Genomic DNA, 72,089 nt, shown 5'->3' with positions numbered 1-72,089 from the left:
CTTTTCACTTTCACACATTGGAGAAGAAAATGGCAACCCACTCCAGTGTTCTTGCCTGGAGAATCCTAGGGACGGGGGAGCCTGGTGGGCTGCCAGCTATGGGGTCACACAGAGTTAGACACGACTGAAGTGACTTAGCAGCAGCAGCAGCAGAACAAAGTGATTTAAGCAATGTTCAAAGAACACAGTTAATTAGGACTGTAGGCTATGTTCCTTAAATTTCAGGGCAAGGCACACAATTGTCTCCATTTCCTGACTCAAAACAGTGGCTAAGCCAGTCACTCTTATAACCCACCAGGCACATCAACCAGCCACAGACTAGACTGATTTAACAGATAAGAATTTGCAGCTTGTTTCTTGCTATGCAGGATGAGAATGAGCCCTAAATGGTTTTCATGCAGGAAGACAGTGGGGTGTAGTGGTGGAGAGAGAAGCTTCATTGGTGAGAGCCAAGTGCTAAAAGCAGCTGCCTGTGACATTTCCGTCAGCAGGCCTCCCTCCTTCATTGTGTTATGAGACACACATCAGATGTTCTGGTTTATGATTTCAGCTTCAGAGAACACAACACTTTGAGATCTAAGCTCATGTATCTCTCCCTGGCATGCCGCCTGTTCATTAACTGAACACTAAGGTCCATTTGAGACGGACAACTCGATGCTGAGAATATTGGAGCCCCTCTCTCCTACCTTCAAGGAGGTCTGGGATCCTATGCAGTGGTTAATGTTAGGCCCAGGTGCCTAGTTGCTGTACTTGCTAGAAAGTGACAAAGCACAGACTACCAAAAAGATTCTGTCCAGATGTCAGAACCACATCAGATACAAAGTCACATACAGCTGCTGTCTTCTTCAGCTTGGATAAGCCAGAGGACAATGTATTCTCTCTCCTTTGGAAGGTAGAGTAGAGACTAAACTCATGGAGGTATCAGGTAAGCACCACATTATCCATTAGCAGACCAGACAGACTTACAGAGGGCCAAGACTTTGTCTTTTCATATTGTGTATACCTCCCCAGGTAAATTAAAGTAGAAAGAATCTATTATTTACAGGGGAGATAAGAGAGCTTTGGCGTTTTTTTTTTTTATAAGCTTTGGCTTCTTTGATTCAACAGCAAGATCCTGATTTGACTGAGATGTCAGCAAATGAAATATGTTTGCATACTAACAATCTCCAAAAATTTAAAAGTTTCTGATATTCTGATCATTTAAAAATATATTACTTTAGAGATTTCCATAAAGTATTTGTGCTGAAAACTGTTACTTGCTTCCAAAAATGCTGGGTCAGATAGTCGCTTAGATTACTTCCCCAAATTATCTCATGCAGCTATGAAAACCAACATAAAATAAATGCCAAAGGTTTTCTCTATGAAGAGCAAGATTTTTAAAAAAAGAACAAGATTACATAATGATGACAATAATCTGTTCTAATCTAAATGACAGCAGTCTCTGAGCACCAACACTGCTTGCTTTTCCTTTGGGAAGCCACATTTAAATGATTTTGTGTCAGAAATCTTTTCATAACCAGGCATTAGACCCAATTTGAAACAACCTGAATGGTGGATTTGCTTTGAAAGGAGTGTGATAAAGTGAGCAGTGAGGTTATATCAGGGCTTCTTAGTCCATGTTGTTACCTTTTATAATCAGTCTGTGATCTTGAGGAAGGTAGCTGAGTAAAAAGGGAGGATATAAGAGATAGTTAAATCAGTATCATGAAGCTGTATTTATAGATTTTACTTCAAATTAACTATTCTGAAGATAAGTACAGTATATGAGTAATTCTGGGGGGTGGGGGAGGGAAGCAACAATTCAAAAATAGGAAGAAAACAATTAAAAAATAATATGTTACCATGTTTTTAAGATATAGCAAAATCCTAAAATTTTTCCATCTCTTTTCTCAGACTTAAAAGAACACGGTTGCCAACTATTCAGTTCACTTCAGTTCAGTTCAGTCGCTCAGTCGTGTCCAACTCTTTGTGACCCCATGAATCTCAGCACGCCAGGCCTCCCTGTCCATCACCAATTCCCGGAGTTTACCCAAACTCATGTCCATCGAGTTGGTGATGCCATCCAGCCATCTCATCCTCTGTCGTCCCCTTCTCCTCCTGCCCCCAATTCCTCCCAGAATCAGGGTCTTTTCCAGTGAGTCAATTCGTCGCATGAGGTGGCCAAAGTATTGGAGTTTCAGCTTCAGCATCAGTCCTTCCAATGAACACCCAGGACTGATCTCCTTTAGGAGTCCAAGGGACTCACAAGAGTCTTCTTTAACACCATAGTTCAAAAGCATCAATTCTTTGGCACTAAGCTTTCTTCACAGTCTAACTCTCACATCTATACATGACCACTGGAAAAACCATAGCCTTGAGTAGATGGACCTTTGTTGGCAAAGTAATGTCTCTGCTTTTCAATATGCTGTCTAGGTTGATCATAACTTTCCTTCCAAGGAGTAAGCATCTTTTAATTTCATGGCTGCAATCACCATCTGCAGTGATTTTGGAGCCCCCCAAAATAAAGTCTGACACTGTTTCCACTGTTTCCCCATCTATTTCCCATGAAGTGATGGGAACAGATGCCATGATCTTCATTTTCTGAATGTTGAGCTTCAAGCCAAACTTTTCACTCTCCTCTTTCACTTTCATCAAGAGGCTTTTTAGTTCCTCTTCACTTTCTGCCATTATGCAATAAGTAGAAAGGAAGAAAGATGAGATAAAGATTCTAGGAATTAGAAAATCCAATTATTGTTTGGATTCAAAATACTATCTGTGTACCCTAGGATAACTTTGGGCTTTATTTTTTCATCAATGAAATAAAAGGAATTGGGTTATTTCTAACTCATGCTCCAATTTGAATAGTGCGTGATTTGATCTGACGGGCAAACTCTCCCACTTTGTCATCCTTGTTTACTCAATCTTCTCAAATTAAAAGAAAAAGTCACTTACCACAGATTCTTAAAACAAAATAGCTCTCTCTATATAGAATATATTCCTTTTTTCAGAAGTCATGACATGACTTAAAAACTATATTGATAAAAATTATCCAAATAAAGATATAAAGAAAAGAAATGCCACCCTATTATCCCACCACTGAGGAAAAGGTTTTCTTAATATTTTGAGTTATAATTTTCTAACATTACTTTTGTGCCCATACTTTTACACATATTTACTTAAAAAGAAAACCATGATAGCTTTGTACTTAGTGTTTTGAAAACTGCATTCCTTAATAATACATCATAAATATTTTACATATTTTTCAAAGCATGAATGTTTTTCATGGCTGCATTTGTAATCCATCATCTAGAAAAACCACAGTTTAACTCACCTATTCAACATCTAGGTTATGTATAGTCTTTATTATAAATTACACCGTACTGAACAAATTTGTACAAGAAAACCTGATTATTTCCTAAAGATAAATTCTCATAACTAGAATTACTCCTTCGAGCAAAGTATGAGAGTGCTGGTTTCCAGTTCCCTTTGAGAGTTACAAAACTAGTTACAACTTAAATACATCTTTGCCAATATGCCCTGGATTTTATAACTTAGAGAAATCCTTGTCGATATCCATATCTGGTGATTATTCAATACTTTTCTGTATCTTGCTGTGGTCATTTGCATTTCTTCTTTTCAGTTAAATATCTACTCCAGTCTTTTGCCCATTTTCCCACTCACCATTTTTCTTTTTGAGATGTTCTCAAATGCCTCATTGTTTTTGATGGGGTAGATTTTAGAAGGTGCCCTGCAGATTCAGGGAGATTCAGGTTTTTAAAATTTATTTACTTTTTATTGAAGTATAGTTGATTTACAATGTTTTAGTTTCAGGTATACAGCAAAGTGATTCAGTTATATATATATATATATATATATATATATATATATATATATATGTCTCTCTCTCTATATATATATATATATATATACTTTTTCAGATTATTTTCCATTATAGGTTATTACAAGATATTGAACATAGTTTCCTGAGCTATACAGTAGGTTCTTGTTGCTTATCTATCTTATATATAGATATTAGTATGTATCTATTAATCCCCAAATCCTAATTTATCCCTTCCTGCCCTCCTTCCCTTTCGGGAACCATAAATTTGTTTTCTATGTCTGTGACGCTATTTCTGTTTTGCAAATAAGCTCATTTGTATCATTTTTCAGATTTCACATATAAATGATATTGTGATACTTGTCACAACATACAGCATAATGACTTGATTTACATACACCATAAAATGATTATCCCAATAAATTTAGTGAGCATCCATCATCTTATAGAAATACAAAATTAAAGAAATAGGGAAAAAAATGATTTATTTGTGATGAAACTCTTAGGATTACTCTCATAAGAACTTTCATATATAAATAAAACAGTGTTAATTATATTTACCATTTTGTACATTACATCTCTAGTACTTATAATTGGAAGTTTGTTCCTTTTGACTGCCTTCATCTAACTGCCTCTTCTCCAAACATCCTGCCTCTGGTAACTGTAAATCTGATCTCTTTTTCTATGAGCTTGTTTTTGAAGTATAATTGACCTACAACACTATCTCAGTTCCTGCTCTACCACATAGTGATTCAATATTTCTATACATTTCAAAATAGTCACATGATAAATCTTGTTACTACCTGTCAACATATACAAATACTACATTATTACTGACAATATTTCCCACTCGGTACATTTCATCTCCATGACTCATTTTATTTTGCAACTGGAAGTTGGTACCTCTTAATCTTCCTCATCTACTTCTCTCCTCCCCACTGGGAACCACATATTTGTTCTCTAAATTTATGTCTCTGTTATGTTTATTTTTTTAAATTCCACATAGAAAGGAAATAATACAGTATCTGTCTTTTTCTGATTTGTTTTACTTGGTATGAGACCCTCCAGGTTTATCTATGTTGCCACAAATGGGGTTATTTCATTCTTCTTTATGGCTGGGTAATATTCCATTGTATGTATGCCATAAGATTCAGTTGTTTTTGAAGATCAAAAATCGCCAAAATTATGGTCCCAGACCAAAGCGTCAATTGATGTTCTATCTTTTACAGTTTTCCTTTTATCTATTCACAAATAATTTTATAATTATGTTTCACTTTTTAAATCCCAAACCTACCAGTAAATCATTTCAAGACCCTATCCTGAAGCACCTTTTCCATTAATGTTTTAATAATGAAATACTCTTAATGAGACGTTAAGACTTCATTAATTTTTTGCATTGAGCAATAATAAATTTTAAACATTGGTAAGCCAATACTGGATGAACTAGAAGAATACACATTGCAGGTATTCAATTTTTGGAGTCAAAATAATAAAGAGAAGACATTGGAATTCTAGTTATTCTTGTCGAGGGAGTGAAGGCTGAATTGTGGAATTTATGGCAGCACAAATTTTTAAAGCATTTTGCCAGAAAAATACAGTAAGACCCCTATGTATGAACCTTTAAGTTGTGAACTTTCACAGATGTGAACCTTTCCAAAATGTTCACATGTCCAAAATGATGCAAATTAGTTCACATGTCTGGCTTACATTGTCATTGTCACATGTGGACATCCTCTACAAGTGGTGTCCTTTTGTGTACTTTGCCGTACAGTATTGCATAGAGTACAATAGTACAGTAGTACAGTATCTTTTGGGCTTCCCAGGTGGAGCGAGTGGTAAATAACCCGCCTGCCAATGCAAGAGACATAAGAGATGTGGGTTCGATCCCCAGGTTGGGAAGATCCCCTGGAGGAGGGCATGGCAACCCATTCCAGTATTCTTGCCTAGAGAATCCCAATAGACGGAGGAGCCTGGTTGGCTACAGTCCATAGGGTTGCAAAGAGTCAGAAACGACTGAAGCAACTTAATACACATGCACAGTATCTTTATTTCAAGCCCAGGATGTTTGGAAGCATAAAAGCAGCAGAGATATAGCTGATACTATTGTACTTTTCAAGGTACTGTATTGTAAGATTTTTAAATGTTTTATTTTTTGAGTTTGTCTTTTATGTATTATTTGTATGGAAAGTATTATAAATGCATTACAATACAGTACTATATAGTTGATTGCATTCGTTGAGGACCTAGGCTAACAAACTGGATTTACAAACTCTCTCTCAGAATGGAACTCATTTGTATATCATAAAGACAATCAGATAAAAGTAGTTTTACGTTAAGAAACTCTATACAATATGCTTACAACAGTATCTAGCACAGAAGTTGTGTTGTATAAATGTTAGCTGCTATTCACCATCTGACACCACTTTGAAATATCAACCAATTTGTATTAGCCATATACATATAGGTTTATATAAAGCAATCTGTATGATACCAAGAGAAGAAACAGTCCCTGTTGTAAGAAGTTTATAGAGATACGCTATGAAGGAGAAAAGACTGTTAAATTGTTTAAGAAAAAATAATTTCTTTGAGGTAATGTCCTTTACCAGTTCAGCTTGAGTTCTGCATCAAAGGTTGAGAAAAGTTCATAGCCTATTCTTTCCCAGACAAGCTTAAAACAGAGATTACTGATTTTTAAAATAAACAAATAAATTATACAGTAATAATGTATTGCTTTTTTGACAATTCCCATGTCATAAAACTTAATACACAGTTGTATCGAACAGTCTTTGGGACTTTGTGGGAGAGGGTGAGGGTGGGATGATTTGAGAGAATGACATTGAAACATGTATGTTGTCATATGTGAAATGAATCAGCAGTTCAGGGTCAATAAAAAAAAAAAACTTAACTGAATCAAAACTCCATATATAATTTGAATATAAGAATAAAAAATTCACTTTTTGGGATCTTCCCAGCCCAAGATTGAACTCATACCTCTTGCACTGGCAGGCGGATTCTTTACTACTGAGCCACAAGGGAAGCCACAGGCTTTCTTAATCTACCTTAAAACATAACCTTTCCTTCCCTCCCCTCAGCTTTGAAACTTAATTTGCTTTGATGACAGGAGGAAAAGCTTTCTATATTAAAAAAAGCTTCCTATATTGTGATGTATAAATTACATCACAAAATGTTCATATTGCTATCTAATACTCTCAAGATATTTCCTGAATCCTGTGACTTTTGCATTCTTAATCATAGACAACACATTAGAAGTTTGGAATGCCTGAATTTTAAAGTACAAAGACTGCATGCATTTTTGTTTGAAGTCCTTAAAATGTTAGGAGAGCCACTTATAGCCTAGAAGAGTTCTTCCGTTGGATAGGCAAAGCCTATAAATATGTAATGTTTTAAAAAGAAAGCAGAGATCTAAATCTTCCAGAGGAGGGAGAGCAAGATACGGAACTTAATTATCAAGTCAAAACTTTTTCCAAGATAATCATGTGCCCCTGGGAAGAAAATAGGAAACAAAACATTACACTTAATTTGGATTTGGAGGTGGCCTTCCTAAGCAATTTATTAAAGTGTAAACAATAACTATGTAGAAAGAACCTGGTGAATAAATATAATTATGAGACTTATTAATTCACATTAATTAGTGGGGCAGCTAAACTGGATTACATAGAGGTTTGAGTTATATAATAAAAATACTAAAACTACTCCCTTGTTAGTCTATCTGCTTTTCTTTCATCTCTGTGTTATTCTGTACACAGCTCACCTGCTACATGGAGGAAATGCTTTCCATGAAGAAACAGCATGTACAATGGCTAAGGCTCAGGGTTGGGACTATAAAACAGTCATCTATTTTCTTCCTGCCTCTTAGCTTCCTCACCCCCATCCCTCCCTATGACCTCAAAACTTTAGATAAATGAAAGTCCAGCACTTAAGAGCACAAAGCTATGAATTAGACTAAAGTTTACATCTCAGCTTTACAGTAATTATAAGCGAAAAATTACTCACTTTCTGACAAAGCATAAGAATAGCTTAATAACATACATGTAAGTTTGGGGGAATGGGATGAGATTTTCCTAGATTATTGGTGGAAGGTCTTTGTTAAGCGTAGTTGCAGCCAACAAGGAACTCCTCCAGTAAGTCCCAGAGTCCTTACCTCACTTAACCCACCAGATTCCATAAGTGAGCCTGGTAATCAACATAGCCTGCATTACATATTCCCATGTTATGGCTAAAGCATATTTGGGCCATGTTTCATGCATATGTCTCACCTGCGCTGGTCAATGAAATTGACCAAACCAGAGGGGATTCATATGAAGTTGGAAGGCTCCAAGATTAATTTATCTTTTCATTGGAAACAGGAGCAAAAAACTCATTATTATTGTTTTGGCTTAATAGAACGTGAAAGACATACATAATCTTCTATGTGGATGGTACCATGTGTTGCCTGTTTGCAATTTATGGTTTTGTGCCTTTTGTTGTTGGCATGTAACTTCTTCAGATCCTGGTTCCTGGTGATGTGGTTATGGCAAGCATCCCTGAGACAAAACAATGATGGAGTGGTGGAAAAACAAAACAACTGCAGTAGAATGGTATATTCTGAGCTTGGTAAGAGTTAGTATACTTCTGGTTTGGGGACACTTAGTAGACCAGCTATCCTGGAGGTAGGTATCATGGAACAAAGGATATTCCACTACAAGATATTCCAGTTTTTTTTTTGTTACTAGATTAGAAGTGGTAAACAGTAAGAGGCATTATGTATATGAAGACTTAAAGGGGGCTCTCCAAAAGCAAGATAAAATTAAAATCCTCAGTCTGAGACCATGAGTTTGAGATACTAGAGAGAAAATAACTCATCTTTAAGCAGTTGGTTTGGACTACGGGGCTGAAGGCTGTCCACTGCAAAGAATGAAGCAGACCATTTCAGTTACTGTGGTCATGGTGACAAAATGGAACCATGGACCTGGGATAGGAGAAAACTGTGGATGAAGTTATAAGGCAATCCACAGGGTCTCTTAAACTTGAATCCTGATCTGCCAAAGATCATAATGGAAGGAGATTCTCCTCATAGGGAGGGGACTGTCAAACCTTTGTCACAAAAACTTTTGTTCTAAGATTTTCCTTGAAGCTCTTTCTTACATCATCACTGACACCATGGGGAGGACCTCGGAGCATGGAAGGAGCACTCCCCCTTTTGCCTGCTTCTTAAATACTTCAGCAGAGACCAGGCTAGAACAGACTAGCCCGCTGCAATATGTGTTTGCCCTATTCCCCATCTGCCTACCCATTACTCACTTTCTAACCCCCCACAATTTTGTTTTCCACTTGTTATTAAAAATAGTTTGGAATTTGAAGAATTCTATTTTCTTTGAATTACTGAATAACGTTATGTAGAAATGTCAGGTAAACTTGTACTGTTAGTGCTATATGGGGAAATGTTTCATTTCAAAACCGTGAACTCGGATGTCTAGATGGATATGAACTCTTTCTCCATGCTGCTCACCATTCTTCACTAACTTGGTGGTGGTGGTGGTTTAGCTGCTTCAGTCGTGTCCAACTCTTGAGACCCCATGGACTGTAGCCCACCAGGCTCCTCTGTCCATGGGATTTCCCAGGCAAGGATACTGGAGTGGGTTGCCATTTCCTTTGCCAGGGGATCTTCCCAACCTAAGGATGGAACCCGGGTCTCCTGCATTGCAGGCAGTCTTTACCAAATTAGTTACCCAGGAAGTCTTTACTATCTTACAGTGAGTCAATTACCTTTTCTTAGTCCTTGAGGGCGTTTCAGTTTGAATCCTTGATTTAGATGAAACGTGACTGAAGTTCAAGGGTAAACATAGTGATATTTCAATAAGCAGACTAACAAAACATGAATATTGACCTTCATTTTGGGGTCTCCAGGAAAACCTCTTTGCCTGATTATTACTAGGAAGCTTCATGACAGAGGCCATTTCCCCAGCATCAGTGAGGCAAATCCTCAACATTTCTTAACTCCTCTAAGTCCAAACCCTAAGAAGGTAAATCCAGAAATGCCACCTTACTTGTTCCATGTTCCAAGTTTTCCTGTGTGAGAATTCTCTTCTTCTTTGAGCGACTGATGATGAAAACATTTTCCTTATTTAGGAAACCCTTTATAACCTATCCAAAGGAGTATGGTCTTATTCTACAACCACAAAAAATAGGCCTGTCAGGGTAAAATACAATAGGCATGACATCTGAACTCCTGGGTGGGGAGAGGCTTCGCTTTATTAACACATACCTCAGAAGTAGTGTTGGTAGCCCCCGGACTTCACCTGGGCACAGGTGTCACGGGTACTATATGGTGCAGGGCACGGTGGAAGATTCAGGGTTCTCAGAGGTCACCACAGATTGATTTCTGTGCTTTAGTCAAGCCTCATCTTTTACACCAGTGCAGCAGTATCAAGGTCCAGTTAAAACAACCAGGCCTGGCTCCCCAGCCAAGTGGATACATAAAGCTGGTCATTATGACCTAAGAGGCTTCCCTCTCCGGCACGCAACCCTCTCCTGACTCACACTAGGTCTGAGGTACAGATGTTCAGGAGTCCCAACTGCCTGCTGCTGCTGTTGGATGAAGGCCATAGAAGAGTCCCATAAGAAGAGTCCAAGTACTCTCACTGAAGGATCTCACAGCATGGAATGTAGGTGCCAGGACACCCAGAACTTTCTGGAATATAGGTGATCTTAAAATTTAGCTGTTCAAAAAGATGTCCCAACATCTCCACCCCCAATTTAGCTGCCTAGAGACTCATTCCAGATTCAGATAAGCAGGGGTTGGTTCTCTTTGAACTTTCTAGCTTCAAAGGCAGCTTTTATGGCCAACAGATTTTTGGTAATGATTGTTTAGCTCTACTAGAGGTAGAAGCAACCTAGAACATGGTCTTCCTAAGATGACCTTCAAAGTCTATTGATTAGTCTTCTATGGTATTAATAAGTCATAAGTGACCATTTCTACTTATGTATTTATAATCTAGGCTAAGTCGCTTCAGTCATGTCTGACTCTTTGCAACCCTATGAAAACTTAACCCACTAGGCTCCTAGGTCCATGGGATTCTCCAGGCAAGAATATTAGAGTGGGTTGCTATGCCCTCCTCCAGGGATCTTCCCAACCCAGGGATTGAAACTGCATCTATTTCTCTCCTGCATTGGCAGGTGGGTATACTGAGAACCAAATAATTACTATTTTCTGTTAACTCCAGACAATGTTAATTGTGTGACTTTGGGTTACTTAACCTCTCTGTATCTGTTACCTCTGTAACTTTGAAAGTGAAAGTGTTAGTCGTTCACTCGTGTTCAACTCTTTGCGACCCCATGGACTATAGCCCGCCAGGCTCCTCTGTCCATGAGATTTTCCAGGCAAGAATACTGGTATGGATTGCCATTTCCTTCTCCAGGGCATCTTTCCAACCCCAGGATCGAACCTGGGTTTCCTGCATTGCAGACAGAGTCTTTACCATATGAGCCACTGGGTCTGTAAAATGGGGATTATAATAGTACTCAGTCCATAGCATTTTTATGAGTAAATGAGTTAATATGAGTAAAGTGCTTAGATCAATGCCTGGCATATAACAAATATCCCCTAAATCTTAGCTATCATCAATTTATTGGTATTATTATTCCCCTACTCTCAGCCCACCTGCCTAGAAGAGGGAAAGGAGGGAGGGAGAGAGGACAGAAGGAAAGAAGGGACGGAAGGAGAGAGGAAAAAAGAAGGAAGGAGCAAGCTCAGGGTCAGCCAGGGTCAAGAAAGTAGACAGGTCTGGTAAATATGTAGGACCATGCCTAAAACAAATGCTTGCTAGGAAAGATCATAATCAGTGATATAGATTATGAAGAGCATCAGCCCAAACCAGCCTGTGCTGGCAGAGGCAAGAAGCAGGAGACAAGTCACATCAGACCACTGAATGGAATGACAATATGGGAAAAGGACTTCGGAAAAAAGAGCCTCACCCAATTTGGCTGAAATCCAATTGAATTAAGAGGATAAACAGGTCAAAAAGGAATATTCTTATTCCCCATTTGGATAGTTCTGCAAATTTCTCTTCCCATATTCCCAATTGAAATACTATGAATTTTAAATGGGGGAACGTTTTAAATCTATTTTCTTGTGTTTTAAAAGAATCCTTTCCTGTTATTTCCTATCTCACAGAAACGATGGAATAACTGAGGGAATGGAAGTGAAGTATGCAGCTGAATTCCAGAAAAAACACAGTAATTTTATTCTTCTTTTCCAGATAAAAAAATTGAGTAGCTTTCTCCGTCTGAATAGTAACTAGTTGTTTTGAACCTCCAAAATTTGCATTTCTCATTCTATTACTAATTTGTGAAGTTATAACTCTTACCTTGAAATCTTCAGAGGTTTTGCTCACTTATTAACAAGCTTGAAAACAGTCTATCAACCTTTAAAATAGAAAAGTCTATCTGGAAAATTTTGTGATAAAGCCAAAAGCCACTAGAGAGCACCATACCTTCTCTGATTTTGCAAGACCTTGTGATGAAATGCTTTTATCTTAAAAATTCCTTGGTACAATAACCTTGAACCTAGATATCTGGTTCTTCTGATCATGCCATTTATTAGATGGGTGGCTTCAGAAAAGTCTTTTAGCTTCCCTGGGCCTTAATTTCCTTTTCTGTAAAATTAGGGAGTTATGCTAGATGATCTTCAACCTCCTCTCAGCTCTAAATTTCTGATCTTACACTTACTAGTTTACCTCTTCAATGTCTCATGAAGTAATCAGGAAGAAAACCTGGCAGAAAAGCAAGAATTTTACCTGTATCATTTCATTACTTTTGCTAGCTCACCCCACCCCAGTTTTTACTTTTTCAGCTAAGAATCTTGGAGTTGCTTTTTTTTTTTAAATTGGAGAATAATTGCTTTACACTGTTGTGTTAGTTTCTGCTGTACAACAATGTGAGTCAGCTATAAGTATACATATCTCCCTCTCCCTCTAGAACCTGCTCCCTCTCCCCTCATCCTGCACCTCTAGGTCATCACAGAGCACCAAGCTGAGCTTGCTGTGTTATATAGCAGCTTCCCACTATCTATTTTACACATGGTAGTGTATATATGTCAATGGAGTTGCTTTTTATCTTTGCCTCTTATAAACTTTGTGGGAAATTTATAATATTAATTCATAAACATTTATAGGGTGCTTTCCAAGTTTCACCAATCACTTTTGCAAATTCTATCTTACCTGACTGTCACAATTCAGACTGATGGATATTATCTTCAAATTACCTAGTTAAAGAAAACAGGCCCAGAATAGGTCAGTGAATTAAGCAAATACCATCTTACCTGACTGTCACAACAATTCAGACTGATGCATACTAACTTCAAATTGCTGCTGCTGCTGCGTCACTTCAGTCGTGTCCGACTCTGTGTGACCCCATAGACGGAAGCCCACCAGGCTCCCCCATCCCTGGGATTCTCCAGGCAAGAACACTGGAGTGGGTTGCCATTAACTTCAAATTACTGGGTTAAAAAAACAGGCCTAGAATAGGTCAGTAATTAATTGCCCAAAGTAACAGGGATACGTTTTGGGAACAAGTCTTTTGATTCCAAAGCCTATATTCTTTTCACAACATTAGAAAGCCTACTAGGGGCAGATCCAGATTTGATGGAGCTTGTGGTATATATATTTTTGGTGGACATCTTCAAGAAAAGGAATACAAAAGTACAATACATCAGTAAGTATGATCCTGTGACTACATTGTTAGGACCAAGTGAGGAACCTTTAGGGTTAATCTTTAGCATTCAATTTCACAGTTTCCCCTAATTATACATTTATTTAGTTCTTACTATATGCCAGACACTAAACATTAATTTTATTATTATAACAACATTATGAGGAAGGTACTGTCCTTGTTTTACAAAGCAGAGAATGAATGAGGCTGGGGGGGGGGGGCGGGGGTGGAATGATTTACCTAAGGACAAAGATGCAGTAAGTGCCAAGTATTCAAGCTGGAATTCAGATCTGATCCTGGGTCCATATTGTGAATCTACCACACTATGCTCCTCCTACATTCCACTGTTCAGGTCCTGATAGTTCATATCTGAACCAGTCCTCGTTTGTCTTCCTAACTCTCCTACCATTTACCCTGAATGCTGCTTATACCGTCACAGTCCTGACGTGCTGCTGAAGTCCTGACCAACCGAAGGACCTGAAGAGCCTTCCTTCTCTGTATTTATCAAAGGTAAAAAGCAATTATTGCTCATAAGTAGCACTCGGCTGTAGATTCCATGTTGTTTTCTGTAGATTCCATGCTGTGTTGAACTGTTACTGAAAACCTTTTCTTGCATGAAACAGGCGGAGTGGGTGAAAGGGAGAAAGTATTTGGAAACTTTCAGAATCTTATCCCTCAGGGCCCATTCCATTACAATCTAGGTTCTTCATTTGCAAAACAAAAAGCTGAACCACTCAGGATTGTAAAGAGAATTAAGTAAGGAGGGGTGAGGGGAGGAGACGAGCGGAGGCTTCCAGTGCTGGTCAATGTTGGTTTATCTCCATCTGACTCGACCTCCCCCCAAAATCTTTAAGTCAGGCGCCTTGACCGATACATTTTCGGTACTTCTCAAAAGTCTCGGACGTCAGAGGCACTCCATGTTTATTCAATTTGATCACTTCATCATAGGGTCCTGAGGATAGTTCAGGTGAACTGTTAAGTATATAATCGGCCCTTCAGAACCGTTAGCTATAATTATATTTTGTACCAAACCCTCAGCGTCCATAAAAGTTTGGCCTCTCTGCAGTCTCATTTCTTCATATTTCCGACACACAGATCCTCTCGTGGGACCAGTGTCGCCACCATCAGACCAGCTCTTTTCTCCCGATTTACGTGTTCATACCCACCATTCATCAAATGTAAAAAAAGTTCAATAAATTCTCTCATCAAAATCACCAAAAGCGCTTATGAGGTTGCCTGTATTACTGTTGCCATTTCAGAGAGCAGGAAGCAGGCCCTGAGGATTTGAGTGACTTCCCCGAGGTCACTGATATCAAGCAGCGAGGCCGCAGCCCGCGCTCTAAACTGCCGGCTTTCGGCCTCTTCCCGGGTCCGAGATGCGCCCGCGTCCATTCAAACCCCTCCCAATCCCTCACTTCCAGTCAGTTCCCGGCTTCTCCGCGCACCATCGCCCACCACACCTGAGTCAAGCCCCAGGCAGCACGCCCAATCCATCTTTGGCGGTTATGCCCTTTCCTCCACCAGAGACTAAGGGTGAGATCGACGCTGGTGTCCCAGATGCGAATAGATCACCCCGAGGTCCTCCGACGGCGGGCCGAAGGGGAGACTCCGCAGAGGAGCGCGGCTACCAGGTCCCTGCCGCATAGCTGGGGCGCGGCGCGCGGGTCTTGCCGGGCCGCGGGTCACGTGGCGGGGAGGGGGGCGCCAGCGCGCGCGAGCGAGAGAAAGCGAGTGAGCGGGCGCGCGCCTGAGAGCTGTGGAGGCGCGAGTCGCGGTTCGAGTGTAAGTGTAGGGGGGAGGGGGCGGTGGCCGTGAGGGCCAACTCCACCCCCTGTGCGCATGCTCCGGCCCCGGGTTATAAGGCAGCCTCGCGGGCCGGGCCCGACAAAGTGCTGCCGGGCTGCTACGTGACTAGCCGGGCGCGTGGGTGCCGGGACAAGCGAACTAGGCAGCCGGCAAAGGACGCGACCTGGCCCGTGGGCCCAGCGGAAACGCCAGCCGCGCCGCCGCGTCACGCTCACGCTAGGCGCCGCGAGCCGCGCATAACGGTTAGTTGGTAACGGCCGGTTGCGTGCTCGGCGGGGACCCCGCCGTGTCCTTGCTTCCTCCGCGTGTTTGTCCTCCGCGTGTTTGGAGGGAGGCGTGGGGGAGTGGAGGGCTTGGTCTGCGAGGGAGCGGGGACGGCCGGGCGGGGGCTTAGGACCGCAGCAGCCACGTGGCCTCGGAGCGCAGCGTTGCTGAAGGAGACCTTGAAGCGCTGGGGACAGCGCCTCTCTCAGCAGAGCCGCGGCCCCGTTGTCAGGTGCGGGCCACCGGCCTGGCCGAGGAGTTGGGTCGTGGTGCGGGTGACCTTGGGAAAGTCGCTTCCCCTCTAGTCTTAAGTAGGCTCTTCAGGAGATGCTTTTGATCTGGGAAAGGGACGACATGAGGTTGACTCACGTGGTGCCTTCAAGCTGCTGGCCGCGTTCTCCGAGGGTAGGGATTCGGGGCGGGAGTTATTTTGGACTCGTGGCACGCCCGCCCCAACCTCCTCGGCCAGCCAATCCTTGTCCCACCTGGTGACTTGCGGCAGTGGCTCGGGTGAGCTGCAGTCCCCGTAGCCAAGACGTGACTGCAGGGTTTGAGCGGACTTTGCCGAGGGAACATTGCAACTGGCAGACTCCCGGAGTGGTGCTGACGGGAACTCTTTGTCATTCAACCTGTGGCTGCGGAATGTCCGCCGCAGCGCCCTCACTCTGGGACTTTAAGGCGGCCCTGAGGAGAGGAGTCTGAAGCATAGTATTACACTTGGTATGATGCTCACTTTTTGTTCCAGATACATACTTTCTCCCCACGTGAGTTTTAACATTTCATTTCTTTGTCACGACTCAAATGCGACAGGCAGTTGCCAAAATTAGTTTGTAGTTAATCTTAACCCCCCAAAAAGTACTACTTGAGTCAGATTCCTAGTGTGCTATACTTGGCATCAGCTCTGTCATAACTAGTTTTGAAACTTGTTTTCCCCAAAATTATTCTGGTTTTGAAATAAAATGTGGACACCTCAGCGCCCTGATAAAACAAAGTGGGTATAGTTACTAGGGGAATATGATCCGGTGAACTCGGAATTGTGAGTGTTTTAGAGTGTGAGTAGGAATTAGCCATTAATAAGCAATTTTGATGGCTGCTACCAGCCCAGTGAGGTGATGCAGAGAATATGTATTTTAGTGTAGTTTTTTAGTTAGGCACCAAAAATACCCATAAGACCAAGTTTTATGCCTTAGGGTACGATTTTGCGTTCAGATTGCCATAGAGAAAATAATATAGTTTAAGACAGCTAGCCCTTAAAACAGATATTGGGTATTATTTAAACAAAAGTTGAACTTTAGTAATTAATTCACGGATTGGATGCTGTCCTTTCATTGGACTGCATTGACCCTTGTTAAAAATGCAAGTTAATGGTCTGGGATATTTTTATAGCTGAATAGGTTTAAAGGTTTAGTTGTAAGCTTAACATAATAGGCTATAACATACCTAAACAGATTAAAAAGGAAAAAGAATCATGCTACCATAGGATGAACCAACTGATCAGTGTTTAAATAGTTTACATATCTTTTGTCCTTTTAAATGTTAATTCATATAACTCTGGAAAAGATCTTACTGACCAGCTAGTCAGTTTTCCTTATTTTATAGATTAGGAAACTCTTAGAGAGGTTAAGTGACTTCTGATCTTAGTTCTGAAAACTTCAATGGTTAGGTGAGAATTATGTAACTTTTGACTCCCATTTAATGAGTTCAACACTCCTGAACTTTCTCTAAAAATTATAAATATAGGTATGAAATGTGTATGTGAGAGAAAGAGAATCACTCAGTTGTGTCTGACTCTTTGCAACCACATGGACTATAGCCCACCAGGCTTCTCTGTGGAATTCTCCAGGCCTATTTTCTTCTCCAGGGGACCTTCTTGACCCAGGGATTGAACCCCAGTCTTCTGCATTTCAGGTAGATTCTTTACCATCTGAGCTACCAGGGAAGCCCTGGATATGAATTATCTTATGCCAAAAAAGTTATTTTGAATAATTAGTAACTTCCCAACTTATACCTTCATTCTCACTGTGTTTTCCATCCACTTCATAATACACCTTCCTATGAAGGATTTAGGTCCCTGCAGATGTCTACATGGCATTTTGTTAGAGAAGAGGATTAGGAAGATGGGACCTGATTTGTTATTGGCTACCCTGGTGGCTCAGACGGTAAAGCCTCTGTCTACAATGAGGGAGATCTGGGTTCGATCCCTGGGTCGGGAAGATACCCTGGAGAAGGAAATGACAACCCACTCCAGTACTACTGCCTGGAAAATCCCGTGGACGAAGGAGCCTGATAGACTACATACAGCCCATGGGGTCACGACTGAGCAACTTCACTCACTCACTCACCAGCCACTAGGATTCAAACACCAATAAGTTCTAGCCCTGGAACTTCCCTGGTGGTCCCGTGGTTAAGACTCAATGCTCCCAATGCAGGGGGCCCCGGTTCAATCCCTGGTCAGGGAATTAGATCCAACATTCTGCAACTACGAGTTATCATGCCACAACTAAGACCTGGTGCAGCCAAAAAAACAAAAGACTCCGTACTCGCAATACAGGAGGCCCAGGTTTGATCCCTGTTAAGTTCTAGCCCTATCATTCCTGGAGTTTATAGTCTAATTGGAAAGCATAATATATATTGACATAAATACCAGAACATGTACTCTTTATAAACAACTATTGAGTATGTAATAGAGGAAGTAGAAGTTCCTATGGGAACAAATACTGTATTATGTAGGTGTGAGGTGACTCCCAGCTTAGTACAGAAGCAAAGGTAGTCCTCTCTGAGGAAATGCTATTTAACTTGAGACTTGAAGGGTGAATAGAGTTAGCTAAAGCCAGAGTAATAGTGGAAAGAGCATTCCAGATCTGAGTACTGAAGCTGCAGTCAGAATACAGGGTACATTAGAAAAACTTAAAAAGAGTTTTGCTAAAGGAAATGGGAACCCACTCCAGTATTCTTGCCTGGAGAATCCCATGGATGGAGGAGCCTGGTGGGCTACAGTCCACGGGGTCGCAGAGTCAGACACGACTGAGTGACTTCACTTCAAAAATAGAGCACAGAGAACACGGAAAGATGGGAGTTGGAGAGATGGACAATATGGCCTTAATTAGTCATTTTAAGGAGTAGAGAAGGGAATAAGTAAAAAGATTTAAGGAAGTGCTCTTGAAGCTAAATGAATCAAGTTTAATGGTTATAAATGGGGCTGGGAATGGCACGATCAAACTGAATTTTAGAAATAACCCTCTGATTACAAAGTGGAGAGCAGGTTGGAGGCTTTTGGAATTTTGTGAGATCACAGTGATGGACAAGATGGACAGTAGAGGGAAGATGGAAGAGAGAGGGAAACAGACAGGATTCAATGATAGACCATATGTGGAAGAGTGGGAAAGCCAGAGAAGTTAAAAATATTTCCCAGGTTTCTAGCGTGAGCAAATATGAGTTTATTTTTTTTTCTCCATCTACCCAATGTGGACATTAAGAGGTTATGTGACTAGCCCAGGGCTGTTCAGCTTGTAAAGATTGGAAATGTATTTTTGCAGTTATTGCTAGTGATTTTTTCCCCCTTCTATACAATTTATTATAGAGAGAATATGTATTTTAGTGTAGTTTTTTAGTTAGGCACTAAAAATACCCATAAGACCAAGTTTTATGCCTTAGGGTACAATTTTGCCTTCAGGTTGCCATAGAGAAAATAATATAGTTTCAAGACCCAATTGAAGTTTCAAACAGTCATTAATGTTTCATCTGTACTCCTGCTTACTTCTCTCTGCCCCCATTAGATTATTGTGAAGCAAAACAGATACAGGTATTTCACCTGTAAATATTTCAGTATATCCCTATAACTCTTGGGCTTCCCTGGTGGCTCCGTGTTAAAGAATTTGCCTGCCAGTGCAGGAGACACAGGTTTGATCCCTGATCTCGGAAGATCCCACATGCCGCAGAGCAATTAAATCCTTGTACCACAACTATTGAACCTGTGCTCTAGAGTCTGGGAGCTGCAACTACTGAAGCAGTTAGGCTGTACACCAGGTGCTCTGCAACAAGAGAAGCCACCACAATGAGAAGCCCGAGCACCACAACTGGACAGTAGCCTCTGCTTGCCACAATTAGAGAAAACCGTGAAGCATCAAAGACTCAGCACAACCAAAAATTAAAAAAAATTTAAAGTAACTCTTCCTTAAAAAAAAAAACAAGATGACGCTTTAAAGAAACATAAGCATAACCATTATTCTGCCTTTAAATATTAACATCACCAAATAACCAAGCAGTATTCAGATTTTCCTAAACTGTTTCAAAATAATTTATCAGTTTGATTTGAGATCCAAATAAGGTCACACGTTACTTTTGGTTGGTATGTCTTCCCTTTTTTTCTTATTTTCCTCTTATTTGTTGAAGGTACCATGTTATTTTTTCTGCAGTTTCCCTCATTCTGGATTTTGTTGAATGTGTCCTGCTGGTATAGATTTAACATGTCCTAGTTTAACATGTTCTATTGTATTTTCTGTAAACTGGTAGCTAGATTGAGGTTTGATTTCTGAGAGAGGAGGTATGGTGCGGTGGAAAGGGCAAATATAATTCATAGGTGATGGTGTGTATTTCCATTGGGGGCATATGATATTTGATTGTCCCTCATACTGCCATCTTGATGGCCTAATTCTGTTATTTCATTGGTGGTTTGCAAATGGCAGTTTAATTCTAACATTCTTTCTTAATTAAACAAAATTTATTTATTTGGCTGTGTTGAGTCTTAGTTGCAGCATGTGGGCTGTCTGGTTGTGGTATGCAGGCTCAGTTGCTCTGAGGCATGTAGGATCTTTATTCTCTGACCAGGGATCGAGTCCATGTCCCCTGCATTGCTAGGTAGATGCTTAACCACTGAACCACAGGGAAGTCCCTCCTTAACTGAGTAGCTTCTACCTCTACAAAAAAGAGTTAGTTTGAATAGGAAGGGCAAGTTAAAAATTTATGTGCTTAATATAATATCATGAGTGAGAGTGAAGTTGCTCAGTCATGTCCGACTCTTTGCAACCCCATGGACTGTAGCCTACCAGGCTCCCCCATCCATGGGATTTTCCAGGCAAGAGTCCTGGAGTGGGTTGCCATTTCCTTCTCCAGCGGATCTTCCCGACCCAGGACTTGAACCCAGGTCTCCTCCATCGGCAGGCAGATTCTTTACCGACTGCAACACTATCTTTTTGGAGAAATGTATTTAAATGTACCAAGGTACATTCTCCTTGAAAGCCAGTACATATTTTATTAGAATGTTTTTTAGCATTTGTCGTTAATGTTTCCAAATGGCTTTTAGTATTTGGAACATTTAGAATTTCTTTTCTTAAATTGGAAGGGATTCTTTTGGTCTTTGTTCTTTCTTGCAGAGTTTATCTGTTACCATAGGTTTGAAGGAATTTCTGGTAGAATCACTTACTATCAAATCTAAACCTCTAACTGTAACCAGATTACAGGTTTTAAATTCCTTGAGGACAGGGATTGATTACTCTAGGTAGCCAGGCTTAAAATCTGAGTCATTTTGATACTTCTCTGGTGGGCTCCTTCCCTACCAAATGCACTTAAGTGCCAGCCCCTTCTTCCCTTGGTTATCTCTTATGTCCACTTTTTCCCATCCCACCCCACCCCTAGTTTAGGCTGCTGTCATTATTAGATTAGTACCATGACCTTTTAAGTTGTATGTTATTCATCTTTTAATTTGCCCTGACAAATTTTTCTCCATTCTTTTTTCCTCTGTAATTTCTTCTCCTCTGCCTTCTCCCTCTTCTTATGCCTCTTCTTCTGCTTCCCCTCTTTCTTTTTCGTTGTAGGATCCATTTCATAATGGATTTATGGCAAAAAGACTAGAATAGGTGACTTGTGAGCTGTGGTGTCTTGCAGAGAAGTGATTAAAAGAGCAGTTACAATCTTATTGAAATGGTGATTTCTCTTCTAGGGGTGCATTGTGCGCAATAACTACGTGAGTTCACACCCACAGCAGTGTTCTTGGTTGCAAGGGCTGAGTCACTGAAGAGTGCTGCTGACCATTCATGCAGAAACAGTGGCATCTAGCCCCTCTGGTTGTCCACACTACCCTATTGCTGATTACAGCTACTCATAACATTGAATCTGATTTGATTACAGTGATTTAGCCTTCATAGAAAGGAGAAATAATTCCTCAAAATAGACAGGCAGTGTAAGCTTCATATTTGATCATTCATTGAAAAATATTTCTTCCTTCTGATTTTGCTCTTATATAAATCTTCTGAAGATTATTGAATGAATGAAGACCTGATGACACTGTTTTAATATGTTGTTTTGGATAATAACAGAGCTTTTGTAAATTGCCTTATTGAGCTTTTGAGAACCAAAGCTTTTTACTTTATTAACTTTTTTTTCTATTCCTCAATCAGAGGTTTTAACCTGAGATATGCAGATTGATACTCCATGTTGGATGGAATTCAAGGAGGCTATGAACTTGGTTGGGGAAAAACTTTTCATTGACCTCTATGTAAAATTTAGAATTTAACTGAATGTTGGCTTCCCACATGGCTCTAGTGGTAAAGAACCTGCCTGCCAGCACAGGAGATGTAAGAGATGCGGGTTCTTTCCTTTGGAGAAAGATCCCCTGGAGGAGGGCATGGCAACTCACTCCAGTATTCTTGAGAGGAGAATCCCATGGACAGAGGAGCCTGGCAAGCTACGGTCCATAAGGTGGCAAAGAGTCAGACACAACTGAAGTGACTTAGCACATATGATGGAGAAGGAAATGGCAACCCACTCCAGTGTTCTTGCCTGGAGAATCCCAGGGACGGGGGAGCCTGGTGGGCTGCCGTCTATGGGGTCACACAGAGTCGGACACGACTAAAGTGACTTAGCAGCAGCAGCAGCACATATGAATGTAGGCAGAATATAGTAGTATTGGCAGTGCCTGTGACTTTATCATCAACAGAAATCACATATCTTCATATCATGATACACTGGTCGCAGCGCTCTTGAAATTGGTTAACTTTATTACTGTGGTTATTAGACCCACTACCAGGTTTTATCTTATTTCTTAGTTTAAAAAGCACATTATTATATACAGTTTTTGACAGTAATACCTTTGGATACATTCAAAAACATATTGATAAGGGCTTCATAGGTTTTATCAAACTGCTAAAGGAATCTGTGGCACCGAAAAAGAACTCCTGCTCCTAACTCCTATACTTCTGATGTGAGAATGAAGTTAGCCAGAACCTGTGATGCAACATAGCACACAACTCATGATATCAGTTACGTAAATTTTTTTTGCCAAATCATAAATCCTGACCTAACAAATGAGAGGGAACAAAGGGGGACTGCAGCTATGAAATTAAAAGACGCTTGCTTCTTGGAAGAAAAGCTCTGACCAACCTAGACAGCGTATCAAAAAGCAGAGACATCACTTTGCCCACAGAGGTCCACATAGTCAAAGCCATGGTTTTTCCAGTCATGTACAGATGTTAAGAGTCAGACCATAAAGAAGGCTGAGTGCCAAAGAATTGATGCTTTAAAATTGTTGTGCTGGAGAAGACTCTTGAGAGTCCCTTGGACTGCAAGGAGATCAAGCTAGTCAATCTAAAAAGAAATCAGTCTTGAATATTCATTGGAATATGAATTCCAATTGGAGTTGAAGCTCCAGTACTTTGGCACCTGATGTGAAGAGCCGACACATGGAAAAGACCCTGATGCTGAGAAAGATTGAGGGCAAGAAGAGAAGGGGATGACAAAGGATGATATGACTGGATGGCATCACTGACTCAATGGACATGAGATTGATCACACTCCTGGAGATCGTGGAGGACAGGGAAGGATGGCATGCTGCAGTCCATGGGGTTGCAAAGAGTCGGACATGACTTAAACAACTTGACTGAACAACAACAAATATGCTAAGGGAGAATAAAATGACTTTCACAAATTGAGACAGAATAATTTTACCTTGTATTCAGGAAGCATATTTTTAAAATTACTGTCTCCATCTCCTAGAGAACTACTTGATGCAGCAGAGGGCAGAGAAATGGCTTAACGATTACCTGTTTCTAGGAAAATAAAACATTCACTTGAAAATTATGTATTTCTAATAAAGGAACTGATTATTAGTGAGAACATAAATTTATATTGTCAGCAATTTAAAAGGCTATTTAATTATAGTATATTTTGAGGTAATAAATGCTGACTTTGATACATCTTTAGTGTCTAGTCTTAAAAAACTTTGCAAACAAACATTTGAGAATGGTGGATAATGCTTTAATGCCAGAGTACTCAGTTTTAATACTCTTACGTAGTTTGTCTGTACTAATAAGACAAGAAAACTAAATTTGGTTCTTTGAGATAATGAGGGTCAAAGGTAGCACAGTAATGAAGTTCAGACTCAATTCAAAGGATATTTACTATACAAATAAGTATACAAGAACATACTAAAAGATGAAGAAATACATATTTTAAAATATGGCTTGAAACTTTTAGGATGAAAATAAAGCTATGAAATGAAATGTTGGCATATTACTTTGTTGCTTCTAGGTTTCAAACTTTTTTTTAATGTGAAACTAAGTATAGTGTTAATTATCACTGTGAGTGAAAAGTTCAACTCAGCCTTTTGCAAGAAAAGGAAAAGCTTTCTTTGTTATCTGTTAATAATTTGTAATTTTCCCCCTTAAGCTTCAGAATACTGGTAGTGAAGTAGTCTAACAGAAATACCATTAATTGTATTCAAATATTCATTTATATTCAAATGAATATAAGTAACATAAATTTCACTTTTGATAATATGTCTATATATAATTTTAATTCAGTTCACTATATTTCTTCTTTAGATTTTGGAAAAAGGTAGGTCATATAATAATAAACTGAAATTGCCCATTTAGATATTTGTTGAATATATATTTGTAGTTCTGTAGAAAACAATATATAAAGGTATTCCAAAATATAGCCTGAAATTCTGCCGACCAAAACGTGCCTTTGGAGGACACAGCCTCCAACTTTCTTAATCTGCTGGAATCATGTGAAAATGAAGCATTAACGAAGACAAAATCTGTGCAGTAATAACTCAGAAAGTGAGACTGATCAGGTAAGCTCTATGTGCTGAAGCAAAATACCTTTCTGCCTGTGTTTTTTAATACAGAAAGCATAACGTTCCAGAAAGCATAACATCACTGGAGGATTCTTTGTTTCATATTTTTCCCCCACCATCAAAAACTGGGAAAGTCATGTTCTTTGAATCCTAACATCATTTGGTCGTGGTGGAAGGATTAGTTGGTGTTTTTTGTTTTTGTTTGTTTTGCTTTGCACCCAGCTTAGTACTCTGACTGGGAATCAAACCCTGTCCCCTGGCACTGAAAGCATGGAACCACTGGACTGCCAGGGAGTTCCTTAGCTTTTTTATAAGTTGGAACAATAGCTTCTGTCTTTAATTCAAGATCTAAAAGCACACACGTAAGCTAATGAGGGAAATAGTTATTACAAAGAAAGAAACAAATATAGTAATTATTCTGTTAGTTTTTTTCAGCATGCTAACCAAGAAACAGTGAGTTAAGATGTCATAGAGGCCATTAATTTCACGTGGCAAGGTATATTCAGAAAAACAGTAATGATATTAGTGGACTGAAATAGAATTTTAAATAAACTTATAATTATGGTATTGTTAATGAAAATTTTCATTTTTGTAAATTACTAAATGCTTCTGTCACATCAATATGTGGATTTGGAACACAGTTATACTCCTGTCTTTGCTTTTGTTTCTGAATTGATCTTTCAGGTATCCTAAAGCATTGGTGCCTCTTGTGAGTATCAATTTTAATTGTGTCTTCATAAAGAATTGATTTTACTAACTTAAAGCTTTGAAATATCCATGAGTTCTTTTTTGTTTTTTAATGAGCAAATGACTGTTTATTTATCCCACTCCACTTGTGGGATCTTAATTCCTTGACCAGGGATTGAACCCACAGCAGTGAAAGTGCAGCATCCTCACTACTGGACCACCAGGGTATTCCCCCAGAGAAGTTATTTTCTAATCTTTGGACATCTTCATTTGCCTCCTTATCCCTATACGTAAGCCCCAGTGTTAGAGTACTTAAATTAACTTGATCTTACGGTTTTTTGTTTAGTTAATTATGCTGCTATTTTCTAAAATACGTATATTACAGACATATAGTACTTTAGCTTCTCTGTGCTGTGACATTTGAGGGTAGCCCAGATGCCTAACCACATTGAGGTGGGATAGTGCACTGCAAGTTAGGAATTTGCAGTGAAAAGTAAAAAATGAATTTGTCGGACTTCCCGGTGGTCCATTGGTTAAGAATTTGCCTGCCAGTGCAGGGGACACAAGTTTGATTCCTGGTCCAGGAAGAGCCCACATGCTGTGGGGCAGCTCAGCCTGTGCACCGCAACTACTGAGACCATACTCTGGAGCATGAGCTGCAACAGGAGAAGCCACCGAAATGAGAAGCCCTCGAACCCGCGCCCTGCAACTGGAGAGTGCCTGCAACTAGAGGGAGAAAGCCTGCAAGCATCCGAAGGCAGGGCACAGCCAAAAAATAAATAAATATTTTTTAAAGAATGAATTTGCTACTTCTTTGAGTAGATGTCCACCTTTACCCAAAGATTTTGATTCATGCTCAGCCCTAAATTAATCCACAGGCTTTTATATTGGAACATTAGCTTCTTTTTCAATGTAGAGAAAAATGTTATTGTCTAAAGTAAACCTTACCAATTTTTAAAAAATGTTAGAGGGAATTCCCTGGCAGCCCAGTGGTTAGGACTCCATGCTTCCACTGCAGGAGCATGGGTTCAATCTCTGATCAGGGAACTAAGACCTTGCATGGTGCAGCCAAAAAATGTTACAGAACTAGGCACATATCAAAAAATGCTTCAGATATTGAATAGGAAAAACAGGCTATAAAGCATGAAATACAGTACCATGTTTATTTTCATGCTTATGCATGACTCTCCTAGAAAGTTTAAGAGAATTTATATTAAATGTAACTAACTTACACTAGGACTTACAGCCTGGTGGCTCAGCTGGTAAAGAATCTGCCTGCAATGCGAGACTCCTGAGTTTGATCCCTCAGTTGGGAAGATCCCCTGGAAAAGGGAAAGGCTACTCACTCCAGTATTCTAGCCTGGAGAATTCCATGGACTGTATCCTCCATGGGGTCGCAAAGAGTCAGACACGACTGAGCAACTTTCACTTTTCACTACATGAGGATGATAGAATGACAGGTACATTTGATGTTTCTAGTCACATAAGCACATATAACTTTGTCATCTTTTAGAACTTTGTTGCTTTGTGTTTTATTATAAAGCGATGTATGTTCATTGGAACAAGTCAAACAAGGATGTGGAAAGTGGATGTTATCTCCCCTTCCCAACCTCCAACCATTGTAAAGTTTTATGTATACTTAGAACATATTCATTTAGTTAAGTAAACAGGTAAAAACTTGTTTACCTGTTTCTTTTCCTTCTTCCCTGGAATCTAATCTCTACAATGGCAGGGACCATGCCTGTTTTATTTACTGCTTTTCATTGGGGGCACTCAGATTTTGTTATATGAAGGCAAAAAAGTGGTGTGTATCCTAATATAACTTTTAAATGATTATACAGTCCTGTGATTCATAATTTTGAAAGTCTTAATTGCAATAACAATCAGATGAAATTTGGTGATTTCGCATATTGACAGTTGATCCTCTTGGGATCTAATGACCCTAAAATCCTGCCTTTGAAAGAATCTTTATTAACAAAGTATGCTTTTTTTATTGCACTAATAAAAACTAACCCTTGTTCTTTGGGATAATACAGTTCATAAAGTTATACCACAGTTTGTGCCTGGATAGTGGCAAGAGTGAAATGGGCAAGAAATACAGAGTGGCACACAGGAAATTGTTATAGACAAGAGGATTTAATCTGCTACTATAGATTACTTTTCATCTTGGTATATTTAATAGCTAATGAACTTGATGTTTTTCTTTCTGAAGTCAGTATCTACATATTATAAATACACACACATAAATATATTCATTCCCTTTAAGTTTGCATGTTTGACCATTTGCAAATATGATCAGCTTCATCAGTTTCCTGTACTACTTATAAAGCTTTTATCCTCATTTCTAAAAGAAGATACAAGAAAACTCAGATTCACCTTTGTAAAATTAGGTCACTATAGCAATATCAAAGAGCTACTGTAGAGTATTAATATTAAACACTGTTGTTTCCGAAGAACTGATGCTTTTGAACTGTGGTGTTGGAGAAGTCTCTTGACAGTCCCTTGAACTGCAAGGAGATAAACTAGTCAATCCTAAAGGAAATCAGTTCTAAATATTCATTGGAAGGACTGATGTTGAAGCTGAAACTCCAATACTTTGGGCACCCGATGCAAAGAACTGACTTATTGGAAAAGACCCTGATGCTGGGAAAGATTGAAGGCAGGAGAAGGGGACGAGGATGAGATGGTTGGGTGGCATCATGGACTCAATGGACATAAGACTGAGCTAGCTCCAGAAGTTGGTGATGGACAAGGAAGGTTGGCATGCTGCAGTCCGTGGGGTTGAAAAGAGTTGGACGCACTGAACAACTGAACTGAACTGTTGTTTCTTGACTGATCCTGGTTTCTTAATTTTCTCCCTTTCCTGATTAGCAACTGTTTGAACCTGCACTTTGGAAGTCAGGGGAGGTCTCAAGGAGGCATCACTTCTCAACTTTGGGTAACAGAATATACACAACCATCTGAAGAAGCTGACCATTAAACTCTCTTTTCCAACAACATCTGTTTAAAATTGCTTTAGATCAAAAACCTTATTCATAGGATGATCTGATCATGTAAATGATTTTTAGCTGTGTAAATAGTAACAACTGTTGACATTTTGGGAATTATCAGTTCAGTTCAGTCGCTCAGTCGTGTCCGACTCTCCACAGCACGCCAGGCCTCCCTGTCCATCACCAACTCCCGGAGTTCACTCAAACTCATGTCCACAGAGTCAGTGATGCCATCCAGCCATCTCATTCTCGGTCGTCCCCTTCTCCTCCCGCCCCCAACCTTTCCCAGCATCAGAGTCTTTTCCAGTGAGTCAACTCGTCGCATGAGGTGGCCAAAGTATTGCAGTTTCAGCTTTAGCATCAGTCCTTCCAGTGAACACCCAGGATCGATCTCCCTTAGAATGGACTGGTTGGATCTCCTAAATATGTGTTAAACTAAAAGCAAGATTTTAGAATCAATTTTCATGTATTCCGAAGCATTCTAGTTAGAAAATAGTTCATTTCTCTTCTAGGGTGTTATGTATAATTTCTTATAATGTTGGTTGGGTTTACCTTGAATGATAAGGGAGATTCTTAAAAGTTCTTTATATGCCATTTGATTAAAATCATGCATTTCAAAACTGCTGAGTGTTGGCCTAACCAGTTACAGTAGTATTTATCCTTTTGAAACTGCACACCTCGAACCCATACATATCTCTCAGATGGGACTTGAACACACAAACTCTGGTCTAGGACTATAAAGAAAGCTGAATGCCGAAGAATTGATGCTTTTGAACTTTGGTGTTGGAGAAGACTCTTCTCTAGAGTCCCTTGGACTGCAAGGAGACCCCACCAGTCCAAACTCAAGGAAATCAGTCCCGAATATTCATTGGAAGGACTGATGTTGAAGCTGAAACTCCAATACTTTGGCCACCTGATGCAAAGAGCTGACTCATTTGAAAAGACCCTGATGCTGGGAAAGATCAGGGATGCTGGGGAAGTTGGGAGGAGAAGGGGATGACAGATGGTTGGATGGCATCACCAACTCAGTGGGCATGAGTTTGAGTAAACTCCAGGAGTTGGTGATGGACAGGGAGGCCTGGCGTGCTGCAGTCCATGGGATCACAAAGAGTCAGTTGAGCGACTGAACTGAACAAATCCACAATCTCAGCTGAAACCACACACTTGACCTCAGGTTCTTTATGTCTCAGTGCAGAAGGAATTCAGCAAGAGGCAAAGCAATTGACAAATAGATTTAAGTTTAGGATGCCTGGAAGGATACAAGCGGGTAGGCAAGAGGCTCTGCCCCAAAACTAAGTGGGAAAAACAGTTTTGTTTTATTTAAAATGAAGTGAAAGTTGCTCAGTAGTGTCCGACACTTTGTGACCACATGGTCTATACAGTCCATGGAATTTCCCAGGCCAGAATACTGGAGTGGGTAGCCTTTCCCTTCTCCAGGGGATCTTCCCAACCTAGGGATTGAACTAGGGTCTCCTGCATTGCAGGCAGATTCTCTATCAACTGAGCTATCAGGGAAGCCCATTAAGGAGATAAACACTCCATAGACAAAGTATGTGCCACCTCAGAAGGTGAGATGCCCTGGGAAATACACATCCCATAGATAAAATGTGGTCCATCTCAAAAGGCAAGAGCAGCACTGGGAGATTACACTCCATAGAGTGTGGGCTGTATCAGAATGTGAGAGCTGCCCCAGGGGAGGAGGGTGTTTTTATGGGCTGGCTAATTTCACTATGGGGGAGGATTATTCCATTTTTTTGTGGGGAAGGAGCAGGGATTTTCAGGAATCGGGCCACCACCCACTCTGGAACTGTCATAGCGTGTATGGGTGTGTTCATGTAGCATATGCTAATATGTAACAATGAATCTGTAAGGATGCTGAAGGTCCATGAAGTTGAAACTTCCACCATCTTGGGCCTGATCTGTTCTAACCAGTTTTTGTCCTGAACAGCTATGACCTTTTAAAAGTTGATTCCTGTGCATTCTCTGGCAGTCCAGTGGATAGGGCTTGGTGCTTTCCTGGCCAGGGTTTAATCCCTGGCCAGGGAACTAAGATCTTGCAGGGAAACAAAAAAAAAGCTTATGCCCTGTCCCCTTCCCTCCTGTCTCATTTTCTTTGGTGCCTTCTGCTTGTTTGTAGTTTTTAAAAAGTTTGTTTCAGTTTTCTTCATTGTATTCCATTTCAAAATAGAAAAGTCAAAGGAGGTTTCCTAGACCTTGAATCTTGCAATCTACCTTGGGGCAAGTGGTTCTGAAAGCCGGGAAGCTGGACTGGGGGCCAGTTATAAAGAGCAGTAGATTGGCTCCTTTAGCATCAACAGCTTCAGTTAATCAGCCTTTCTGGATCTGAATGTTTCTGTGTGATTTTGAAACGTAAAACTGGTCTACACTTGGTAAATTCTTTTCGATAATTGGTTTTAGGTACTTTCTGCTCTTTTAAGTTCACATACAGGCCATTGTCATTTTAGGAAATAACAATGGCTTTGTTTTAAATGTTGATGGAAAAAGTGTAGAGAACATAATGAATGCTATTTGCAGGGGCTTTTATAACCCTTCTGGAGTAGGGGCAGAGCATGAGGGGTAGGAAGCTCAACTTTGAATTCCCAATTGCTTACTTGCACAATTCCTGAGAGTTATGAGAAAAGGAGAGAAATCAGAAAATCTGGAAGGTGGTTCTTGTCACCATTTTTGCTAAGAAAAGTTAGGATTATTTACTGTTTTATATTCTTTCCAAGTCAGTTAATGAAGAACTTTCTCATTATCTTATCACTTAAAAAAAAAATCTTCTATCACTATCAGGCAACTACTGGAGAGTCATAAACTAATAGCTATGCTAATAGGAAGGCTACTGTGCACACTGTAAGGATTAAAATATAAAACTTTAATCTCTTTTAGCCTCTGGACTTGCGCATTCCCTCTTCTCATTGGGGCTCTGAATACTGTACAAGGAGGCCTGTTCACATATTTTACTTTTTGAATGAACCCTTTTGTTTATAGCTCAGGTTTGGTCAGTTTGAAAGAAAATTGTTTAGATGATATTACACACTTTCTATTATGTACTGTCAGAATTTTTAAGTTAGGAAGGACAACCATTTTTTGGGTGGTGGCAAACTGTTGAATCCATGTCTGGTTTTTTGAAGTGTTCTTTCTTTCAAAATTTGGATACTCATTTCTTACACTTATTTCCTAATGAATCTTTTTAAAGCTTCAAATCTTAAATCTTAATTTTGACACAGTGGAATAAGATATTATTAACTTGATGAGGCAAGTCTTAGTGACTAAAAATTGTAACTGCTATAACTAACTGGGACAAATCATAGCTGGCAGCTAATCACGTCCAGCACGTATTAGCAGTTCGAGTCAGAGCTTGATGTGTTAAAGTGACTCTACTGCCTGTGTGTGGGTGTCTCTGTGTATAAACATTCTGAGGCAAATTGATCTTTTTAGTGCTTCTTTGAAAAAATTCAAGTGCTTTTTCTTTTTTTTCCATAATAAAGTGAAGTGAAGTGAAAGTCGCTCAGTCATGTCCGACTCTTTGCGACCTCTTGGACTGTAGTCCGTGGAATTCTCCAGGCCAGAATACTGAAGTGGGTAGCCTTCCCCTTCTCCAGGGGATGTCCTAACCCACCCTACCCAGGTCTTCCACATTATAGGTGAATTCTTTACCAGCTGAACCACAAGGGAAGCCCAATTAGATGAATGGAAAACTCAAAATTGGCTTAACGAGTTGATTTCAATTTATTGGTCTTATATCCTGAGATCTATCTAGTTAAGTTCATATTTAGTTCTAATACTTTTTTTTGTTTATTCCTTAGCATTATGCACATAGACAATTTTTCATCTGTGAATGAAGACAGGTTTACTTCTTCCTTTCTAGTCTTTATGCCTGTAATTTCTTTCTCTTGCCTGCACAAGCTGGCTTAGAACCTTTAGTACAATGTTGTAGAAGTGATGAAACCTATATCCTTGCCTTTACAGAAACCTTCCTTTGGGACTGTCTTCTCCCTACCCCTACAGTGTCCAGTATCTTAAATCAGATTTGAAGTGTTCAGATGGATTGGAAAGAACAGTATTTAGGAAATAACTAATATATTACTCCTTCAGTGTGAAGTTAGGGATTTGTGTTTTAGAGTGAAGAATGCTGCAGCCAAGAGTGAGCTTGTCATCTATGACCTGTATTTATTGTAGTAATACAGTCTGAGTGAAGGTAATTTGAAGTAGACATACTCACATACTGTCGTAGGATGAGTTAAACATAGGGTGGAAACTGGCTCTAAATAAATTAAAGGAGACCTTCATGAGAAAACAGGTAAGCCTACTATCAAACACCCACTCCCATCTTTTCCAAAACTACTCAGACTCTGTCTAAACCTTGCTACATATTAGTATTCGGTGGCTTCAAGAAAAAGGGTAATCTTTTATTTGAAACTACTATCTTTTGACTTTATAGTTCAACTTGTGTGTTGTTTGGGAGTTTAACCAAAGAAATTGGATAGATAAAAGGAAACTGAAATTATTTTCCAGCTCATTAAGTGCAATTCTTATGTGTTCAGAATGATCTTGTGTTTTGCAAATTGCTACGTATCTAGTAAGTCAGGTGCCTACTTATTGAAGAATACAGGAGAAAGGGGAAAAACTTACAAAGCCTGTATTAAAACCTAAAACTTTCATAGAGTGTTGAAAAGTAGTTCTGTTACTTTAGAGCTAGGTGTAAAATGTGCTTTGCTGTTGGGGGTACTAGATGCGAGTGCTTTATTGCTGACATTGCATTTAAATTTTGTATTGTTTAGATACTTGGATTTGAACTGCATTTTGGAATTTATCAACATTTACAATGCCACCAGCAGTTGGAGGTCCAGTTGGATACACCCCCCCAGATGGAGGCTGGGGGTGGGCAGTGGTAGTTGGAGCTTTCATTTCCATCGGCTTCTCTTATGCATTTCCCAAATCTATTACTGTGTTCTTCAAAGAAATTGAAGGTATATTTAAGGCCACCACCAGTGAAGTGTCATGGATATCTTCCATCATGTTGGCTGTCATGTATGGTGGAGGTGAGTACCCACTAAGGCCTGTTGTTTTGATTTTCACCAAGCAACCAGATACTCTGTTTTAGGTAACTTTTTAAAAAATGTTTTATTCATGAGGTGTTTGAAATGATATTCCTTAAAGCTTTGTGTTTAAAATAATCACATTTTTTATTTTATTAACAATGACAACTCTTGCTTTGCTTGTTGCACTATAGTGTTCCAAAAACAGAAATAAGAAATTATTAGGTTTTGTTCCAGCTCAGTATCATTGAACTTAAAGCTCTTAGAAAAATTTTATGTGCATAACTGATTTTGCTTATTGTTCCTGCCAGATTCTTGATATAAATGTTAATAAAGATTCTTTTTAATTGATGTTGGGAGGATTAAAGTAAATCAGGCTAACTTGAATATCACAGTTCAGAGTCTCACGTAAAAATCTTTTCATGGTGTTAGAATTAAAGAACTGGATAAAAATCCCCTCCTTGTTTTAAAGTTCCTTGTGATGTAATTAGTTCTAAAGCATTTCAGCTGCATCTTAGCTTAAGTTTTATCATTTTTTATCCTGTTTTCTTCGACATGTTGTAAAGGAGTGAAAGAAATGTGGAGAGTAAGTTGCTTTAGCATCATTTAAAGTAACTGGGGTTATTTGTTTGCCTTGGAACATCAAATCACAATTTAACATATAAAAGTCAAAACCTCCCGTAATAATAAAATAAGTAGTTGCTTAGTTAGCAGAGATTCTAAAGTTAAGTGTATTTATTTACTGGGATTGACAGTTCACATGTTGATTATGTAGCCAAGCTTTCACCTTTTTTTAATGATAATTTAGTACCTCAGGAATTTCCCTGATAGCTCAGTTGGTAAAGAATCCACCTGCAATGCAAGAGACCCCAGTTGATTCCTGGGTCGGAAAGATCCACTCGCTACCCACTCCAATATTGTTGGGCTTCCCTGTGGCTCAGCTTGTAAAAAATCCACCTGCAATCAGACCTGGGTTTGATCCCTGGGTTGGGAAGATCCCATGGCGAGAAGGGAAAGGCTACCTGCTCCAGTATTCTGGCCTGGAGAATTCCATGGACTGTATTAGTCCACGGGGTCTCAAAGAGTCAGACATGATTGAGCGACTTTCACTAGTACCTCAAATTATTTTCACATAAGGCCTTTAAAAAGATTCTGTGTTTTTAAAAAAAAGAGAGATTCTGTATTTCATCTGTAAAACCTTAGACTTAGGCTTCTAAACTGGTGGCAGATTCAACCAATATATATATTTTTTTAACCCATATTTACCAAGCTGTACACACATATTCCTCACTGGCTAGGTCTAAGTTATAGAGGACACTGATCTTGATTCCTTGAAAAGTCATCCTGTTGAGACAATAATGTGAACAACTACTGAAACAGGAATAAGTATTTGAGGTCATAATTTAGTTCAGTGCTTAATCTCATTACACAGAAACAGGGTAACCTAGCTGCCTTAAGGGGAGATAAAGTGGGAAGATTTATTTTTTTTCCGCCGAATGTTTCTTTATGCTTTTTAAATTTTGAATGCATGCCTGTTTTGTCTGTTATAAGATTAAGTACTTTTTTTTTTTTATTTTTTTGATCCTGGCCTTTTTTAAAGTCTGTTGAATTTCTTAAAACATTGCTTCTGTTTTTTGGCCACAAGGCATGTGGGATCTTTGCTCCCTGTCCAGGGATCAAACGCACACCCCCTGGAAGGGGAAGTTATAATCACTGGGCCTATAGGAAAGTACCTAAAATTAAGTACTTTTAAAGAGACCAGAGGAGAAGGCAATGGCAAGCCACTCCAGTACTCTTGCCTAGAAAATCCCACGGATGGAGGAGCCTGGTAGGCTGCAGTCCGTGGGGTCGCTAAGGGTCGGACACGACTGAGCGACTTCACTTTCCCTTTTCACTTTCACACACTGGAGAAGGAAATGGCAACCCACTCCAGTGTTCTTGCCTGGAGAATCCCAGGGACGGGGGAGCCTGGTGGGCTGCCGTCAGTGGGGTCACACAGAGTTGGACACGACTGAAGTGACTTAGCAGCAGCAGCAAAGAGACCAGAAGTTCTAAATTATATTACTTGTTTTTCATGAGTCCAGAGAAATTAAAAGGGATTTTGGACATTTTCTAGCTTCTGAAAACCATTAATTTTGGAGGCTCTGAACTCCATCTGCTAGGATTTCTAATCAGATTTTGACTCTGATGGCTTGAAGAAATTGATATAGATATTATCTAGAGGTACTCCAGGTGTTCAGAGTATTTTTAAGCTGACTACAAACAACAGGTTCACATGTTGTAATTCTGAGAGCAAGAGCTTGAAAGCTGCTTGCATTTTGCATCAGAAGTAAGTGATGTCACTAGTGCTGATTGCACATGACACTTTTCTTTTGGGAAAACAGTTTCTTCTTTTATTTTCACCCAGAGATAAAACTAGCACATTTCTTTGAATTTGTGTTATAATAGCCTATAAACTGTACCCTTCTCTATTTTAATGATAGCTAATTGGGGTCATCCTTCCTGAAATAACTCTGAGAGACAAATTGCATATCAAGAGCCTTGTGGCATAATTTTTACCAAATGGGTTATTTTCTTTTGACTCCTAGGTGGTAGGCCCCTTTAAGAATTATTTTTAAAACTGCCTTAACCTTTAACTTGTGCATTTGGGCCATGCCCTCAACCCTGATCATTTTGCTTTAGGAGTAGTTTAGGGTTCATGCCTGCCTGCCTTCTTCCTTCCTTTTCTCTTCTTAATTTCTTTTTTGTGTGCTTTGGTTCACAGATACATACTGGTTCTTGTTAAATTAAAATTTTAAAGGAGAGAATCTTAGTTACCTACTCGTAGGTTGCTGGGTTTTTGTTTTTTCCCCTCGTTTTTAACATGAAAGTATGAATTTACATATTTTTAGTTCCACAGTAATGTCATCTTAACATTCCTAACTTAAAATACTTCAAACTTTACAGCATTAACTTTTACTTCACAGCATCTTTTTTGAGCTTTGTAACTCTGATTATACAAAAATCTGTTTAATGACTAATGATATTTTTTCAATATTTCTTTCATCATATACAAACTGTAAATTCAAATTATTTCCAAACCAGCTGTGGCCTAATATTTTCATGAAGTGACTTAGAAGTTTGATGAAAACTTCTTTAGACACATCCCTGGTTGAGGCTGAAGTCTCTCTTGCAGCCATCTCTTGACCCAGCCTTTTAAAGAGAATTGGTCCTCTGAAATACTAGGATATCAAAAGCTTTAATTACTTTTTGCGTGTTTATTTTATGTATGTGTGTATATATATATATATATATAGGGCTTCCTAGTGGCACAGTGGTAAAGAATCTGCCTGCCAAGGCAGGAGATGCAAGAGACTGGGTTTGATCTTCTTGCCTGGGAAATCCCACAGAGGAGTCTGGCAGGCTACAGTCCACGGGGTCCCACAGAGTCAGACATGACTGAACATACACACATACATATAGTATAGTGAAAAGAAAGTGAAGTCGCTAGTCGTGTCCGACTCTGCAACCCCATGGACTGTAGCCTCCCAGGCTCCTCCATCCATGGGATTCTCCAGGTAAGAATACTGGAGTGGTTTGCCATTTCCTTCTCCAGGGGATCTTCCCAACCCAGGGATCAAACTGGGTCTCCCGCATTGCAGGCAGACTCTTTACCCTCTGAGCCACTAAGGAAGCCCCATATATATGGTATATACATACCATATTCAGAATATGTGTATTCTGTTTTTAAAAATAGACTTACTATATCTTCTAGGGAGCTAAGATACAATAAACAGAATGATGTCAGAATTTACTGTGCTAGTGGAAGAAAAATTTGAATTTGTATGTCTTCTGCTTTGTAACTCTGAAACCATAGTTCCAGAAACACATATATAATGGAGAGAAAATGGGATAGTTTTGAAACTTGGTTCTTGCTAGCTTTGTGATGTCGCAAGTTCAAATATCAGTTCTTCTCCTTGTGTCCCCTTCCCTGATGATCCTTGCAGTGACCCTTTCTTGTTTGCAGTCATCTGCCTTAACCAGGTGTCATGTAAACAAAGTTGTCATGTCCAGAGCCATGAAGTAGGGATGTAAGTATTCTTATAAATAAATGAAATTCAGTGAATGTGGAATGTCATTCAAGTTTGTAATCAATAGTCTACTTAAAAGTTGTGTAACAGCTTTTGAAACATTGTTTGCTTTGGATAAGACTCATAATTAAGACTTAAAAGGGGGAATTACAGTTTCAAGTAGAGAGAGGCCATTTGATTTTTTTGTATTTGAAAAATACATGAAATGCACAAAATCCTTTTGTGATCCTTATAACACTACACGTTTATTTGGTTTCTTCTCTCATGTTAAAAACTGATTTTTTGGTATGCATATCTTTAGCTTAGAAAATTTAATCTTGTTTGCATTGTTAGACCTGATGATGTTTTGATCATTATCTGACTAAATCTTCTCCTACGAACATTTTTTCATAGTTTTGGTACCACAAAATATAAGCAGAGAAACAGGTTGAAAGGCATTCCATTCAATTCAGTACCTGAGATACAGAGGTATAATTAGGAACAGTTTTGTTTTAAATTTAGATGTCCTAATCACAAAACTACTGAATTTGGAAAAAATAATTATTTTTGCCTTTGCTTTTTCTTGTTTTTAAAAAAATATGACACAAACCACATAAGTCTGCCTGTCCAAAAATATAGAGCCAAACTTACTAAATATGTGTTGATCATATCCTTGATAAATCAAGAATCTTATGAACATGTTATCAAGGTGTTTTCAGCCTATTCTGCCTTATAAGAGAAAGATTAAGGATAGACTAGAGTCTTATATTTTAGTAAAATTCCATCCAATGTTTCAAGTCAGAAGGTACACAGTTAATGATTCTTTTACCATCTTTATTTTCCAGCACACATACCTATAAGATTATGAAATAATTATAAGTAGCAATATTTTTATCTTTGCCTTTGTGTATCTGCTAATTTTGGAGGACTTGTCATTTAATGCACTGATCAGTGCCTGTGTACTACTGAACGTTTGGTTATCTTTTAGGTCCTATCAGCAGTGTCCTGGTGAATAAATATGGCAGTCGCCCTGTCATGATTGTTGGTGGCATCTTGTCTGGCAGTGGCTTGATTGCTGCTTCCTTCTGTAACACTGTGCAGGAACTTTACTTTTCTGTTGGAGTCATTGGAGGTGAGTTGATTCATTTTCAAGCATTGATATATTGCTGGTTATTTAATATTCACCTTCATTGGTCTTTCAGATCTTTTGAATGAAAGTCCTTCATAGAAATTAGCTGATTATCATTTTGACAAGCAATAGAAAGTCAAATTTTTAAAGAAACTGCTGTCATACAGTAGGTATACATTGTTGAATAAATGAATGAATTTAAAGAAATCATTGTATTTCTTGTCCTAAGAATAGTCAATAGTTGTAGATAACATGTGTTCTGCAGTTTGTTGCAAGAGTGGTCACTGGTTACTATTTTATTACCTATTCCTCTTACCAGGGAATAGACATCTATTGGAGCACCAGAGAGTATTAAACATAAAGCAGGAATTACCTGGTACAACATCCAGGTTATTCTCTATGAGTCTATTTTTTTCTTGTTATATTTGCTAGTTTGTATTGTTTAGATTCCACATATAAGTGGTAACGTACAGTATTTGCCTTACACTGACTTATTTCACAGCATAATGCCCTCCTAGTCCATCTATGTTGTTGCAAATAGCAATTTTTTTCTGTTCTTTTTTATGGCTGAGTAATATTCAGTTGCATATATTTATCAACTGGGTTCAGCGGTCCAGAATCTGCTTGCAATGCACGAGATGAAGGAGACACATGTTTGATCCCTGGGTGGGGAAGATCCCCAAAGGAAGAATAATGCTGTGATGAACAGTGGTTCTCTTGAGGTTTCTTATATGTTTCAGAATTTTTTTGTTCTATTTCTGTGAAAAATGTCCTTGGGATTTTGATAGGGATTGCACTGAACACGTAGGTTGCTTTAGGTAGTAAGGAGATTTTGACAATGTTGATTCTTCCAGTCCACGAGCACAGAATATCTTTCCATTTTATTTGTATCTTTTTGAATTATATACCTCTTATTTTAATTTCTTTGTCTGGTTAAGTAATGCAAAATATGTCTCTTGACATTTATTGTAATACATGATTCTTTTTTCTCTTCTCCCCAGGTCTTGGGCTTGCCTTCAACTTAAATCCGGCTTTGACCATGATTGGCAAGTATTTCTATAAGAGACGACCACTGGCAAATGGACTAGCCATGGCAGGCAGCCCTGTGTTCCTCTCTACCCTGGCCCCCCTCAACCAGGCTTTCTTTATGATCTACGGCTGGAGAGGAAGCTTCCTAATTCTTGGGGGCTTACTATTAAACTGCTGTGTGGCTGGAGCTCTGATGAGACCAATAGGGCCCAAGCCAACCACTGCAGAGAAAGAGAAGTCTAAAGGATCCCTTCAGGAAGCTGGAAAGTATGAGACAAAAAAGGGGGCAAGTGATGCAAATACAGATCTCATTGGAGGAAACCCCAAAGAAGAGAAAAAATCAATCTTCCAAACACTTAATACATTCCTGGACTTAAGCCTGTTCAAGCATAGAGGCTTTTTGCTTTACCTGTCTGGAAATGTGCTCATGTTTTTTGGACTGTTTACACCATTGGTCTTTCTTAGCAATTATGGCAAGAGTAAGCAATACTCTAGTGAGAAGGCTGCCTTCCTTCTTTCCATTCTGGCTTTTGTTGACATGGTAGCCAGACCTTCTATGGGACTTGTAGCCAACACAAAATGGATAAGACCTCGAGTTCAGTATTTTTTTGCTGCATCTATTATTGCAAATGGACTGTGTCATCTGGCAGCACCTTTAACCTCTACCTATGTAGAGCTCTGTATCTACGCGGGATTCTTTGGATTTGCTTTTGGGTGGCTCAGCTCAGTACTGTTTGAAACACTGATGGACCTTGTTGGACCCCAGAGATTCTCCAGTGCTGTGGGATTGGTGACCATTGTTGAGTGCTGTCCTGTACTCCTGGGGCCACCAGTTTTAGGTACAGTATGTCTCCCAATTTCTATGGTTCTATTAACATAAAACAGGCAGAGAAGATTAGGAAGATAATAGAAACAAAAGTCAGTGAGCTGCTTGATAGTTCTTCTCATTTCTGTATCCTCAGTGCTGACATAGTGTTTATCATGTCATAATTGCTCAAATACTTGAATTAAGGTGAATCATCAAATTGAAAGAAGAATAAAAACTACTGCAAACTTATATTTATTAAAATAAGTTAATAATAACAGTAGGTACCATAGGTACAGTAGGTGAGGACTCATAGTATACTAGGAACTGTCCTACTAATCATTTTCTATATTCTGTCATATATTACAAGTCTATGATATTGGACTATTACTGTTCTCATTTTATAAACCAAGAAATAGGCTTCTGAAAGTGAAATTACTTACTTGCTCAGGATCACACAGCTTGTGAGTGACTATAAAATATGATGTATTATTCTCAAGAATGCTAACCAGTTTACATTTTAAAATTATCATTAATACAAAATATAACAATAATTTTGACTTTTGGATGCGACTCATGCTTTTCAAATTATAAAGTCAGGAAGGATACATGACAGAAGACCCATTACTTACCTGTCAAAACTTTTCTACCCTCTCTCTTCCCTGTACCTAAGTGAAGTTGCTCAGTCGTGTCTGACTTGGCGACCCCATGGACTGTAGTCTACCAGGCTTCTCCATCCATGGGATTTTTCCAGGCAAGAGTACTGGAGTGGGTTGCATTTCCTTCTCCAGGGGTCTTCCCAACCCAGGGATCGAACCCGGATCTCCCACATTGTAGGCAGACGCTTTACCATCTGAGCCACTAGGGAAGCCCTCCCTATACCTAAGGAGACTCTAAATCCTGTCCATTTTTGCTTCCTAAATCTCTTTCTAATCTGCCCATTTTTCCTCCATCAGAACTACTGCTCTTATCCATATCTTAGTAGACTTCAAACTTTACCCATATTTGCTCTAGCTGTTCTTCAGTCTCTTAGAACACTCCAGTTGCTTCCTGCGTTCTTAGGGTGAAGATGAAATTCCCTCCTGTGGCTACTGGTTCCCGCATGGCCTAGCCCACCTTCTTCTCCAGCCTCATTTCCTGCCACGCAGTTTGCTCTCTGTGCTTCCCCTCTCACCCGGTGCTTCCTCCTGCCACCTGCCTTTGCACCGGCTGTTCTCTGCCCGGATCCTTTTCCCATCTCCTTTCTCCTAGATTAACTCTTATCCTGTAAGTCTTGGTTAAGTTTACATTTTAAGAAAAGCCTTCCTGGGACTTCCCTGGTGGTCCGGTGACTAAGTCTCCTTGCTCCGAATGCAGGGGGCCTGGGTTTAATCCCTGGTTGGGGAACCAGATCCCAATTGCTACAACTAAGGGTTTGCATGCCGCAACTAAGACCTGGTGCAGTCAAATAAATATTTTTTAAGATAAAAACCTTCCTGGTACTGAGTTTCACACTGAGGTAAACTATTTTGTTAGCATGTTTTAAGGCTTTAACAGAAAACGACAAGCAATAAAATAATAACCTGTTATCCCGCCACACAGAGACCATTGCTGGTAGCTATTTTGCTATTTGGGGGAACAGGTAAAAGCACATTCTTTCATGGAAAATGTGTGCAGTGCCATAAATGACCTTTTGGAACCTCTTTGCACTGATTACATTTCAATCAGTTTCCTTAAAGAGAAAAAATATTTTTAATGCCTGCTTATTATAGAACTGTACCCTGCAAGGCTCCTCTATCCATGGGATTTCCCAGGCAAGAATACTGGGGTGGGTTGCCATTTTCTCCTCCAGGGGATGTTCCTGATCTAGGCATCAAACCCATGTCTCCTGCATTGGAAGGTGGATTCTTCACCAGCGAAAACCACCAGGGAAGCCCTCTCCTTAACAGACTTTTAACCAACCCCTAGCAGTATTTTTTTTTAATAAACTTTTTTTGCATTTAATAAATATTTACCAAGAAAAGAAAAGCCTTCCTGACCCTTCTTACTGGCCCAAACCTCCTATTTTCTGCCTTCAAACATTCCTGTAGCACTTGTCACAGTCTGTGTGGTTATTAACATTTCTCTTCTCTGTTGAACTATGGACGTTATCTGCTTTGCTCACTCTTAACTCAGGGCTTAGCAGACCCAGGGCTGTATTGATATATAGAAACGAAGTATTGTTGAGTGAGTGATGCCCTGCATTGGAAAACCATATGGAATCATATTTGAATTGGTTATTATAGCCTTTATATGTGTCGAGTTTTCCAAAGTTTCTTAATATTAGTTTTATGAGTTGCTAATAAATGAGTGTCTTTAATATCAGACCTCATAAAAACTTGAATAGAAAAGACTATGGTATGTCATTTCCAAATTTAGTTGATTATGAAAACATTAGGGTGGTAGCCTGAAGCACAGAAATTATGGGTGCACACCTCAGAGTCAAACTCGCTGGGTTTAAAGCCAACCTGTTTCACTTAAAACTTTGTGACCTTCCTTAAAGTTTCTATTCTTCAGCTTTTATGTTATACAATGGGAATGATGATACAATCTTCCTGTTGTGAGGTCAGAATGGTGGAAAGTATTGCTGTTAGTTAATGTTTTAGCAGAGGATGAGTGTCCCCAGGAATGCTTTTTGGGAAATGCAGATGTCAGAAAAAGTGCATTGGCCTGGGAGACTGGAATTACCTCTGTGGCCTTGGGCAAGACTCCTAAACCTCTTTTGAGCAAAATTTTCCATTGTATATTGAGAAAACTGATTCTAAGTGATGTAAAGTGTTAGTCACTCAGCCGTATCCTACTCTTTGGACTGTAGCCTGCCAGGCTTCTCTGTCCTTGGGATTCTCCAGACAAGAATACTGGAGTGGGTTGCTATTCCCTTCTCCAGGGAATCTTCTTGACCCAGAGGTCAAATACAGGTTTCCTGCATTTCAGGCAGATTCTTTACTGTCTGATCCACTAGAGAGCCCCAGGTGACCTCAAGGACTTTACAATTCAAAATTACCACGATGTAATCGGAGAATGAGATGGCTGGATGGCATCACCGACTCTGTGGACATGAGTTTGAGTGTACTCCGGGAGTTGGTGATGGACAGGGAGGCCTGGCGTGCTGTGATTCATGGGGTCGTGGAGAGTCAGACACGACTGAGCGACTGAACTGACTGACTGACTGACTGAATCATTTTCAAGTTGCTAAAGATAACAATGTGCGGGGACACTCCAAATCAGTGTGGCATCATAGACAAAAGATCAAGTAATTTTGAGCACTTTCTTTTTACACTAATTTGTCATTTATGGGCTCTTTGAATGGATCCTTAAATTTTATTCGGGAAAGGGTATAATTGTTTACCCACATAACTTTTGTTTTTTACATTCTCAGGTCGTCTCAATGACATATATGGAGACTACAAATACACATACTGGGCATGTGGCATAATCCTTATTGTCGCAGGCATCTATCTTTTCATTGGCATGGGCATCAATTACCGACTTCTTGAAAAAGAACAGAAAGCTGAGAAGCAGCAGAAAAATGAAGGTAAAGACGAGGAGACCAATGTAGATGTTGCTGAGAAGCCAAAAGAAGTCACCGATGCAGCAGAATCTCCAGAGCATAAAGCCACAGAAGGAGACCCCAAAGAGGCAGAGAGTCCAGTTTGAACCTGTGGGACTGAAGGGTAAATGGTGCAGCTCATGACCCAAAATATTCTATTGGCCTGTGATCTACCAGTGGTGCTCAATGCAAATACTGGACATTTCTGTGGGACTCATACCAGGGGTTTATTGATGGAATTTTTGTTTCACTCCTTACCAGTAGCCTGGATTAAAAATGCCTAGCCTTGGAAAGGGAGTGGTTGAGAAAGAATGAGAAAAGGAAGTCAGTTTGTGTGTTTGTTTCTTTGTTTAAATCTTTGCTTTTAACAGTGTCATGAAGATTATAATATGTGCCTTAAGTTTTAGTCTTTAGGGAGCCTTAACTATTAAAACTATTCTGCTTAACTCATCCATTTTCAGTGTTCCATTACAAATAAAAATAACTGCTTTGAGGCAAATCTAAAATTTAAAATTAATTTTGTTTCATATTGTCACTAGAAGATTTGAAAGTTGGGGGTTTAAAAAATCCTGACTAAAATATTTTCCTAGCATCAATAGTTGCTTGGCATATGTGCCTGCTAGATATGTATTTAGGAAATTTAAGGCATGAAACTTTGAAAACATCTTGGCTTTTCTAGATGCATTCCAGTATCTTTTCTTGGGTTGCTTATTAGAAGTAAGTGCTTGAGAGTTGATTTCATTAAGTTACTATTTTTGTTCCCCTTTCCAAAGATACATTTTGCGTAGTCATAGATAATTGCCCCTTTTGAGATTACATACGATTTTTTTCACTGTAAAAATTAATATTAAAATACACAACTATGTATTAGTGCCCCCTCACTAAATTAAATGTAGAAAGATATTTCATACAGCATCTGAATTCAGCTTAAATTTTTCAAAAACTTCACTTAAACTGTGAGACTTGGAATCTTTTTTGTTGCTGTTTTCCTGGAATTTTACCCCTTTGATTCCTAGTGGTTTCATTTATATCCACATCTAGCTTAGCACTGAGTGTGAGATACTCAGTCTGTGTAGTGTTTGCTAATTAAAAAGAACCATAGATATTTGGCCCACACAAACCAATAGGGAGAAGATGGGGAGAGAAGTTGCTATTTTTGCTTATCAATAAATAACTCCTTTTCTTTTTCTGATAAGCCCTTAAAGGAAATTATGTTTTGCTTAGAATTATTGGACATATTCTTATTCTTCACACAACCCTAAAGATTTTGTGACCCTTTTTCACTTTATCTGAAATGTAAAGAAATGGGTTTAGTATACAGATAGGGAAGGGGACAGACCAGAATGAAAACTGTAAATTTTTTTTTAACCTAGTATCTTTTAAATTGCAGCAAGAAGATAATGTTAGACATTCAATGAATTATATTCAATGCATTTTAAAATATTGCGGTTGACAGTGTAAAAGTATAGACACAAAACCTTATTTAACAGGCTGGCTTTTTAAAATAAAAATTTTCTTTCTTTTTTTAAAGAAATGTTTCTTCTTCCAAATGTTTATTTTCTTGAGGAAAATATTGTGTGTCTTCATTTTCATTATCAAGATTCAATCTGGCCCTTGCTAATGTTAAATAATTCAGCACATGTGCATTGGAATTTGTGTATATGGCTTATTTTGACTTTTCTCCTTAACCTCTTCTTCCAGGCAAGCAGGAGAGAAATTTTTAAAAACTACTTCTCTGAAAGTGTTTTGAAAGCAGAGCAGTTAATCTTAAGGACACAATGAAGACTCGCTTTCTGTGGTCAGGTATCATGGCAGATGGAGGAGGAATTTTAGGGGAGAAGCCTGCTGTGATTGTTGACAGGCTTGGCTCCAGTTTGGACTCTGCCATTTTCCACAGACCTAACCTCTGTATGCCTCTTTCCCTTTCTATAAAAATGAGAATCACCCTGAGTAGATAATACAAGTAAAAAATTTGGGGTGGGGGAGTAAAGCAGGAGTATAAGACTATTTTCCCCATCCCAGTTGTTAAGCTACATCCATACATAAGACCCTGCTTAGTTTTTTTCCACTGACTGAAATTTGTTAATGAAGTGATGAAATTTTGGTGCAGAGTGATCACCATTTATTAGGAGGAAGTGTTCTCAAGTTGCTGTATTCAGAAGCAAAAGGTTAAAAACTGGCTCAAAGCTGGACTAAACAAAACCTTTTACCACCTAATCCAACTCTGACTTTTTCCCACTGAAGACACAGGATTAAGGGATTTATTCAGGATCAGTTTTGGTAACAGAGCCAACACTAAAGCCCAATGTAGGCCTACTCTGCCATCTAGTCCTTGCTGACAATCAGCTAATCCTCTCTTGTTGCAGTGCTGTTTTCAACACTGGATGCATCTGAGCTTTCTGACTGGGCAGTCTGTTGTCCCTTGCTCCATGTGAGGACTGAGTAGACTTCTTAAGTTTTGTTTCAGTTGACAAAGTGTCAGTGGCTGCTCTGGGAAAATCGAGTACCTGCCTGTCCTTGCTTCCCTCTGTCCCACACTCTGGGACACTAAACATACAGCTGTCTAGATTGTTGTGCCAAGAATATGCTCTGCAGTAGTCTCAATTCAAAGCTGAAAAATTGTTTAAGAAACTGGTAGACTGGACAGTTGCAAATGATCATGGCAACAAGACTATATTATCACATTATAGTCATTTTTTGAGAACTGAAATAATCTTGACCTATTCAAAATAATTTCTACAAAAAGTACTCAGAAAAGGATGATGCTAAAACAAACTATGGAAAATTCAGGGAGGTATTTTTATCCCTGATTTAATCACACTGATGAATGATCTTCTTATTCTTGTTTTATTATATTGAATTTCAGATTGATAAATTCAGAATTAGTTTATATTAAAAACCTCAATGTCCAGGTTTTACATCTTCCCTAGGAAATGGTTCATAGGATAATAAATTTAAGAAATGTTTCTTCTTCCAAATGTTCCCCTGCCCCCTTGTCGTTGGAAAGATGAGGAAAGGTGAACAGTGTGTGTCCACCTTTGCAACATGACTTGTTTTAATAATCAGATCAGGTACTTGAAGAAAGAGGTTAATGACAAACTTCGGCTGCTATGAAAACTTGTAAGGAAGTGATGGCCCAAGCTTGCCTGGCTTGCCCAAATGTGAACAATTAAGCCAAGCTGCTTCAGATTAGAAGCATCTAAGGAGGTTTCAAATACACCATTCCTGAAATGTATTTTAGCTTTAGGATTTCAGATTTAGTCATTCTTTCCCCCACTTAGTCTGGGCCGTTGTGACAATCATTCAGTAGAATATCTCTTCTCGGCTATATAGCACTGATTTACTTTTTGCTGACTTTTTACCATGAATTGCTAGAAGACACTGGAATAGCTAGCAAAGAAATCACAGTCTACTGGTTGTTTAACAGTATAGACTGCCAGGGTTCAAACAAAGGCTATGTGACCTCAAACCTAAGCATCAGATGTTTTCTTCTGTAAAGGTGTTAATAATTAATGCCATCCGTTGCCCCAGGGTTGTCATGAAGTTTAGTTGATATGTGACAGCTTGTATTAGGCAAGGGCTTAATGAGTGTAAGCACCTATTTAAAAAAAAAATATATATATATATATATATAAAATCAATCAAAGATATGTAGTACTTGGGGTAATTGAGCTCTTCTAATTCCCAAGGTGGGTGGAGCCTCACAGGATAGTTTGGGAGTGACTCTTAAAGGTAAGACTGTTAGCTAACTGATCAAACTCCTTTTAGACCTATCCTCCTTTTAGTCTTAGAAATTTAATGGTCCCTGTTTGGTAATTAATGGAAACTAACACCGCATGAGAGTGGTGCTCTTTAAGTAGGTAGGTTTGAATCCCAAAGCCCTTGGTCTTTGTACACTGCCCCTACAAGGAAGAGGCAGCTGATTAGTAACTGATAATCCTTTTCCTTCAATATTTGTGATGATTCTAAAAAGAGAGCAGAAGTATAATAAACAGGCAGTCATGATTAAAGTCCTCTCTACCTAGTTCTTAAATGTAAATGTTCTTAATGTAAACTGAAAGATTGATGAGCTTTGAATTTTTCCCTACTACATTGATAACATGATTTAAATCATAAAATGTCATCAGTTGGTGGCTGAATAAATTGGTACAACATATTGGCAGTTTTGCTGCTTTTATTGACTACGCCAAAGCCTTTGACTGTATGGATCACAACAAATTGGAAAATTCTTAGAGATGAGAATACCAGACCACCTGACCTGCCTCCTGAGAAATCTGTATGCAGGTCAAGAAGCAACAGTTAGAATGGGACATGGAAAAATTGACTGGTTCCAAATTGAGAAAGGAGAACTTCAAGGCTGTATATTGTTACCCTGCTTATTTAACTTATGTGCAGGCTACGTCATGTGAAATGCCGGGCTGGATGAAGCATAAACTGGAAGCATATTTGCCGGGAGAAATATCAATAACCTCAGATATGCAGATGACACCACCCTTATGGCAGAAAGTGAAGAGGAACTAAAGAGCATCTTGATGAAAGTGAAAGAGGAGAGTGAAAAACTGGCTTAAAGCTCAACATTCAGAAAACTAAAATCATGGCATCTGGTCCCATCACTTCATGGCAAATAGATGGGGAAACAGTGACAGACTATTCCTTGGGCTCTAAAATCACTGCCGGTAGTGACTGCAGGCATGAGATTAAAAGACAATTGCTCTTTGGAAGGAAAACTATGACAAACCTAGACAGCATATTAAAGAAAGCCAAGCACTGAAGAATTGATGCTTTTGAACTGTGGTATGGGAGAAGACTCTTGATAGTTCCCTGGACTTCAAGACCAAACCAGTCCATCCTAAAGGAAATCAGTCCTGAATAATCATTGGAAGGACTGATGCTGAAGCTCCAATACTTTGGTCATGTGATGCGAAGAACCTATTCATTTGAAAAGACCCTGATGCTGGGAAAGATTGAAGGTGGGAGGAGAAGGGGATGACAGAGGATGAGATGGTTGGATGGCATCACCAACTCTTTGGACATGAGTTTGAGCACACTCTGGGAGTTGGTGATGGACAAGGAAACCTGGTGTGCTGCAGTCCATGGGGTTGCAAAGAGTCGGACACAACCGAGCGACTTAACTGAACTACTAGTTCCCAAGCATTGTTGTAAGTTTTGAGAATCCAGTCATGAACAAAATAATGTCTTTACATGCATGCATCCTACTTTGTAGTAAAGGAAAGCAGACAGTGAAGAGTAAGTTATAAGGAATACAGCAATGTGGATATATGATAAAACCTTCATTAATTCCTTCACCTAAATAGTGTTTTTGGAGTGCTATCTATATGCTTATCTGGTTTCTAAAGAGAAGGGATAACAATGATCAGAATCTAGTTCCTGGCACCCACAGCTTCTATTCTAGAGGGAAGACTGCATAGTAAGTGCTGTGACAGGACATCACATGGAGAAGTCTCTAATCCAAACTCAGGAGGGCCTGCTGCTGCTGCTGCTAAGTCACTTCAATCGTGTCCGACTCTGTGTGACCCCATAGACAGAAGCCCACCAGGCTCCCCTGTCCCTGGGATTCTCCAGGCAAGAACACTAGAGGACAAAAAAGTATATACTCTTGAGCAAGTTAATTTCTCTAAGCTTCTTTGGTAAATTAAACATAATCATTGTGAGGATTGTGAATGTATACTGCATACAGTTGAATGAACAGTAGTACTAGTTGAGCTCATAGTAGTTTTAAAAATTAAACTGTCAGTTGTCATCAACCAGAACAATCACTGGAGTACACAAAGGCCTTTCCAGTATATCATCTGATTCACGCAGTATCCTCGGGTGTGTTGTGTGTGTGCTCAGTCACTGAGTCATGTCCCATTCTTTGTAACCCCATGAACTGTAGCTTGCCAAGCTCCTCTGTCCATAGGATTTCCCAGGCAAGAATGCAGGAGTGGGTTGCCATTTCCTACTCCAGGGGATCTTCCCCACCCAGGGATTGAACCGCTGTCTCTTGCATCTCCTGCATGGGCAGGCAGATTCTTTACCACTGCACCACCAGTGGGTATAAATGAAACATACCCTTTAATTGGGTTTCACTACTCTCCCCAACCCCTGCATACAGCTCAGCTGCTGGAGCTGAAAGCTATACTGGGTGGAAGTTTGGAAACACAAGAATGAGAAAGGTTGTATCCTGGGTAATCTTGAAGGTTGAATAGAGACCAATCACTTGGACTCTGCACCAGTGGTCCTGACCCCAGTGAATTCACAATCTGACTTGTCATTTTCCTTGGCTTTGGAATTCATAATGTGATTTCTTTACTTGTGAGATTTCCTTTCCTAATGTGCTTTACTGATTCCAGAATTAAAAGTGTGCATTTCCGGAGCTTACTCTGGCCAGGTCCCAAGAGGAAGTGGCTAGCAGCCACTAAGAAGCCAGGAGGTGATTAAAAATCACCTGGTGTGCTGACAGTCTGTACGTCCATAGTTATCAAGAGAAGGTTTGTAATAGTTCTGGTCATTGTGGTCTATCTTTCCCTATCTTTTTTTTTTCCCCCTTGAAACCAAAGCAAAAGTGTGTGCCTGCTAAGTCGCTTAAGTCATGTCCGACTCTTTGCAACTCGTGGACTCCCCAGGCTCATCTGTCCATGGGATTCTTCGGGCAAGAACACTGACTGAAGTGGGTTGCCATTTCCTTCTCCAGGAGATCTTTCCCAGCCAGAGATCGAACCCATGTCTCTTGCATCTCTTGCACTGGCAGGTGGGTTATTTACCACTAGTACCACCTGGGTGCTTTCGTGTTATGCTATGCTTACTCAGTCGTTCAGTCGTGTCCGACTCTTTGTGAACCCATGGACTGTAGCCCGCCAGGCTCCTTTGTCCATGGGATTCTCCAGGCAAGAATACTAGAGTGGGTTGCCGTTCCCTCTTCCAGGGATCTTCCTAACCCACGGATTGAACCCAGGTCTCCTGCACTGCAGGTAGATTCCTTACCGTCAGAGCCACTAGGGAAGCCCAAGAATACTGGAGTGGGTATCCTAAGCCTTCTCCAGGGGATCTTCCCGACCCAGGAATGAAACCAGGGTCTGCTTTTGTGTTAGGCCCTTTTTATATATACTTTTCAGCACGGGAACTTTAGATGCTAAGAATGAGCATAAACAAGGACCGCCCTGCAATGCAGGGGATGCAGGGATAGGGTCGATCCTTGGATGGGGAACTAACACGCCACATGCATGGAGCAACTAAGCCAAAAAAACCCAAAAACCAACCCTTGGCAGTCCTTGTTCCACAAGGAAATATCCCCCATGATGCAATGACCATCTCGTGTGCCACAATTAAGACCTGATACAGCCAAATAAATCAGTTAACTTTAAAACATGAGCATAAACAGGCCTGCAGCAGACAGCTGTGAGCTTAACCTACCTGCGCCCCAGCCCTTCCACACCTCTCCCCAATCCCACCCCCACATTCCTCTTTGGTTGCCCAAATATTTAGACTTGACTTACTGTTTCTCCTTACAGTACCCTCCTTTTCTCTGCCACAGGCTTCATTTTTAACAGCCTCCCTGTCAGTTCTTACCACCTTCAATCCAGCCTCAACACTGCTGCTAAAATGACTTTTCTAAAAAGGCCAGATTTTCAGCTGCCTTTATAACCTCAAAGCAATAAAGATAATAAAAATCATTAATCACTCACTCTGCTTTAAATCCTGTAATTTGAGGATAAAGTCCAAAGTCCCTAGCATGACCCATAGGGCCCTTCTTAATTAGCTTCTGCATCAGTCCTCAGCCCGCACCCTGCTCCCGCAGCCCAACTGAATTACTTAGTTCTTTAACTAAAACCTTGTTTCAGACCCCTGCCTTCCTAAATGCTAATGCCTAGAAGCCCCTCCCTCCTTCCTCCTCAGCACCAACTCCTATCTGACTTTTGAAACTTGGTTCATGCCTGCTTTTACAGGGGGCCTTATCTGAGTCCCCAAATCGTTTTTGTTGTGCTGCTGATCTGTTTTTTTTTTTTTAACTGAATGAAGGATTCTTTAAATTCTATAGTGCATTGTTGTTCAGTTGCAAAGGCATATATCTATTAGCGACCCCACAGACTGCTCTATGCCAGGCTTCCCTGTCCTTCACTATCTCCCAGAGTTTGCTCAAATTCATTGTGTCGATAATGCCATCCAACAATCTCAGTCAACCCCTTCTCCTGTCTTCAGTCTTTCCCAGCATCAGGGTCTTTTCCAATGAGTCAGCTCTTTGCATCAGGTGGCCAAAGTATTGGAGCTTCAGCTTCAGTCCTTCCAATGAATATTCAGGGTTGATTTCCTTTAGGATTGACTGATTTGATCTCCTTGCAGTCCGAGGGACTCTCAAGAGTCTTCAGCGCCACAGTTCAAAGGCATCGGTTCTTCAGTGCTCAGATGTGTCCCAACTCACATCTGTACATGACACCGGAAAAACCATAGCCTTGACTAGACGGACCTTTGTTGGCAAAGTAATGTCTCCGCTTTTTAATATACTGTCTAGGTTGGTCATAGCTTTCCTTCAAAGAAGCAAGCGTCTTTTATATGCATTCACAGTGATTCTGGAGCCCAGGAAAATAAAATTTGTCACTGTTTCCACTTCTTCCCCATTTATTTGCCATGAAGTAATGGGACCAGATGTCATGATCTTAGTTTTTTACAAGTTGAGTTTTAAGTCAGCTTTTTCACTCTTTCACCCTCATGAAGAGGCTCTTTATTTCCTCTTTGCTTTCTGCCATTATAGTGGTATCATCTGTGTATCTGAGGTTATTGCTGTTTCTCCCGGCAGTCTTGATTCCAGCTTGTGATTCATCCAGCCCAGCATTTTGCATGATGTACTTCGCATAGAAGTTAAATAAGTAGGGTGACAATATACAGCCTTGGCAAACTCCTTTCTCAATTTTGAACCATTCTGTTGTTCCATGTCTGGTTCTGACTGTTGCTTTTTGACCTGCATAGGGGTTTCTCAGGAGGCAGGTAAGGTGGTCTGGTATTTCTATTCCTTTGGAATTTTCCACAGTTTGTTGTGATCCACACAGTCAAAGGCCTTAGCATAGTCAACGAAGCAGAAGTAGACATTTTCCTGGAATTCCTTGCTTTCTCTATGATCCAACGGATGTTCGCAATTTGATCTCTGGTTCCTCTGCCTTTTCTAAATCCAGCTGGTACATCTGTAAGTTCTCAGTTCATGTACTGTTGAAGCCTAGCTTGAAGGATTTTGACTATTACCTAGAAAGCATGTGAAATGAGCACAGTTTACAGTAGTTTGAGCATTCTTTGGCATTGCCCCTCTTTGGAACTGGAATGAAAACTGACCTTTTCCAGTCCTGTGGCCACTGCTGAGTTTTCCAAATTTGCTGAAGTATTGAGTGCAGCATTTTAATAGCATTATCTTTTAGGATTTGAAATAGCTGAGCTGGAATTCCATCACCTCCACTAGCTTTGTTTGTAGTAATGCTTCCTAAGGCCCACTTGACTTCACATTCCTGGATGTCTGGCTCTAGATGTGTGACCACACCATCATGGTTATCCAAGTCATTACAACCTTTTTTGTATAGTTCTTCTGTGTTTTCTTGCCACCTTTTCTTAATCTCTTCTACTTCTGTTAGGTCCTTGCTGTTTCTCTCCTTTACTGTGCCCATCCTTGTATGAAATATTCCCTTGATGTCCCCAATTTTCTTGAAGAGATCTCTAGTCTTTCCCATTCTATTGTTTTCCTCTATTTCTTTGCATTGCTCACACAAGAATGCTTTCTTGTCTCTCATTGCTATTCTCTGGAACTCTGCATTCAGTTGGGTATATTTTCCCCTTTCTCCTTTGCCTTACATGTGTCTTCTTAACTATCCTTAAGGCCTCCTCAAACAACTACTTTGCCTTCTTGCATTTCTTTTTCTTTGGGATAGTTTTGGTCACTGCATCCTATACAATGCTAGGATGAACCTTCATCCATGGTTCTTCAGGCACTCTGTCTACCAGATCTAGCCCCTTGAATCTATTCATCACCTCCAGTGTATAATCATAAGGGATTTGATTTAGGCCAAACCTGAGTGGCCTAGTGGTTTTCCCTACTTTCTTCAATTTAAGCCTGAATTTTGCAAAGGAAGCTCACAATCTGAGCCACAGTCAGCACCAGGTCTTGTTTTTCCTGACTGTATAGAGCTCCATCTTTGGCTGCAAAGAATATAATCAGTCTGATTTCATTATTGACCATCTGGTGATGTCCATGTGTAGAGTTGTCTCTTGTGTTATTGGAAGAGGATGTTTGCTATGACCAGCATGTTCTCTTGACAAAGCTCCATTAGCCTTTGCCCTGCTTCATTTTGTACTCCAAGGCCAAACTTGCCTGTTACTCCAGGTATCTCTTGCATTTCTACTTTTGCATTCCAATTCCCTATTTTTTTTTTTTTTGAAATGAACAGAGGAAAATTTATGCGTCGAACCTGGACTGGTCACTTATGATAATATACATGCTACAATTCCATTCTCCCCAGTCATTCCACCTTCACCCTCTCCCACAGAGTCCCAAAGACTGTTCTAAATGCCTATGTCTCTTTTGCAGTCTCTTATACAGGGTTCAGGTTACCATTTTTCTAAATTCCATATATATGCGTTAATATACAGTATTGATGTTCTTCTTTCTGGCTTACTTCACTCTGTATAATTGGCTCCAATTTCATCCACCTCATTAAAACTGATTCAAATGCATTCTTTTTGATGGCTGAGAAATACTCCATTGTGTATATGTACCAAAGCTTTCTTATCCATTCATCTGCAGATGGACATCTAGGTTGCTTCCATGTCCTGGCTATTATAAACAGTGCTGCAATGAACATTGGAGTACATGTGTCTCTTTCAATTCTGGTTTCCTCGGTGTGTATGCCCAGGAGTGCGATTGCTGGATCATATGGCAGTTCTATTTCCAGTTTTCTGAGGAATCTCCACACTGTTCTCCATAGTGGCTGTACTAGTTTGCATTCCCACCAGCAGTGTAAGAGGGTTCCCTTCTCTCCACAATTCCCTATTTTAAAAAGGACATCTCTTTTGGGTGTTAGTTCTAGAAGGTCTAGAATTTTGTCTTCATAGAACTGGACAGCCTCAGCTCTTTGGCATTAGTGGTTGGGGTACAACTTGGGATTACTGTGATTTTGAATGGTTTGCCTTGGAAATTAATTGAGATCATTCTCTTGTTTTTGTGGTTGCACCCAAGTACTGCATTTCGGACTCTTTTGTTGACTATGGGGGTTACTCCATTTCTTCTAAGGGATCCTTGCCCACAGTAGTAGATATAATGCTCTTCTGAATTAAATTTGCCCATTCCCATCCATGTTAGTTCACTGATTCCTAAAATGTTGATGTTCACTCTTGCCATCTTCTGCTTGACCACCTCCAATTTACCTTGACTCATAGACCTAACATTTCAGGTTTCTATGCAATATTGTCTTTATAACATCAGACTTGACTTTAGTGCCAGACACATCCACAGCTGAGCGTTGTCTCTACTTTGGCACAGCTCTCTTTCTGGAGCTATTTCTCTCCTTTTGCCTAGTAGCATACTGGATGCCTACTGACTTGGGGGCGAGGGGCTCAACTTCCAGTGTCATATCTTTTTGCCTCTTCATACTGTTCATTGGGTTCTTGAGGCAAGAATACTTAAGTGATTTGTCATTCCCTTTTCCAGTGGGCCGCGTTTTGTCATAGCTTCATTGAATTACACAAGCCCCTTTGCCACGACAAGTCATTCATGTGATCATTTTGGTTAGCCCTGTGTGATTGTGGTTTTCGCTCTGGAGGCTGTGGGATTGTAGTTCTTGCTTCTTCTGTCTGCCCTCTGATGGATGAGGATAAGAGGCTTGGGCAAGGTGTCTGATGGGAGGGACTTGCAATGGGGAAATCTGGGTCGGCAGAGCCAAACTCAGTAAATCTTTAATCCAATTGTCTGCTGAAGGGTGGGGCTGAGCTCCCTCCCTGTTGCTTGTCCTGAGGCAACCCAGCCCTGGAGTCTACAGGCTCTGTGGTAGGGCTATTGGTGAACTCCAAGGGGACTTATGCCAACATGTGCCTCCCAGGACAGATGCTACTAGGACCCCTGTCCCTGCGGCAGGCCACTCTTGACCCACGCCTCTGCAAAAGACCCTCAAACATTCACAGGCAGGTCTGGCTTAGTCTGTTGTGGGGTCACTGCTCCTTTCCCCTGGGTCCTAGTTTCCACAAGGTTGTGTTTGTGTCCTCCAAGAGTCTCTGTTTCCCCCAGTCCTGTGGAAGTTCTGTAATCATATCCCACTGGCCTTGAAAGTCAGATTCCCGGGGGATTCCCAGTCCTTTTGCTGGATCCCCAAGCTGGGAAGCCTGATGTGAGACTCAGAACTGTCACAATAGTGGGAGACTTTCTTTGGTATTACTGTTCTCCAGTTTGTGGGTCGCCCATCTGACAGGTCTAGGATTGGATTTTATCATGCCTGCACCCCTCCTACTGTCTCTTCTTCTTTGTCTTTGTTTTTTTTTTTTTTTTTTAAAGAAAAAAAATAATAAACTAAAAAATTTAGGTGGTGCTAGGTGAACTTTTTCAGGACGCTAAATAAAAATTTTATGAAATACTATTTTCTCGTTTGAGTCTAAAATGACTAATAGCGTAGCACTGCATTCCTCCCTTCTCTGGGTTCTCAAACCACATATCCCAGTAAAGGTATCTGCAAACGCCCCGTCAGATGGGTGACCCGCCTCCGAACACAGGAAACCCGGTGGCTCTGTGCGGCAGCCGCAGCCGCCCGCTCGCCCGCAGCCCCTACCTCCGGGCTGCCCCCGAAGCCCGCGCTGAGAAGGACCGGCTCGCACGGCGGCGGTGACGCGTCCCGGGAGCCCAGAGCGCCCGCGCTTTCCACCGCGCACATTCCAACTGTCTCTGACTGGGGCCCGAGCGGCCCTCAGAGCCCTCTCAGGCCTCTGCGCTCTCCGGCCCCGCCGGACTCGCGGCCACGCGCAACCCGCCCTCAGGCGCTCGGCGGGCGCCCGGTCACACCCCGCGTGGAGTCGGCCCACCCGCGGCCCCCAACCCGCAGGCCGCGCACCGCCGCCCGCCAACGGCCGCTGACGCGCTCGGCCTGCCGGCTTCTCTTCTTTGTCTTTGGAAGTGGGTTCCAGCATCCTCCTTAAGATGGTTCTTCAACAGCTAGTTGCCATTTTGGTGCTCTCTCAGGAGGAGATGAGCGCTTTACAATCTAAAGAAGTTTCACACATACGATTTCATATAATCCCTTCTTAATAACACGTTTTTTCCTCCTACCCCTATATCGCCCTCTTTCCCCACGGGTAGCGGGCCGAAGTTGTTCTCTGTGTCTGTGAGTCTGTTTTTTTGTTTTATTCACAAGTTTACTGTAATTTTAAGATTCCACATACAAATGATAACATATAGTATGTCTCTATTTCACTTAGTATAACACCCTCCAAGTCCATCCATATTGCTGCAGATGGGAAAATTTCATTCTTTTTTATGACTGAATAGTATTCCACTGTGGGCTTCCTAGGTGGCTCAGTGGTATAGAATCTGCCTGCCAATGCCAGACGTGCAGGTTCAATCCCTGGGTCCGGAAGATCCCCTGGAGGAAGAAATGGCAACCCACTCCAGTATTGTTGCTTGGATAATCCCATGGACAGAGGAGCCTGTCAGGCTATAGACTGTGGGGTTGCAAAGAGCCCGACAGGACTTACTGACTAACAGCAGGACCAGCCATGAGTATTCCACTGTGTGTGTGTGTGTGTGTATGTGTGTGTGTATGTGTATGTATACACACCTACTTCTTTATCCATTCTTCTGCTGATAGACACTTAGATTGCTTCCGTATCCTTTTTTTTTAGTTTTTTGGTCACTGCATATGGCATGTAGGATCTTAGTTACCTGATCAGGGATTGAAATCTCACCCCCTGCAGTGGAAACTCAAAGTCTCAGCCACTAGACCGCCTGGGAAGTCACCATATCTTGACAGTTGCAAATAATGTTATTATATACACTGGGATGCATGTATCTTTTCAAATTAGTACTTTTTTTCAGACATATAGCCAGTGAACTCCGGGAGTTGGTGATGGACAGGGAGGCCTGGCATGCTGTGATTCATGGGGTCACAAAGAGTTGGTCACGACTGAGCGACTGAACTGACTGACTGACTGATGGTAGTTCGATTTTTGTTTTTCTGAGAAGCCTTCATACTGCTTTCCACAGTGGCTGCCCCAATTTGTTTTTGAGTGTCTTTCTGTCTACAGTGCAGTTAGAGCATGGATCTTAGTATCAAATCCCAGGTCTCTGGGTACAGAGTGCAGACAGACCACTGATTATCTCTCGGTCCTTAAGCAAGTTACTTAACCTCTAGGCTTCAGTTCCTATATCTATAAAATGGGGCTAATAAATAGAACTTACCTTATAGGGCTGCTATGAGAATTAAATACAACAACTATAAAACCTTTGGCATACTTTCTGACACAGAATAAATACTCAATACCTATTTTCACTGCCTCTGTCACAAATAATGACCACTGAAGCATAATTTTCAAAGTGGTAAAATCAAGCCTCTCATAGAGAAATAATAAAATTAACATGTTTATATAACTCATTAATTAAGGAAAGAATCAGTAAGATCTTACAACTTTTAAATGTGAATTGGACTTATAGAGACTTATCTCTCCTGAGAGTCCCTTGGACTGCAAGGAGATCAACCCTGAATATTCACTAGAAGGACTGATGCTGAAACTCCAATACTTTGGCGACCTGATGCAAAGAGCCAACTCCCTGATGCTGGGAAAGATTGAAGGCACAAGAGGGGAGGGCGACTGAGGATGAGGTGGTTAGATAGCATCACCGACTCAATGGACACGAATTTGAGCAAACTGTTGCAGACAGTGGAAGGAAGTGGCGTGCTGCAGTCCATGGGGTCGCAAAGATATAGACATGACTCAGTGACTGAACAACAACAAATTCTCTACTGGACAAAACTCATTTGCATGGCCTTGAACAGAAACAGTTTGTATCGCACATCAGACGGGAAGCGTGTGCACCATCAGCCCTCTACAAGTTAGTCTCCATCACTGCAGAGTTATAAAATGGCCCAGCAAAAGATAATCAGCTGTGCAGTTAGTTCCCTAGAGGATCAGACCGCCTGGAGTCCTGGACAACTCGGAGCACTCCACTGAAGGAGCATCCAGTGAGCCTTTGCCCATTTCAAAGCTGGTTGTAGTTTTCCCAGCACTGCAGTGCATGGCACACATCAGTTTGCTTTTCTAAACCTGTACCAGACTGTGAGTTCCTTGAGACAGAGGGAATTACATGCAAAGTTGTTGAGCCCTTTTGATTTGAGCTGGGTAGAGAAAGAGAAAGCAACATTTCTTCTGGAGAAAAGCACCCAGAGAGACCTGTGTTGGCACCAAGGTAGACACGACTGGCAAGCGTGTGTGAGACAGAGCATGTACAAGGCCCTGGGTTAGACTAGGAACATAGGAAAGCGGAGGAGGGCCAGTCTCTGCCTGATGAGGGCAATAATAGAAAACCAATGCTTACAACACAGCGTGATGAGGACCCTAAAAATCCAGAAGGCTGACCTTCAGGAACTTGAGTGAATTACCAGCAACATGTTCCAACCCAGGTCTGATAAAGGGACAAACACAGGAGATCCTGTGAAGCCTATGCACAGCCTCAGAGAAATGAATATAAAAGCATCTGTGTTCTACACCCATTGTTAGGCTCCCTCCCTTCCTACCTTTTGGCTGAACTTCTGCTGGCAGACCTGTGGTTGTGGAGAATTAACATCCGCGTTATCTCAGATCTCTAGGAATGTAAGTCCTCATTACAGGCATAGGCAATCCAGCAGCACTCCCCACGTCTCACAGGCAACTAGCACGTTTGGAGTCATTGCTAAGAAATTGGTGTCTACCTGTGGAAAGAGGGGATGTTGAAAGAGGGACGAGTCAACAATGAAGACTTGTTTCCCCCTGGAACATCTCTGTGAGGCATGATTATGCTTGTGATGTGACAGCACTTATTTGCTGAATCTGTAAAAGAATGAATGGATAAACAAGTGAAGACTCCAGAGGAAAATCTGTCCAGGGAGAGGGGCTAGTCCACTGGCTGCCCGCGCATGTCGTCAGCAAGACTGGTGTCCTTTAAATACTAAAGGAATTAGTATTTAAGCATCAACCAACTGCTTTGATTTACTTTTCTCCTCACAGGACAATCCTTTGGCTTTCTCTGTACTCTTAGCTGCCTAACAGGAAAGGGTATGCTGGCAGGAGGGCTTTCCTGATGGCTCAGTGGTAAAGAATCCACCTGCCAAAGCAGGAGATGCAGGTTCCATCTGGGTCAAGAAGTTCCCATGGAGGAGGAAATGACAACCTACTCCAGTATTCTTGCCTGGAGAATACCATGGGCAGAAGAGCCTGGTGGGCTAACAGTTCATGGGGTCACAAAAGAGTTGGACGTGACTTAATGACTAAACAACAACAAATGCTGGCAGGCACATTCAATCTGAGTGCCCACGACGCTCCCCCTATGAATTCTGGCACATACGTGAGCCTCAAATCTCTGTCAGGCTCCTCTCAGGCTTCATTCAACCCTGGGGGACAGACAAAGAACAAACCACCACAAGTTCACCAAAGTGGTGCCACCAGAGTCCGCCTCCTGCGTCACGGGCCTGGTGGCACCTCCCCTCACCATCCCCATCTTTCGACTTTGCTCTGATCACTGAAGTGTTTCTCCAGACACTGTTGATGGTCTTTAACCCTGGGAGGTGACTGACGTGGAGCCCCAACAGCTGGCCTCTTGGCAGCCCCCTGCCCCTCACATCCCACATCTTGGGGCCGGGCCCCCAAGAACCAGAGCTGCTTGTGCTTCCCAGGAGGGAACAGACAGCATGGGGACCTGCTCAGGACTGGCCATGGGAGTCAGCCCAGCCCACAGCCTGAAAGCTCACCCCGTTTCCTCCCACACCCGGCAACATCTTCACCAGGCAGGATGGTGCAGGGGGCTCAGGGCTCAGGAATACCTGGGTTTCGAGCCTGGCCCTACCACTCACCAGCTGTGTGGCTCTGGGAAGACCACTTTGCTTCCCTGTGCCTCAGTTTCCCCATCTGTGAAATATGGATGACAATGGTCATTATCAGTTGGAGTTCAGTGCAGGAAATAGGAACCACTCGAGGTGTTTTGAGCAAAGTGACTTGAAACGGGGCTAGATGCTTATGGGATGGTTGGATGGGGGAGGGGAGGAGGTAAGGCTGAGTCTTTGAAGAGGAAGGTGGGCCAATGGAGGTTGCCACTGGCAACCTGCCGTTCTCAGTTCAGGATACACTGACCTGGCTGTGACCCAGGGAGAAGGCAGCGGCTCCACTGCTGCTGCTAGTAGTGGGGACCGCACACTGGACACGCTGTCAGAAAAGATGCCCATCTGTGTGACCCTGCTTGCCAAAAAGGAGCAGCCAAAGCAGCAGGAAGGCGGTCTCTGGTTCCCTTCCACCCTCCAAATCCCATGTGAGGGTCTCAGCATGCACCCACCACTCCCGAAGAAGTGAGTCTGGGAGGTGAGGCTTTAGCTTTCCCCTTCTAAAGGACAGGAAACAGGTGGGAACGGATTCTGGGTGCTACTTAACCATGTGAGGATTAACCGCATTTATGCCAGGAGGCACCCTCCCAGGTCCTGGGCTCTGGCAAATGTTACAATGGTTATGGCTACATGCCTGCCATGTGCAAGCGCTGGGCCAGGCCCTGGACATACAGCAGTGAACGAAGCAGGGCCAGATCCTGAAGTAGTGAGGAGAGTCCAGGGGGAGCAAACACTGGGATCATGAAGGTAAGGAGTTGGTGCAAAAGTGTTCTGTAAAGGCCTGGGAGCACAGGGAGCTGGGAGAGCAGGGAGGGGGTACCCAGGCCAGGACTGATGGGGTGGGGAGGGCAGAGGGGTACGTGCCAGTTCCCAGTAGCAGCGGAATCTAACATGAGGCTTGGAGGAGAGCTACAAATTAACCAGACTAAGCAGGAGGAAATAGGGTGTGTGTTTGTGTGTGTATATGTGTGTGTCTATGCTAATTTCCACCTTGAGGAAGCATATACATATACAAAACCCTGGAAGATAAAAAAGAGTGCTTGGCATTCCCCGCTGGTGGACAGTTAAGTCTGACCAGTGCCCACAGTGGGGGCGGGGCGCGTATAAGAAAGGAGAAGAAAGCAGGTGCATGGAGCTTCACATGTCATTTTTGGAAGAATTTGAGCTTTATCTTGTAGGCAATGGGGATGCCCACTGTTGTTTAGTTGCTGTGTCCAGCTCTTTCAGACCTGGGTAGACTGTAGCCCACCAGGCTCCTCTGTTCATGGCATCTCCCAGGCAAGAATACTGAACTGGGTTGTCATTTCCTTCTCCAGGGGATCTTCCCGACCTGGGGATCAAACCCACATTCCCGCATTGGCAGGCCAGCCACCAGGGAAGCGCGATGGGCACACAGAGTAGAGTTTAAGCAGGGAGGCGGGTCTCCCATTCTGGTTTCCGTGCTAGCACGTCGATGCATTTTGTGCAAGCAGTTGGAAGCGGGGGTTTCAGGTATGATGTTACAGTGGTCTGGGCTGGAAATAGGGTTGCCAAGAAGAGGACAACAGAAGAGGCTGAGCAGATTCAGTCCCGTTTACAAGGCAGAGTGAAGAGAGTAGGGTGGGAGTGGGAACAGGGAGAAACCCAGGGTGGCTGCCAGGTTTCAGCAGCAGGCACACCTGGAAGGGTGGGGCCCCCATCAACTCCTGGCACCTGATCCTGGGTGGTGCCCACCTACAGGCTCCTGCCTGTAGACTGAACTCACATAAGGCCCCTTCCCTCCCATCAACCTTAGTGGCTGTATGCAATTCAGTTCCAGCAACATTTATTAACCAGCTATTATGTGCTATGAACCAGGGAGGCATCTCCCTACCTCACCTAAGGGAGTTTTAACTGGATATCTGAGACACTCCAGAGCAGAGAGAAGGAGAAAGCTGTACATACAAGTTACAATTTAGGAAAGCCTAAGTTCAGGCCATTTTCTCTTCCTCCTACCGCCAAAGGGACTTGACCCCTGACCTCTGACCCTCATGATAGGAAAGGTACAAGGGACATCAGCACAGCCTTACACAGAGCTCCTGGGCCCCCAGCTTCTACTGGGGTCAAGCAATGGAGACAGATGCTACCTCTGGTTTCCTTCTCCTCTGAAAGTTCTATGTTCCTCCTGCTGTGAGATCCTTGATCAAAGGACAGGCCCACCATCCAACAGACTCGGCCTTTGGAATCAAGGCATTTCCCCAGAGGCTCTTTTCAACAGAGAGCCATGAATCCACTCCTGTTGTAATATGGTACCTTCTGAGCGATTCACTATCACAGTTCGGCAGTGCAGGCAAATTACAGGCTGGCTTTGGTCAGAGCCTAGAAGAGAAGCCTGGAGCCATCCAGCCTACATGGGTCTGGGCATTGGAAAATAACGACAGTGTTACCGAACTGAACTTGGGTCTGCTTGCTCATGGCATAGCAAAGCCAACTGACTAACTCCAAGTTGTGATGAAGGCAGGGACAGCGTTTACTGCAGGGCCCAGCAAGGCGGAGAGGTGGCTTGAACACTCAAAAGAGCCAAACTCGCAGATGGCCTTCATGGAAGTATTTTTAAAGGCAACATTTGGGGTGAAGGGCTGCAGGGTGCATGACTTTCTTCTGACTGGCTGGTGATGAGGTAACAGGGTGATAATTCTGGTTCCTACCAGTCCAGATCTGCGTGCTTGCGCTCAGCTTGACCTCCACTTGAGTAGGGGTATCAGTTCCTGCAAAACAACTCAAAGATACATGTCAGATTGCTATACATCGGGACTCTGATTTATCACTCAACTGTTGTCTCTTGGCTGCTTTTCCTTTATTTCAGCATTCCCTCACCTCCCTGGTCAGTAACTGGTTGAATCTACTCAGGCCTAGAAGACTAAGGCCCTTTCCTACAAAAAGTGGAAAGGCTTTTTGTAGCTGGGAGACCCCTGCTGGGTTTCACTTCACTTTTTTCTTTGATAATTCTCAATCCTGAAGGGAACACATGTGTGACAAGAAAAGGAATAAAGTTTTGCATAGAGAGATTAAGCAGAGGAACTCAGTTTTGTTTTTTTTGTGTGTTTTTCTGGAGGGGTCAGTTTCGATAGTAACAGCATTTACTATTGATTTAGCATTCCACATTCCTAATTTCTAAATCTTCATAATTCTGCAATGTAATTACTGTCCCCATTTTGCAGATGCTGGAACTGAAATGAAGTGATCTGCTCATTTAAGTTCACAGGGCTGCTCGGTGGCTGAGTGGAATTTCAACCAACCCAGGACTGATGCTAATGCCTTTTTTTTTTTTTTAAGATTTATTTATTTATGGTTGTGCTGGGTCTTGATTGCTGTGCATGGGCCTTCTCCAGTTTCAGCAAGTAGGTGCTACTCTCTAGTTGCAATTTGCAGGCTTCTTATTGCAGCGCCTTCTCTTGTCGTTCTCATGGGCTCTAGAATGAGGGCTTAGTCACTGTGGTGCATGGGCTCCGTTGTCCCATGGCATGTGGTATCTTCCAGACCAGGGATCAGATCCATGTCCCCCACATTAGCAAGCAGCTTCTTTACCACTGAGCCACCAAGGAAGCCCGCTAATGCCTTCTTAATGACTACATGGCCAGTAAGTAACCAGCCAGGTTTCTGCTACTCCCCAGGGTGGTCCCATCCCGGAAGGATGCTGTTCTTTCATCTTTCTCTTGGTGGTTTGGCTGGACCTAGGAATGAGGCGCCTAGAAAGGTGTGTACAGAGCCAGGGCCAGGCCACTGGGGAGATGTCTGGACCCTCGCTCTTGTTCTCCCTCCCCCACAGGGTGTCTCCTGGCATCTCAAAGCCCTGCTCATCCAGAGGACACTGGTGACTTCCTATCCCTCTTCTTCTTTTGACTGAGAAGTTGCAGGACTTTCTCTTCTCTGCTCTGGGACACTGCCCGGGGCCTCAGCCTGCTGGCCAGAGGCTCCCATCCTGGGCTGAATTTCCACTATAATGCTCAAAGTCTGGGCTGAGACTCCAAGTTACAGCCCTCAGAGCACTTTGACACAGCAATAGCTGTGACTGGTGGGATGGGGAGGAGCCTCCAGGTCCCCCTAGCTGTCCCCCAACCCCCTTCACCCCCATCACCCATAGGGGAGGAAAAATAACTTCCCTCAACTTTTCTGAGCTCTCGACTGAGACCTCTGTAAGCAAAAAGATAAATAAGAAAGAAACCGAAGTTTATTCACATATACTTGTACACCAGGGAGATACCCAGGGGAAAAAATTAACTCTCCCAAGGGGCCTAAGCCAGCAGTTTAAACACTTCTTTCAGCCAAAAACAGAGGAAACAAAGGTGAGGGCGGGTCAGGGAGGAAGCCAGTTCTGGGCGATTACCCGGAAAAGCAGAGTAAACAAGGGGAAGGTTTGTTATGTAGATTTAAGTAAACGCCCTTTCCACAGATTTTTATAATTCTGTGATTTATAGTCAACTTCTCCACCCACTGAGGGAGACACCCTCACAAATGGAGATTTCTTTTATAAATGCACATCTCTCTCAAAAGAGTCATTTCCACTGTTTTTCAGAAGCTTCCTTTGTCTGCAGTTTCTGAAAATAATCAGCTCAAAATAATCCTTCTGCCCTGGAGGCGTATTTGAGATGGCCTATTCTCCCACTCTTCATACGCTCCTCAAACCTGGGCTCCCTGCCACTGGTTTTAGGAGAAAAAAAATGTTCTGGTCTAAAGTGAGGTCAGCGGGGTTTCTCAGGTCACAGACCTCTGCTGGGCTATGCCCTGGGGCACAAGTCAGTAACACCAAGTCCCCGAGCAGCAGGAAGAGGCAGGTTCCAGGGTCTGGCAGCGCTGTGGCATGCTAGCCCTGGGTGCTGAGCCACCACTAGAAGGCTCGGTGGGGAAGGGGGGTGTCTGCGGACCCACGAGGAAGGCCCCAATATACAATCCTGCTGGCCAGCCTGAGGGAGGTGTCCTCCACAGGCCAGCAGCCAGGCTCCTCCCTCCTCTTTCACACCCGGGGCTCCTCTAGGTGGGAAAGTTCTGAGTCCTCACCAGATGGATCTTGCTGCAGGTTCCCCTTCCTGTTTACACCAGCCTCAGACCCTAGGGAAGCAGAACAGCCCCTCTCCACGCCCTGCTCCCACTCTCCACTATATTCCTGGGGAAAACACACACCCACAACCTCTAACCTAGATAGTCACTCCCAACACAGCACAGGCATACCACACAGCCCTCAATAAACAGCAAACACCCACCCCGCCCCCCACAGGCAGCCCTGATGGAGACTCCCATGAATTCCTCGCCGCCTGAAAGCCGGCTCTGTTTCCACTCGAATCTCACACCGACTGTCTTCAAGGCTTGCCCACATGAGAAACCTGGACAGAGGGGCCAGGCTGTAGGTGGACAGGATGCTCTCCTCCACCCTACTTTCCCCAGAAGGCCTCTCCCGCGCTGCTCTCCTTTCCCGTCCCCAGCCCATCCTGGCACGCCCGGCCGCCGCCGCCGCTTAGATGCCGCAGTGTGGGGCGCCCTCGTGTGGGCGAGGGCGGCCCTGCAGCCCCACCGCTTTCCTCCGGGGGCCCCTCCCTGGCTGTCCCACAGATGTCAGGGCTCTGCACTGCCCACGTCCACTATTCCAACTGGCCTGCCTCCAAGCTACATTCCCTCCTTTTACCTCTGAACGTTTTCTCACTTATATTTTAAAATTCAAAATTCTACGCATTTTAAAACCTAGAAGTGAAGTGAAGTGAAAGTCGCTCAGTCATGTCCGACACTTTGTGACCCCATGGACTACACAGTCCATGGAATTCTCCAGGCCAGAATACTGGAGTGGGTAGCCTTTCCCTTCTCCAGGGGATCTTCCCAACCCAGAGATCAAACCCAGGTCTCTCACCTTGCAGGCAGATTCTTTACCAACTGAGCCACAAGGGAAGCCCAAGAATCCTGGAGTGGGTAGCCTATCCCTCCTCCAGCGGATCTTCCCGACCCAGGAATCGAACCGGGGTCTCCAAGACAGCTGTTAAAACCTAGACAGGTTAAAAAAGCAGAGACACGTTAGACAGCAGAGACATCACTTTGCTGGCAAAGGTCTGTCAACTACAGATTGGCACTTGCCAAGATGACTGCCGACGACTGAGCAACAAGAGCATTGGCCATCTGCCTCTGCGGAGACTAAACCCTGCACTGTCAAAACTGAGGGAGTTCAGGGTGGAGTAAAGCACTCTGTGCTCCAGGGAATCTGGTGGGACAGATCTTCAGATAGATGTTTTAGGAACAGATTTTATGATCCCAATCCTTGCATCTCCTCATAACTAGAAAAGCACTAAATCCCTTCATGGTGACATCAGGTCCTCCTGACTAGCAACAAACTTTTTATAAAATAAATGCTTAATGGTACTGAACTCCCCCTTCACCAAAACCTTATATATTGACTTTCCCCCACTGCGGCTTTGGAGCAGTCTCTCAGAGCTATCTGAGGTGCTGCCTCCCGGGCTGCAGTCCTCATTTTGCCCCAAATAAAACTTAACTCACAACTCTCAAGTTGTACAATGTTTTTAGTCGACAGGTCCATATAGTCAAAGCTATGGTTTCTCCAGTAGTCATGTACGGGTGTGAGAGCTGGACCATAAAGAAGACAGACTGCTGAAGAATTGATGCCTTCGAACTGTGGTGCTGGAGAAGACTCTTGGACTGCAAGGGGATCCAACCAGTCAATCCAAAAGGAAATCAAGCCTGAATATTCATTGGAAGGATTGATGCTGAAGCTGAAGCTCCAATATTTTGGTCACCTGATGCGAACAGCTGACTCAAAGGAAAAGACTCTGATGCTGGGAAAGATTGAGGGCAGGAGGAGAAGGGCACGACAGAGGATGAGATGGTTGAATGGCATCATCGACTTGATGGACGTGAGTTTGGGCAAACTCTGGGAGGTAGTGAAGGACAGAGAAGCCTGGCATGCTGCAGTCCTTGGGCTCGCAAAGAGTTGGACGTGACTGATTGAACAACAGTGCATTTTAAAAGACATACGTAAGAAAATATTATCTATAAAACATAATATGGTTAACACCCATGAGGCTGCAACTCAACGAGAGAGGTGAAATATCAACAACTTGCATCTTCCTTTATGTTGATCTTCATCCCATACCCTTCTTTCTCCCCAAACGAGAAGTAACCACTGTCCTAAATTTAACATTTTCTCTTGCCGTTTTTTACCCCAATTTTCCTTTTTGTGGTAAAATAAAATTTACAAAATTAGCCATTTTAAAGTTTATAGTTTGGGGCTTCCCTGGTGGTGCAGTGTCTAAGAATCCACCTTGCAATGCAAGGGACTCCAGTTCGATCCCTGGTCCAGGAAGATTTCACATGCCTAGGAGCAACTAAGCCCATGCTCCACATCCACTGAGCCTGAGCCAATGTGCTAGAGCCAGCAAGTCGAAACTGCAGAGCCTGCATGTCCTAGAGCCTGTGCTCCAAAGCAAGAGAAGGCACAACCAGAAGCCTATGCAGTGTAATGAAGGGTAGTGCCCCACCCCCACAATAGAGAAAACTCCAGTGAAGCAACGAAGACCCAGCACAGACAGAAAGAAAAATAAATAAAAAATAAATGTTTTATTTTTTTTTTGGAAAGTTCTTGCATTTAGGTTCTTGATCCATTTTCAGTTGGCATCCTGTTAGGTTCTGGTAACAGGGAGCGCTGAAGAAAAATTAAAGCGTGGAGGAGTGAAGAAAAGACTACCTCTTATCTCCATCCCTGGTTCCGTCCAGTGATTCTCCAGTGGTGGCACTTAACCCCAGGCTCCAGCCCTTTCTTCACTCCCCCAAACCTCTCACCTCCTCTCAGAGGCAGCCGTGGGTGTGCCCTGTCCTCGGAGGTCAGAGTTCCACTTCCTTAGAGCTCTTCCTCCAAGCTCCTGGGGGTCTATAAAACCCTCTCCTTACCCTTTGTTTGTCCACCCTGGAGCAGAGAGCTGCTTTCTGACTTTTATTAAGGGACTAGCTCTGCACTCCCTCTGTGTTCTTTCAGCCCTCCAGGGCATCTGCTAACAACACCCTGTATCAACTTCTCTGACTGAAGTGTAACTTCTGCTTTCCAGACTGGATCCCAGCTGATACAGTGAATATGCCATTATTTACTCACCCATTCACCTTTTGATAGATGCTGGGACTGTTTCTAACCCTACTACTGTTTCTATTTTCTACTTTTACTATTTCACTTTGAACAATGATACCAAGACAGTTTGTACATGTGTTCTGGTACACAGTCCTAATATCGCTCTATGTATATATAAGAAATAAGGTGCTGGGTATTAGGGTATACAAATGTCCCATTTAACAGGCAACTGTCAATCTGTTTCCGGTTTACACTGCATTGTATACAATAATATCCTGCTTATTCACATATCCAAATTCCACATATGCCTCTGTGTGTTTGTGGAGGGGCCCAGAGCCTGGGAGGTGAAAGAGGTTTTCATGGATCCCAGCCAACTGATAAATTTTTGTGTCCCTGGGGAAGCAAGAGGAAAGCTCACTGGCGCTCTGAATGGAGATATCTACCTTTGCATTCAGGTCTTGTGTTGATCAAAGGAGAATCACATATTTCCTCCTTATATGTAAGAAGGGGGAACAGGTACTGTGCAACTGGTAACAATTTCATGAGAGCCCTTAACAAAGAATCCTGCTGCATTTAACAAATGCTCACTAAACATTAGTTTCCTTTTTCTTTTGCTCCTCTCCTGCACTGAAGCCACTTCTTGAGAAAGTGAAAGAACATGAAAAACTCACAAACAAATCATAATTCTGATCTCCATCATTATGAACAGAGCACTCATTAATTGCTTACCCCCCACCCACCCCCAAAAAAAGGAGACAGGATTTTAAGTTTTACTTAGGGCTTCTGCGTGGAGGGAGGTGCTCCATTCAGAGCTTCAGTGAGCCCTCCTCGGGTGAGACTAGTCTCTTGCTTCCCCAGGGTTGCAAAAAGTCGGACAGGACTGAGCACTTTCACTTTTCTGCGTGGTGGGAACTGGACTGAGCTGGTTTCTCTTGGAACTTCTGGATGATAATTAAAGAGATAGTCTGACTCTGGATGCCCTTCCTTAACTCACTCCTTCTATGGGCCTCTCAGGGGAGGGCAGAGAGGAAGGGGTAGAGGAAACAGACCACCCCTATCAGGACCCTGGCTCCTACCTCTCAGGGACAGGTCAGCTGGGGTGACCCAGCTCAGTTAGAGGAACAGGGTACTAACTGTCCAGGAGCAGTGATTTCAGAAACGCTGACCTGGATCCACTGCCCCAAAACTACCTTCCTCACCTATCACCTAAGGGCTCACCACAGGGACTTGACTTACTCAGGTATTAAACTGTGGTGGAAAGGAATTCATGCTGAGCAACCGACAACTTACAGGAGTCACCTAGCCCAGCCTCCCTCCCAGCACAGCGACGCGGTTAGATCTGACCCGGCTGATGGGGCCCTGGTGGAACGCTGACCGTGAAGGGACATGTCATCTCAGAGTGGTCCTTCCGGTGCCTGGACAGCGGGGCTGCTTGACGGCTCTTCTCATACCGGTCAGCTCCTGCCAGGCAGAGCCACAGCACAAGGTTCCGTGTGGGGCCAGGATGGGACAGGCTGTGAGGAAGACAGGACGTGTAGACCTTGCCCCCGGCCCTCAGCAGCCCTGAGGACGCGCGTGTGACCCAAAGCCGGGGTGCCGAACTGCCCCCAGACAGCGGAGCCGACGCATCGTAAGATGGTCACCCCATGGCCTGGCCGCTCTGCTTCTGTAAGCAGCCCAGTCAGCCGCTGGCTCCAGTCAGACATTTCCAGGGCCCTTCTGAGGTATTCCTGGGCTGATCCCATCTTGCGTCTGCCCTTCCAGTAGCCCAGGCTGGAGTGTGTTAAGCTGAAGCTGTGGTGCCTCCCGAGTCAGGAGAGGCTGGGAATTAGCCAAGCGGTTCTCAAACTTACGGCTGCAACAACCAGGAAGGCTGAAAGACAGACACCGCCGTGAGCACCCGGGGCCCTTCCGTCCTGGCTGGAGGTGACAAAGTAACAGGGGCAGAGAGAGTAAGTGTGAACTGGGAGTGCCCCCAGAGCACCAGGATAGGATGGGAAGGGGCTGGAGGGCCCAGGTCCTCCAGTCCTACTCTGAGGGACAGGGAAGGATCGGAGAAGGTGGCCTCTGCACTGAGCTCAGAAGGAAGCGTCAGAGTTCACCAGACAGAGGAGATGGGGAAGAACCCCTGCGGAGGTAGGGAAACAGGAGGGAGCCATCCTGGAATCCCCGGGCCCACTTCCCCCACGCCCAGGGCAGGGTCCGGGTGGCAGGTGAGGGCTAGCCTGGCTGGCTGGGGGATTGAGCACTGAGCAGGAACGCCAGTCCCAGGGACCCAGCCAAGCTGGACTGCCTGTCTTGGCTTTTCTACAGGTCAAATGGAGACTCCAGCTTCTGCAGCCCAGAGAGACAGATGCCCCCCTCTCGACTAGCAAGTGAGGACACGGAGATCCAGGGGGGCCACCCCAGGAGAACAGAGCTGAGAACAGAGCTTGGGCCTCCTCTCCTGGTCTCAGCTGTGTGGGGTGCAGGGATCCCCAGAAGCTTCACCGGCCTCCCTGGGGCAGCAAGGGAGCTGAGAGTTGGCTGCTGATGAAGCATGCCACACACAGCGTGGGCTTTGTCCTCTTCTGGGAGGGGGCCATGCTGGGAGCGAGAGGAGCTGGGCTCAGACCACCAGCTCTGACAAAGCCCCCTGAGCTGGGGCAAACAGGAGGCTGCATTTGCTGGGAAGAAACTCCTTTATTGAGACAGTGAGAACGGTGCAGATTTAAGCTGGATCAGGAGAGATTCAAGCCAGAGCCGCCAGAGCCCTGAAAGAACATCCAGGCTGAGGGTGGTAAGAATGGAAGGGGACAGGTGTCCGCCAACTTGGCAGTACCATCATCCGGCTCCCGGGACTGGTGAGGCCAACTCCCTACTTAGAACTCAGTTGGAGTCAATTACACTGAGCCACAGCCGAGGGGAAAGATCAATCAGGGCAGACACAGCTTTCTTCAAGACCTTTCTGGCTTTGGGCTGAGG

General features: G+C 42.2%; 1 protein-coding gene across 2 annotated transcripts; it reads left to right on the top strand.

The window, feature by feature from the left end:
* The first annotated feature begins 13,902 nt into the window (after positions 1–13,902).
* On the top strand, positions 13,903–45,504 carry SLC16A1 (solute carrier family 16 member 1). 2 transcript variants are annotated; one of them, XM_055401552.2, is made up of 5 exons: positions 13,903–14,035; positions 33,133–33,393; positions 38,428–38,571; positions 39,570–40,436; positions 43,800–45,504. In XM_055401552.2, the coding sequence occupies exons 2-5, from the start codon at positions 33,177–33,179 to the stop codon at positions 44,075–44,077; spliced, it is 1,506 nt and encodes a 501-aa protein (XP_055257527.1). In that variant the 5' UTR covers positions 13,903–14,035; positions 33,133–33,176; the 3' UTR covers positions 44,078–45,504. The 2 variants fall into 2 exon arrangements, with proteins under 2 accessions (XP_055257527.1, XP_055257526.1); XM_055401551.2 differs by lacking the exon at positions 13,903–14,035 and adding an exon at positions 15,414–15,573.
* Positions 45,505–72,089: the final 26,585 nt, after the last annotated feature.

This window comes from Moschus berezovskii, chromosome 4 (genome assembly GCF_049115385.1).
Source record: "Moschus berezovskii isolate FMDL1 chromosome 4, NW_MosBer_1.0, whole genome shotgun sequence".
In the NCBI taxonomy this organism is placed as follows: domain Eukaryota; kingdom Metazoa; phylum Chordata; class Mammalia; order Artiodactyla; family Moschidae; genus Moschus; species Moschus berezovskii.
Note: the sequence above shows the minus strand (reverse complement) of the source record. Positions and strands in the feature narration are given on the sequence as shown.

Bases quoted from the DNA above. Each gene is read 5' to 3' on its own strand.
- SLC16A1 (XM_055401552.2), top strand. From the start codon at position 33,177: ATGCCACCAGCAGTTGGAGGTCCAGTTGGATACACCCCCCCAGATGGA. The intron at 33,394-38,427 runs GTGAGTACCCAC...GTTATCTTTTAG, and splicing joins GGCTGTCATGTATGGTGGAG to GTCCTATCAGCAGTGTCCTG. The intron at 40,437-43,799 runs GTACAGTATGTC...TTACATTCTCAG, and splicing joins CCTGGGGCCACCAGTTTTAG to GTCGTCTCAATGACATATAT.